General features: G+C 37.3%; 2 protein-coding genes, 1 long non-coding RNA gene and 1 pseudogene across 6 annotated transcripts in view; 1 reads left to right on the top strand and 3 right to left on the bottom strand.

Moving 5' to 3' along the window:
- LOC136282330 (uncharacterized) overlaps nucleotides 1-12,538 on the top strand; it is a 15,368-nt gene extending 2,830 nt beyond the window's left edge. For 2 of the 4 annotated variants that reach the window (XR_010718208.1, XR_010718207.1), the window contains exons 2-7: nucleotides 1,742-1,903; nucleotides 2,376-2,555; nucleotides 3,008-3,201; nucleotides 6,633-6,729; nucleotides 7,072-7,183; nucleotides 9,869-12,538. This is a non-coding gene — a long non-coding RNA (uncharacterized lncRNA). Of the gene's footprint in view, nucleotides 1-1,741; nucleotides 1,904-2,375; nucleotides 2,556-3,007; nucleotides 3,202-6,632; nucleotides 6,730-7,071; nucleotides 7,184-8,138; nucleotides 8,459-9,538; nucleotides 9,695-9,868 lie in introns of those variants that run through there. The other 2 variants (XR_010718210.1, XR_010718209.1) reach the window with 2 other exon arrangements.
- A 4,475-nt stretch (nucleotides 12,539-17,013) lies between these two features.
- LOC136282305 (tetratricopeptide repeat protein 28-like) lies at nucleotides 17,014-30,618 on the bottom strand. Its single transcript, XM_066169784.1, has 5 exons — nucleotides 30,516-30,618; nucleotides 27,441-27,596; nucleotides 27,077-27,154; nucleotides 25,791-25,858; nucleotides 17,014-21,366 (listed from the first exon to the last, which is right to left on the bottom strand). The coding sequence occupies exons 2-5, from the start codon at nucleotides 27,508-27,510 to the stop codon at nucleotides 17,389-17,391; spliced, it is 4,194 nt and encodes a 1,397-aa protein (XP_066025881.1). The 5' UTR covers nucleotides 27,511-27,596; nucleotides 30,516-30,618; the 3' UTR covers nucleotides 17,014-17,388.
- Nucleotides 30,619-32,433: 1,815 nt separating this feature from the next.
- LOC136282559 (tetratricopeptide repeat protein 4-like) lies at nucleotides 32,434-40,249 on the bottom strand. Its single transcript, XM_066170222.1, has 7 exons — nucleotides 40,168-40,249; nucleotides 36,895-37,044; nucleotides 35,240-35,401; nucleotides 34,867-34,944; nucleotides 33,848-33,915; nucleotides 32,796-32,856; nucleotides 32,434-32,453 (listed from the first exon to the last, which is right to left on the bottom strand). Exons 1-7 carry the CDS (start codon nucleotides 40,247-40,249, stop codon nucleotides 32,434-32,436), a joined length of 621 nt encoding a protein of 206 aa, XP_066026319.1.
- Nucleotides 40,250-47,402: 7,153 nt separating this feature from the next.
- On the bottom strand, nucleotides 47,403-66,021 carry LOC136282558 (polycystin family receptor for egg jelly-like; annotated as a pseudogene).
- Between the last annotated feature and the right edge of the window lie 6,068 nt (nucleotides 66,022-72,089).

Genomic DNA, 72,089 nt, shown 5'->3' with positions numbered 1-72,089 from the left:
TTGTGAATTAAGGTAATGAAGCCTTGCTGGAAAACGGGCGCCAATCGGGGTAATCTTTTTGTGGATATAGCGCCATGGTCATTCACAGAGTCCCTTCATAATCTAAAAATAAAATTACCCGCGTTATCTTATCACCTTTTACTATGATTATGAATTTATGCGATGAAGTGCAGCTTTGTAGAACACTGAAGTTTATTTAAAAAAGTTGTCTGTTCGAGTGAAAAAAGGGCTCAAACAACTTGCCATCTTTTAGGAAAAGCAAAGGAACGGTAAATTCATTGGACAAATGTTTTAATTGGAAAAATTTACAAAATGTACGTGAATAGGGCGTTTGTTGTCTTTTGCCCGGCCCGCGAGAAAGGGAAGGTCAGAATCATACGGATCACAGTGGAGATTTTGTCACTACCGGGAAAGATTCATGAAAATGTTGCAACATTTTCATATATGATTTTAAAGTTGGCGTAAGCCCGTTTTTGGAGATTTTTGGAGGAAAAGGGCGGCCTTTTCAGATTTAAGATATCAAAAGAATGCGTCCTTCGGAATACTCCACAGCTTAAAAAATGGTATAAATTTATTGATCTTAAAAATTTTGTGGTTATGTATTTTTTATCAGTTTATTAATTTATTTGGTAGCAGTCCTTTACAACAAAGAATGACCGAGGGAGGTAAATCGGTTAGCCTCATGCTGGCTATAGCTACAACCCTGTTTTGTCAGACTCTCAGATCCCCAACTGAAGGCAATTCAATGTACTTTACAGCTACCCCACATATAGGTGACATGGAACTGCAACAAAACTCCTTCTTCCTCTTAGTCCAAGATCATTAGACTACAATCCCTTTCAGACTCTATTTTATGCTAAACTTCCTCGTACATCTTATTGTGTTCAGGGAAAAACTGTTCGACTAAAATCGTAGCCAAAGGTAATATGTGCGACACAGATAGAGCAAACAAAAGAGAACAATACCAAAAAAACAATATTATTAGAATGGTTTAGACGAAGAGGGTCAGCTTTAGAAAATTGGAACGCTTTGGAAATTACTAATAGACCATGGAAAGGCAATTACATTACTTTTCTTGCGAGCTTAAAAAATAGGCAGTCTAACCTTGCATGAGGCCACTGATATAGTATGACTTTTATAGCATTGAAGAAAACTAGGGGTTGTATCATGATGCTAAAAGGTAGTGTTGCAGAAAATTTCCATTCACATGTAAAACAGTAAACTGCCGTAACCCACGTATCTACGAGTACCCTTTTTGTGGAGAGAAAGATGATTTGCGAATATAGTGATTGACTGACATTCAGGCAATAACTAAATGGTAACAAATAATCATAATAAAGATAATAATAATGGTAAATTTATAGGGGCTAGCTCGAGAACCTAACTCTTCTATCTCTAACCCTTTAACTCCCAGAAGTGATCAACATGAAATTTCTCCCGATAATGTCCTTATATTATCTTGCAAACAGCTAATGAGAATATTCAAACTTATCAGGTAGAAGTTGTTGTCCTGATCTAACACCAAATTCTCACAACTAATTTGTAAGGATATGTGTAGCAGCTAGAAAGGAGAATTACCAATCAGATCTTGGGAGTTAAGGGGTTAAGGCTAAGAGTGATTAACTCATTTACAGCTACTCACTCATTTCGATAATATATGTGGCTTTGCCTCCCACAGGAGGAAGTAGCCACAAAAAGGGAAGCAAAATGATCAACGGATTTGGTATAATTTTGTTTTAAGGGTGAGGTGTGTTCCAACAGAGAAGTTTTCAAAGGGTGATCTCCCTCTTCAATATAAAGGGAAACTTGTCTCAGAGGATGAAGGTTATCAAAGAGAAGATTTGCATGTGGAAGAAGTAAGAAGCTTTCTCTTCTTTTTTAAGGATGGATTCAAGTGTTTACGGTAAGTTATTTTAATTACAATACAGTAAAACATCACTAACCGTAAGCGCCAAGTTAAACAAAAAAGATTTTAAGGTAGTGGGGGAGGCTGTCCTAAGACTACTGTACACAAATCGACCTGAATGAATTCAAAATAGGCTTCATGAGATTGTTAATCACTGATACTGAAATACATACTATTTTGTGTGTAATGTGCTTCATGATTTTTCATCATTTGCATATTACTCCAAGTGAAATAAAATTACCATCAAAATATATGGTACTTTTTTTGCACTTTTTTGGCTTTATCATGAGTTGCATTTAAGTTTCATTGTAAATAAAGTAGTTGTGTAATTTTAGATGGGCTTGGTCTGCGCCACACAACCGAAGGAAGAACTGAAACTAAGTCATCAAACCTTACACTACACTTTTACAAGGAACAAATTGAGATTGCTTTTTTCCAATTATGACTTTGATTTTTGTGGATTTTCTAGCCTTGATGCAACATTCTCTGCTGGACTTGGAAGACTAAAGAACGATAATCCAATAAATAAAGCAAATGAGAAAGATTAAAGGTGAAGACAAAGTGTGCCTTGCCCTTTGTGGACTTCGGAACGGTGAAGGTCTACACTGTGACCATGAAGTTAGAGATCTTCCCAGGCGACAGCTAAAAGGTATTGCAACCTAACCATTAATTACCTGTTTTGGGAGACTTGTTTCATACTTAACAGAACTGCAGCAACTCTTTTCTTTGCTTGTGTTTCAGTGTAATGGACCCCATAAGCTATCAGGGTGTTTGCCCCATCTCTTCTAATGATCATTTTGTTTTTTTTTCTTGTTTTGTTTTGTTTTGTGTTTTTAGGGGAACATTCATAGCCCTTAGGATAAAAAATTATAACATTTAATTCTCCATTCCAGAATTAGATTTACTCTTAATCTCTCTTAACATGAATATTGCAAATACCATACAATCTGTCTAGATATCATGACAACTCATACCGTCCTTGGTCAAAACAATCTAAAAATTATTTTTTTAATAATACTTCAAATGATGGCTCCAATTATTCATTCCTGGTTTCACACAAATTAGCAAAACTCTACACATTTCTTTTTCTTAACCACTTAGGTAACGAGAGCAAGGCAGATGGACTAAAGAATGGGACAGTAAGGTGCAACACAAAAAAGAAGAAAATATGAACAAGGGCAACAGCAGTCCTGACAATGATGAAAGTTTCTACATGGATGTAACAACAAATTCTGAAGAGATTTACTCCCTGAATCAGATCAATAACTGTCTATTTGCAGACTCCTTGGAAACTGGTATGTACATACACACACCCTCTATTATATAAACTGAAGATGTCCCTTACACTCTAAACCAATCAGTTCTTAGGGCCCTTTGGAAAATGAAAGAAATTTTTTGCTGTTACAGAAGTAGTTTTCCAATATTAAATCCCCACTGAGTTTTTTGCAAGTGGCTTTTGCCATTTCAAATGTCTTCATAAATATCATTATACATTCTCTTCCAACGTCAAAGGTAAGTTGCAACCAAACAAAAGCCTTAAAAATCATAAAAACAATGAACTATTACTACCACGGCTAAAAGTAAAACAATGGTGTAAGAAAAGTGCAAGAAAAGGGGAGGAGTAAAAGTGAAAGGTGTAAGACTGCTTTTGTGCATAACCAAACTGCGGAAGCTTATGATTTGCATCTGAAAGAACAGTATCTATAAATGGTGTTTTGGACAGTTTTCGCTCTTCAGACCCTCAAAGTGACTAAAAGAAACGGTTTGAATAGCTTCGAAAGACATTCTCAGACAAAACTCCCCGTAACTAATGCGTCAAAAGATGGTGGTTTTGAAATAGAAGAGTTAAAGTTATTAAATGAAGTTTGGCTCTACTAAGAAATAATGATTATCATATATTCAAACTAAGTATCACAAAACAAGAGAAAGACTGTTACATTCCTTTTTCTTAACCATGTAGTTAATGAAGGTAAGATGCCAGTAAAAGATGGCAAAATTGAGAGTAAGGTGCAACGCAACAAAGAACAAAATATGAACGAGAGCAACAACATGGCTGATGTTGATGAACAATTCCGGATAAATATCAAAACAACTAAGGATGTTTACTCCATGAATCAGAATAACTAAATATCTGCAAACTCCTTGCAGCAATGTCACGAGTGGAAACTTGGGTTGTATGATAAGGAATGCTGGGTAAACGATGAACCGAATTACAAAGCAATCGAATAATTAGAATCTCTGCCTTTCAATTTGGCTTAATTTAAAGGTAGTCACTAAATTTATATTGATAGCCACATATAAAGCAATTACCTGACATATTTTGAAGGAAAAGGAACTTGTTATGCTGAAATAAGCGACCACTTGCCACACGGGGGTATCAGAGAGTAATCATTTTACGAAATGGCATTGTAAGGGAGATACAAACTGGAAAGAAACATCAAACTAGTACAATAACACAATTAGTGATCAATCTTAAACTAATCAGATTTATTTTATTGACTGGTTGGATTGTTTTAATTTGGAGTGATTTTTGTCTGATCATCGGTATGATCATCTCTTAATCTGGCCATTCAGTTCCACAGTAGTTGTCCTTGCTAAACAAACGTTGCCCATTTTGTATAACTGCTTCAGTCAAATTTCCATAGACAGGTCATGTTCTACTCTCACTTACTTACACTTTTGTATACTGAACTGATCATGCTCCCTAATTTCAAAGAATTTCTGTAAGGGGGGGTTTCCAAATCCTTTTTCGGGCTGAGTTCTTCAAACATTCCCTCAAACATTTTTTCGATCAACGCACTGTTAAGGAACTTAGCTCTGAAACACTACTCCGTCTGGCCGAACTAGTACTCACACTCAATTGCTTTTCATTCGGTGGTAACTACTACAAACAAACTAATGGCGTGGCCATGGGTACTAAAATGGGACCCAGCTACGCCAATCTTTTTGTAGGTTTTATCGAACATCAATTTTTTAGCCAATACCACGGCCCAAAACCTCAACTCTACGGCCGCTATATTGACGATTGCATCGGCGCTACCTCCTCTACCAAAGAGGAGCTCACTCAATTTATAACCGCCGTCAATTCCTTTCATCCGGCCCTTAAATATACCTGGGAAATTTCCGACACTTCTTTGGCTTTTCTAGACATCAAAATTTCAATTGAAGGCAACGGCTTATGTACTAGTGTTTACTACAAACCTACAGATTCACATAGTTACTTGTTGTATACATCCTCACATCCATCACACGTCAAGAACTCCATACCTTTTTCACAGTTTCTCAGACTTCGTCGTTTATGTACTGACGACTCTGATTTTTCCGAAAAATCAGAGGCAATGTGCCAGTTTTTCGATAAACGCGGCTATCCTGTTTCTGTCGTTCAAGCGGGCTACCACCGTGCCCAACAAATCGATCGACAGGCAGCACTACAAACGGCCGAGAAGGAGAACACGGACCGCATTCCATTTACTCTTACATTTCACCCTCACAACCACGCAGTTAAATCTATCATTCTTAAAAATTTTAAATTACTCCAAAACGATTCAGAGACTGGCACTATCTTTTCGCAACCCCCACTTATTTCATTCAAACGTGATAAAAACATAGGCAACTTTTTAGTCAGGAGTTCATTTCATACCAATGACCAATCTGGAACTTTTAAATGCGCTCGCTCACGATGCAAAACTTGTCCTTTCATTCATAACGTAGAGAAAATATCGGGACCCAAAAGATCCATTAAGATCATTGATCACTTTACGTGTACCTCCGCCAATGTTATTTACTGCATAACTTGCACTTATTGCAATAAGTTATACATCGGCGAGACAGGAAGACGACTGGGTGACCGATTCCGAGAACACCTTCGCGATGTGGAAAGAAATGACAAGGACGCATCCAAACCCAAACCAGTCGCTAGACACTTTAATCTTCCTTATCATTCTAAACAGCATATGGCAGTTTGCGGCCTTTCCTTACATCTAGGCAGTTCGGAAAGCCGTAAAACACTAGAACAAAAATTTATATTTGAAATCGGCACCCTTAATCCCCACGGAATCAACGAGCGCTTTTCATTCAACTAATTTATTCCTGTTTTCTCGTCACTAATTCCCACCAATGGCGTAGCTCCACTTTCTACATATAAACCACACACAACCCACAATTCCTCTAATCGCTCTGACGAAGGGCTAACGCTCGAAACGTCAGCTTTTTTACCCTTTACGGTGGCTAATTTACGTTTTCAACCCAGTTGTTAACACTAAATTACCTGCTATACTCTCCCACCGACGCAGCACCACAGTTTCTTTAGAAACTTATCCCTGAGTTCTTCAAAGCCAGGTTTAGATAATCCAGGCTAAGTGTGAAATCTGGTTCCAGATCTGAAAGCTTTAAATGAAAATTCAATACAATTCTTTTTGTCTCCAATTTAAAAATTGGATGCTATGAAAAGAAAAGAGAAGGTTATCCAAAAAAGGCTTTTGAAAGAAAGAATAAAGAAGCTTGGATAAAAATTTGACCCTGGGTTAATGCTTATTGGCCTTTGAACAACTGGGCCCAGGAATCTCTCATCAACTTCTTTTTTTCCCACTGGGGCATATATATTTATAATGCTTTCCTAGCTTAGAAGTTTCAAATTATAGTAATTAAGCTTTTTTTTTATTTGTTCCAGTCTCGCCATAAACAAGACTTTCAGCATAACTCACTATTTTTCCTCTTGAATTCAAAGGGGAAAGAAATCTACATCTCCAGTTCCTTCTTCTTACAACGGTGGAATAATGCATCACAGAAAAATGCACCTGAAAAAGTCCTTCATTCTGTGTCAGGTAATAATGATTATTATGATAATAATACTTTTAAACATGCTTATAACATAGCATGCTCGCCCTATCTTAGTCCAAATCTTATTTAAGTCGTATTTTTATCTCTAACTTCAACAAAGTCTCCAGTTATCAAGGAAAATGTCAAGAAAATTCTGGAATTGAGCTTCTTTAAGGCACTCAAACTGACTGACCAAAAACATTGCCTGACAACAACAATGAAACCAGGAAGGGTATATACTTCATATAAGTAAGCCCATTACTTGGTGATAAATTACTACAACAACATTTTCAAATGTTCCTAGAACGTTGTAGTGAAAGGTTTATCAATCCTTCTTGTTTTTGTAGGAAACCCGCAACCTTTCAAAAACCCCCAAAGTGAGCAAGCTTCTTCTTACAGTCGGTCAAGGTGAAAAAAGAAAGTTCACAAGGAAAACACTGGCGGAAAATGACTGAAATGGTGAGTACAAGATTGTAGGTGGTTTCAATTTCATAACTTATTTCTCTTGTTCTTCTGTCTATATTGTTCTTGAGAGCCATAAACTACACATTTTTTTGTTCTTCACAAACACGTTTAAGGTGCTAACTATGTTAAAAAAGAGAGAGGAAAGATCGGTCACTTACCAAGTTGAACTACACTAGGAAGCGATCCTAGACCGTTTCATGCTTAGCTGCCAACTTCGTCCTAGGGTACATCGGTCACTTTTTCAAAATGGCGGCCACGCGTTCGTAGATTCCCGTGCATAAGGGGATATGCATGCTAAAACAATTACTTATGGGGACTACCAGCCATACTTATGGGGACATCCTAAAACAACTAGTTATGGGAATTACTTGCCATTCTTAAAGAGCTTATGACACGAATTTTTTTGCGTAAATATTTAGCTTATCATATGTACAAACCAATTCCGATTGAAGAATAGTCCCAGACTTAAAACTCGGTTTTTCCGGGCCCTAAAGTGCTTTTGTCTTAAAAGTGTCCCGTGGACTGTTAACGAATTAGCGGCTGATGACGTAGAAAACTGTGAAAACTCTCAGTCGACACCAAAATACCTTTCACATCTTGCAATTTTGTATAAGTCAGCGCTGAAATAATTTTGAAATAACGACCGATAGCGATGTCTACCTACCTTAAGTAAGCTCTACCGAGAGTTGTAATACATCGTACTCAAGTTATAAAGAAGAAATGAAAGTTGCGAGTACGGTTCAGCCCTAAGAAGGAGAACCGCGCTGCATCAAACGAAGATTTCTACGAAGACTGATAAAGGCAGTTTCCCGCTTGCGTTGTTTAGGTCAAGATTAGAACAAAAATTCCCGTTACTGAATGTCTAGTTTGCTGCGCTTGTGTTTTGTGGATAGCTCTGTTCGTTTCTGTTGCAATAACATTTTATTCCTTCGCACTACGTGCGACGTAGGTTCCCCTCGGTCAGTGCTCTAGTGTTTCGTTGCTGTAGAGAAATTCCCTTGGTAAACCAAAAGCTAACTTTTGAAGAAAGAATCAGTCGTATCACGAGGCACGATGATTTTCCACCGAGGAGTAATCGGCCAGTTCTACTGCAAGTTGCTCCTTCTCCCATAGATTGCAAAGGCAGAGGCTATGGTCACGGTCGTCGAGCCGGTCAAACCGAAAGGAAAACGAGTAAGTTTATAGTCATCCGATTCAAGTTAATCTCATATAGGCATTTTAATAGAAAAAAACCTTATTTAGTTTTAGTGCAGCATTGCCATATGACCCATTCCGCACAAAGGAAATAACTGACATTATAAATGAATATTTTGTACGCATCGACTTTCATACGGCACTTGAATTCGTTACCATCTAATTCAATAAAATTTGTGTTTCCTTATTTATATCGTTGCGGTGCTGTTATCCCAATGAAATTGCTAATATTGCTACTTTTGGTTTCTTGAGGGTAGGGGGGATTGATAGCTCATGAGATGGATTTTCGGAAACCTAGGTTAGGAGAATACACGGCCCCTTTAAGCTTGTTTTTATGCCAGTATCCGTCAGAGGTTGCGCACTGTTCACGCAACAGGATATCGGTCAGCTCAGGAAAGGGCTTTAACTTCATTACAGTTGATGTAAATCTTTTATCAAAATGCGATGGAAACTACAATTGGTATGATATTCATACGATAAGAAAAGCGCAAACGTAGTCATGTGGAAAGACAAAAATTGTGAGTACATCTCAAGCGCGTGAAATAAACATCAAGAAGGAGCTCACCACTTTTCATTTGCGAAATGTCAGCCGGAAAGAATGTTGAACAATCGTATATAGTGTGGAAACAGGGCCCTTAATCAGCATTCGTTTTAGCTGAATTCATCGGTTATCTTACCCTGATTTGTGGTATGTGTTCGTAACAGGCGTCTTCGAAGCCGGTACGGAGAATAAGGCCGACGACATTAAAGAGTAGAATCTCCTCGATGTCGACGATCGAAAGCGTCCATTTTGGCCATACAGCTACATCATTTAGAAAGTAGTGTATATAAATGCCCGGTTTATGTGTATTATTCTTGTAGCGAACATCATTTGGCGCTCCAGCCTCGCACTATGTTCGTCCTCTCTTTTATATTTCTCCTTTCTCCACCATAATTGCTTACGCGTCTTCACAGTTTTCTACGTCACAGCTAAACATGATCGTTTTGGCCACTCGCTTAATGGCGACACTTTTTGGCCGCCAAATCGTACTTTCAATACAAAAAAGAATTGGTCATGGAGAACTCGCTAAGCGCTATGGTTAATGATCTCCAATTTTAAATACAGCTATCAACCAGAAAATGCAAAATAAAAAATTTCAAAATTTCGTGTCATAGGCACTTTAAAGGGAAAAGCTCTACATAGCTACTAATGGGGACTACTTGCCGTACTTATGGTGACATGCTAACACGCAACTACTTATGGGGACTACTTGCCATTCTTGTGGCGACATGCTAATACACAGTTACTTACGGGGACTACTTGCAAAGAAATCAACCCTCCCCCTCCCCCCCCCCCCCGAAAAACGCAGCAGTCATATGGACATGGAAAATGAGGACCGGGGAATGTCAAAGTCAAAGAGTAAGTAGAGAAAATGTTATAATTATAAGAGGAGTCAGTTTTAGCGTAAAGCTTACTTGTTATGCTCATTTTGATTTTCTTTACAGAGTAAGATGCCTATGTTTTATGTACAGAAGAAGAGAAGGAGGCAGTTTTTAAGCACCCTAGTTCATTTTTTCCCCACCCTTAATGACAACCCTTAATACCTTGCTAAAATTCAACCTCAATGGCTGCAAGGACAACAAAAAACAGTAATTCATGATAATTAAGGAGTTTTTTGCTGTTTCCAAACATCTCCAATATTTTAAAAAAAACTTACCGTCACAGTTTGCGTGGGTACACTGTGATTCAACGACAAATAGAATATGTTAAATTCTACCATAAATTTTTGGATATAGGCCAATTCCAAAATACCCCCCACAGTGTAAGCCACCAATCCTCCATTAAATTGGCTTTGTCAAGTGTAAAATGATATACACTGTAGTATTGACATCAAAACTTTTAAAAGTCTTAGAATCAATATGTTATCCACTTGTAATTCCAACTCAAAATTTTATAATTGGACAAAATTTAAAAATAAGCTTCCTTAAAAATAGGATTTTAGGGTTGTGTCCAGAATTTTTACATTATTTCAACTTTCAGTCATTTATAATTATGGAGGTAGATTTCAGTATTACACAAACTAAGAGTGCTCTATGTAGCTCTTGATTGGAGTATTAAGATATAACCAATTGAAAGGGTTTGGCATCACATATTTAACTTTGTCAAACAATGACGTTATTGAGAAAACTAAACTTTTAGAATTGTATTTTAAAAGCAAATGGTGCATTTAGTGCAACACTTGCTTTTAAAATACAAACAACTTAAGGACCGGCATGCTGTTTAATACTTTGTGAAAAATCAGATTGACAAGAGAAAGCAGGTTCTTGCCCCTAAGTATAGCTAATAGAATCGTTCTGTTTTTGTTATCTCAAAGTATAAGTAATCCTGTGCAAGGTAACCTACTGTTTTGCCAAACTCTTCCAATCTCAGGGCTGTCACAAAGATCTCAAGTTTCTGGGTAACTACAGAAAGAAGGCAGGAAATTAAGCAGCTAGGGATTTCCTTTTTGGTTCTATTTTTATTCTATCCTCTATGAAAGTGGCCAGTGGTCAACTTCATAGTCGCTAAGGAAACTCCCTGGTCCCCTGCCCTTGATGACTACCCTGTTACCTTGCTAAAATTTCACCCCAAGAGCTGCAAGGACAACAAAATACAACTGAGATTATTAGTATATTCGTTATGATGTTGGACATAATTGCTAATATTATGATAGTTAAGGGGTGTTTTGCTTTGCATTTCCCAATATTTAAAAAAATTACTAATAGTCAAAGTTTGTGTGGGTCTCCTGATTCAAAGGCAAATAGTTTGTTCCAGTTGCCTCAATTTTCTTCAAAAGTAATAGAGCTCCCCTTTATTTTATCAATCATTTTAAAGTTTCTATAGATTCTCATCACGTAATCACTGTTACCGATGGTGAGCCCTACCAAGACTTCTTATAAATACTCCTGCACTTACATTTTTTAGTGAATTGTATAATCCGCCAGAATCTAAGGCTCCTGCAAATGTTTGGGTTATACTGTTATAAAAAATACACCCTGAACATTTGGATATAAGCCTATATTAAAGTACCCAACCTCGATATAAGCTACCAAATTCTCAAATTTATACATCCTGATAGTAAGCTCTGTAGACCTTACATACCCGCCAATATTCTTAATATGACTAAACAGAATTTTTTTTTTATCCATATCATTACTGTTTGGTTAAAGGGTGTAGTTTCAGCCAGTATTGCATTATAGGTTGTAACCACTGATCCGGCCTTGTTAAGTTATAAATATATACAATGCAGTATTGTTATATGTATTTTGCAAAATATTAGAGGCAATTTGCCATCCATTTGTAGGCCTAACTAGATTTTAATTGGTCAATATCTTCTTTCCAACAGAAAGGTCCTATGAAATTATGAGCTAAGGGTTATATCCAGAATTTTTACGGTTTTTAAGTCTCTTACACTTGATCATCGATAATTCCAGAGGTGGATTTTAGTATACACTAACTAAGAGTGCTTCATTTCTGGAGTATAAGCAAATACAATGAGAGAGTTTTGCATAATGATTTTAACAAAAAAAACTTATAACTAAAGTGGTTAAATTGAACTGTTATTGAGCAAGCATTGTGAAACCAACATCAGAGGGTTGCGCAAACAAACTACGTCTCAAGTTAAATTTTAGTATCTCATTAGCATACAATTTTATTGCCAATCTCACTAAAAAGATGCCTGCAACATGAGATGCAGAATATCTGCTCTACTCACTGGTGAGTGGCTTTGGTTGATAACTCTCCTGTGACAGTTAAATAGACATCGCTGCTTTAAATTATATTAAAGTGTTACAGTTACATTAACTTCAAACTTCTCTTGCCTTCTTTTTTTGTGAAAAACCACCTGAAGTTCCAAGATTATGAGGAGGGCTTAGCAGTCTGGCCTATATATATGCTACGTGTAGGATGGAAGCCAATATTAATTAAGTTTCAAGTACTAGATCCTTTTTTTTCTTTTATAAGAACCTTTTTTAATAGGAACGTTTAGGCTGAGATTAGCCCAAATTTTTAAAACATTCTTAGAACATACCCAGGCTGAGAGTCAGTTGAGAACTTTTTCATTTTGCTCATCTTTTTTATCTTTTTTTTATGAGAAGAATAAATAAAGGCAAAAGAAATGTTAAACTGTGGTCAAACAGGACAATAAACTCAAATACTTAAGAATGCGGTTTTCATTGATGTACGATAAACTGAAGAACAACTCAGATTGTGGTCGAATTTAGTCCGTAATAATAAAAGTTTCAGAACATCTTAAGAAAGTTTTCAGACTCAAATTACATAAAAAAGAACGTTCAACCTCAGCCCCCAAATTAGACGTTAAAAAAAAGGGTGTGTTACCAAAATGGAACCCATTGTAGTGCTCAACTTGTATTTGTCAAGTATTGCCTTTCCTCCAGTTGGCCACTATCATGGGTTTTTCATACACCAAACTGAAAAGCCATCTCTTAATCAAAGAAGCCGAATTCAGAAAGCTTTTACAATAAATATTTTTGTGCCCTTTTCCTAAAATTATTACTGTCGAGTTGGTGTTATTTAAAGCGTGACCGTTGGACTTTTGTTGTAAACATTACAGGATTCGAGTTATATCAACTGTCTCTTGCCTTCTTCACAGAAAGATACCCGCAGGTTTGAGTTTCGAATTTGAAAGATAAAGATTAGGTCTTTCTTGCAAAGAGTATTTTATCCCAAATTGAAGGGTCACCTTTGAGATTTTTTCAGTTGGGCTTCCTTAAGTCGCAGTCATCCTTCATTGTAGGCATGCTATGCGTGCAAAAGTTATTTCTTTGGATGGATAAGTTCAGGTGGGACACTAAGTGACTGACGTTTTCATTTTTGTAAAAAGAGAAAAAGTATTAACTTCAAAAGATTCCGACAAAAATTTCTTTCAATGGAGAGCAAAAAAGACCCATCCAATTTATCTGAAATGAATTTAGACACAGGTGTTTTTCTGGTCTATTGTCACTGGTGTCTGAATAGTTTTAAGCAACACTAAACTGCATTGGTGTCACACTTGCGGTAGTCTCCGTCGCAGCCGTTGTTTAGTCTCGCCACGCAGTGCAATCTCTCTCCCATTGCAAGACCAAACAACGACTGCAAAGGCGATTACGCTAACAGGCCTTCATTATTAGTATTTAATCACGAGGGTTTTCTTCGGCTGTAGGAAAGTACCAGGCCTTCAGCAAAACTTCTTCGCCTTCTCCAGCAAAAGGAGAGGTGGTCCTCATAAGAGGGGTGTGGAAACAGAGACCCCACAAGTTAGGTAAGTATGTCCTCACAAGTCTTATATTAAAAGTAGTACCCACAAGTAGGCAAAGTTGAGTAATGGACAGGTCCCCATAAGGAAGTCCCCACAAGAAAAATTGAAATTTCTTCAATTCTAATCAAGTGTATAAAGAGTAAGGCAAACAAGCTATCAAACATCGTAGTTTTTGCTTTGATACTGCCAGCAGAAGGGGGGGTCCCCGCAAGCGCTGTGTGTAAACACAGTCCTCACAAGTTGCCAAAGGTGCGTATGTGTGTGTGTGTGTGTGTGTGCGTGTCTTGTTGTGAGTATTGCTCAGTCTCTTGATTTCTTTGTGTAACTGGCAAGATGGGAGTTGATTACGTAAATTGAAAGCTCACGTTTCGAGCGTTGGCACTCTGCGATCGCTCTGACGAAGGGCTAACGCTCTTTATTACCCCCTTTAGTCATTCAATTCAGTAAGCTATTCGTAAACATTTTCCAAGTACGTTGCAAAATATTTGAAGGATAAAAAACACAATAGCCTCTATTTTGCGCAAAAATATGTACGGATATTTGTTCTTGGACATTGTCTGTCCCTCGAAGGTCTCAGTTTTTGCATCTCAGAACAGGCAATGTCCGCGAACAGATTTATAGTGCTAGTCAGGGGTATAATGTTGTACTGTGCTGTATAATGATAAAAGTTGCAGTAGAGGGATGTCTAGTGTTAATGAAGGGAGGGGGGAGAGGGGAGAGGGGCATATAGGCGTGTGTATTCGAGGAATTTATTTTACGATGTTGGGAGACATGGAGTCGAATGATCGACGGAACGTGCTTGCTCATAATGAATCTTTAAAGTTGTTATCGACTATCTCTCTAAGCACTATTAATAGTAACTTATCTTTTCTAAATTATTGTTTTGTCAAAACTCTTTTCCAGGATCTCCTCTGAGCCTAAATCCGAGATGGCGGCTAGCGACTCTGTGGAGTCTTTGGATTGGCCTGCCGCCCTCTTGAATTCGCAATGTAGGTGAACCGTGGGCGAGAGTTTGACCCATTCCCAATCAGATGATAGAAGAAGCCTTAATTTGGACATTGAAGGACTCGTTTCCAACAAAATGCACTGATTATGTCGCCGAAACTTAGAGGGAGCTCTTCCGCTTTATAACTGCTACTATGATGAGAGGACTGAGGAGAGCAAGCACTGGCACGTGAGAGTTAAAAGTGAGAGACCCTGTGGACTGGGAATCAGTCGAAAGGAAAACTGAGATTTTTACTAGGGATGACATTAAGAGGACACCATCCTAAAGTGGATAAAATAAACATGATAAAAACTACTGTGGGGGAGTAAGGAGGTATATGAGTTGTAAGAAGCATGACGTTGCACGAGGATTCAGACGAATGAAAACTAAAACAGACAAGGAGATAGTCGCGTCTAATGAAGCCCGCAGAAGAATAAAGTTGAGGGCGATGAGAGAAGTGCGCGTAAAGATGGGAATAAAGAAAAATTACGATGAAAAAAAGGGAAGGAACAAAAGGAAGCAGTAAAAAGGGACGCGCAAATGTGAAAAGATGTAAAAATTTGTGTAAAGAAAAAGGTAAAGAAGGCGCAAAAGTATGAACACGTCCGTCGGCGTTCAAAACCGTGTGACAATATGGAGAACAACAGACAGTGGAAGAGATACAATCAAAGAGACGACGCACAATTGTTGAGTGGGTGGGGGCTTGAAACGTGAAATGTTAGTCACTGTCAGCTGCACACATTATCAACTTGGTGCGCGCGGGTGAAAACAAGCATTGAAGTCCCCAAAGGATCTGTTCTCTCTGCATCTCACGTGAATCCTTAGAATATGGAGACAGACAATGAATATTAACGCGGTTTTTGTATTTTATACACTGTATATTTCTTTTACTCAAAGAAGTAAATAAAAAGGTACAATAGAAACTGCATTAAATTGTCAAAGGCATTAAGTAAAATACGCGCTAAACGGAGACACTAAAATGAACCCGTTTACTCCCAAGACTGATTATAATTTAAATTCTCCTCACAGTATTTAATACACCGAAAAATATGGTGTCAGTAAGAATTAGAGAAAATCTAAGCTGGAGGATAATTTTTTGATATAAACGTGATGTAACATTAAATCCTCGGAGTGAAGGAACAAAGAAACATTCTTATCTCTTGGGAGAATTTTTCCTCAGAACTTGGGAGTTGATGAGTTAATTAAACTAAGGTAAATGAGCAATTATTTTCAACTGTAAATAAAAATAGCATCAAAACACTTCACACGAAATACACTGACATTGTATAAAGCATGCTAAGTTAAAACTGTCCCAGCTTGTTTTTAAAATCCTACGTTACATTATATTCAACCATGTGCGAGGTTAACTTTACATTTTATACCAGCATATACCAATGGTAGTTAAGAAAATCTGCAAAATTAAGATTGATTTTACAAAACTCTCTTCTAAAACAGCTGTGATACAGTCTCTTAAACTTTTGACCACAAAACAGGTCCTAATTACAAAGCGTACTCTGATTACCTATTAAGTATAAATTCTTAAATCTAAGAAAGATATTATCGGGAATCTTCAAATTCTACTTAGGTAAATTTAGAGAAATAAAAAAATTTGAACAGCGTATTTTCAAAAATTGAAAATTCTACCCTGAAGCCCTGAACCTTTTCAAATATATTATTCATGAACCTTTTCCCCAAAATAGATCCCATCGAGAACTACATGGCTTATTTGAACTCCTTCTCGAATTCATTGGCCTAAACATTTTCCTACTAGAAACAACAAATTCTGCGTCACATACATTATAAGTCATAGCTACAGAAACTTTAGTTACAGTAAACTCTGGACAAATTTTAACCTCTCAGTCGTGGTTCTTTGAAACGAACGTAACCAGCTTTTTGACTTGCTGAAATAATTGACATTTCAATTATAGTTTCAATATTTGCAAGAGTCATAATATAGAAGCCAAGCGGGCGGAAAACAATTGAAGGCCGGGCCTACGGGACTAAAGGCTGGCTACACCCATAAAAGTAGGTCTTATATCTCTAACATATGGTCAGTAAATTCAATAACATCATCTCTGATGATTAATTCTTTAAATTAAGCTTGGAGTGGCAATCTTGGCTCTGATAGAATTACATTGCATTAAAATGAATTGAAAAAAATAATCAATTTTTCTTGTGAAGATAATCGCAAGTTGTAACAAAGTAATTCATAACGTAGAAAAATCAACTAAGTTTAATGAATATATTACTGCAAATTTTGCAATTCAAAGTTCTATAAATTAAAATTTCGCCAGCTTTGGCAAATGACGAACTGTTTCTTTGCTAATCAAAATCTTAGAGTAAAACGGTAATTAGGACCCGGTGGACAAGCTCCTGGTTATGTACAAGAGAAAAACCTTTAAATCGTTTTCCATACAACTGATTGTGATACATGAATAGAGCTGAGTGTCATTTTGGGGAAAACCGAAAACCTCGTAATCGCCTTCAACTACTGTAGGCATTCCTCACAGAAGCCTTACTCATTTTGTTCTCTTCGCAAAGATTTAAATTTAAAAAGGTAACACAAAAAGACAATTCCACTGATCAAACTACCATTAAATACTCTGTTTTTATTTCTTCGCCAAAGTAACGTTACACATCACAGGTTCCATTTAACAAAAAGTAAAATTGCCAAATTAGATAAACGTTTAAATCTTCCAAGTTCCTGTCTCATTCTTTTTGAGATGAAAACAAAAAACAATTTTTCATTTGTGTGATTTTATATTCAAATTTTCTCTTTCCTTTGCCATGAAGTCAAGAGTGACGTCATCTCCAATCAGCAAAAAGGGCGCCCAGTATTTAATGTCGCAGAACGTTTCTGATTCTCTGAGGCTTTTCATTGCCAGGTTCAGGGACTCGCTTGCAGGTTTACCTTCTGCAAGGTGTTGATAAAAGCATTTCATGAACTCGAGAGTAGCCACGTCATCAATCGCCCACAGAGACACCACAACAGACCGAGCACCAGAACCCATAAAAGCGCGCGCAATACCAACCACACCTTCAGCCTTGATCTCGCCCCAACCGCTGTGGCAGCAACTAAGCACTACAAGTTTGGCGCGAAGTTGAGCATTCAACACATCTCCAATTGTTAAAATGTAATCCTCCTCCGTTGGCACAGCAGATATTCGGTCTGGATCAGGTGTAAGAGCAATTTCGCCAGTTTCCATACATCCGTGTGCCGCAAAGTGAACTAGGGAAACGGAACTGAGTCTTTTCAACACCTCACGTTTTGTGGCCTGTCTGCCAGTGATTGGCGTGATATTCAGAATTTTTCCGATCATTTCTACTTCTTCTTTAGCACACGAAAGCTGCTCGAGGGGTTTCTCTCCTTTGCTGTTAGTAACCTCGGCTACCCACGGATCTCCTACAAGTAACGCACCACTGCTTTTGTGATAATCATCTGGGCAATCGGCAATGACTCTAAGACTTGTCAACGATGGAGCAAGTCGGATTCTGAACGATTCACACATGTATCTATAATTACCATCCTTCAATGCAGCGTAAGGAACGAGCCACAGGGGTCCATCGGGAATAACGAGTAGCTCATCCCCTTGAACCAGGTCAGCCACCGGCTTCATTACGGTATCATACAAAGTGCTCAAACATTCGTTTTGTTGGATGGGAGGTTGAGGGTTGTCTCCTTTAGTTTTCTCATCCACTTTTGAACGGCCCTCCCTCAAAGCATCCAAAGATCGATTCTCGCATCTCACATTAGAACGAACACCAAGTTGTGTATAGAAACCGAGCATGAACGACTCAAAAGAATGGCTGGCTCCACTATTCTCTGAAACAGAACTTTTGAGTTTATTTTTTCTTAACTGAACTTGTTTTCCTTTGGACACAACCCAAAGATTGACATCAGCTTTGTTTATTGCCTGAAAGACGGTGTTTGATGGAACGTAACTTAAAACTGCTAAATCTTCATCGCCTGTCTTGTACCGACTTGTTTCATCACAAAAACTGGATTCCATGAGGTCGGTCAGAGCTTGAGCTCGTCCTTTCTCAGCAGCAAATAAGGCGTCATCTATCTTACCTTGTTCTACAAGAGTTCTCCACAAACCAGTATATGCCACTTGATACTGATTTCGAAAATTTACTTTCCACTCATCTTTCGATTTCAGAAGTACTCTTAAGGAATTGTATAAGTTTATGCTAGCTTGGTAATATTCAACGGCTTTTGGCAGTCTACCCAGCGACTCAGAAACGCATCCTAATAAATAGCTGGCCACTGCCTCCATGGATTTGTCTTCGACCTCTTTGGAAATTTTGAGCATTACGTTATATGACGTGTTGGCCTTTACCAAATCTCCCTGAGTTAGATACACACTGCCAAGATTGCCGTAAGCCTTACCCTCCCCATGCTTGTCTCCTACTTCTTTAGCTATATTAAGATGTCGAATATAGTACTCTATGGCTTTTCTTAAATCACCAAGACTGTGATAAGCAATGCCAAGATCGCCATAAGCAACACCCTCCCCATGCTTGTCACCGACTTCTTTAGCTATTTTAAGATGTAGGTTGTGGTACTCTATGGCTATTCTGAAATCCCAAAGTTTTCGGTACACATTGCCAAGGTTACCATACGCATCACCCTCCCCATGTTTGTCTCCTACTTCTTTGACTATTTTAAGATGTAGGTTGTGGTACTCCATGGCTTTTTTGAAATCACCCAGACTAAAATAATCATTGCCAAGATTGCCATACGCGCTACCCTCCCCATGCTTGTCTCCTACTTCTTTAGCTATTTTAAGATGTAGATTGTGGTACTCTATGCCTTTTTTGAAATCACTCAGACTGTTATGGGCATTGCCAAGATTGCCATAAGCGTTACCCTCCTGGTGCCTGTCTCCTACTTCTTGAGCTATTTTAAGATATAGGTTGTAGTACTCTAAGGCTTTTTTAAAATCACCCAGACTGAAATAAGCATTGCCAAGAGAGCCATAAACGTTACCCTTCCCATGCTTGTCTCCTACTTCTTTAGCTATTTTAAGATTTAGATTGTGGTACTCTAAGGCTTTTTCGAAATCACCCAAATTCTGATGAGCATTGCCAAGGCTACCATAAGCTTTACCCTCCCCAACCTTGTCTCCTACTTCTTGAGCTATTTTAAGAAGTAGGTTGTGGTACTCTATGGCTTTTTTGAAATCACCCAGACTTAAATAAGCATTGCCAAGGTTGCCATAAGCGTAACCCTCCCCACGCTTGTCTCCTACTTCTTGAGCTATTTTAAGATGTAGGTTGTGGTACTCAATGGCTTTTATGACGTAACCCAGTCTGAAGTAAGCGTTGCCAAGACCGCCATAAGCAACAACCTCCCCACGCTTGTCTCCTACTTCTTGAGCTATTTTAAGATGTAGGTTGTGGTACTCAACGGCTTTTTTGAAATAACCCAGACTGTAATGAACAATGCCAAGGTGACCATAAGCACTACCCTCCCCATGCTTATCTCCTACTTCTTTAGCTATTTTAAGATGTAGGTTGTTATACTCAATGGCTTTTATGAAATCACCCAGACTGAAGTAAGCGTTGCCAAGGCCGCCATAAGCATGTCCCTCACCATGCTTGTCTCCTACTTCTTGAGCTATTTTAAGATGTAGGTTGTGGTACTCTAAGGCTTTTTTAAAATCACCCAGACTTAAATAAGCAGCGCCCAGACTGCAATAAGCAGTACCCTCCCCATGCTTGTCTCCAACTTCTTTAGCTATTCTAAGATGTAAGTTGTGGTACTCTAGGGCTTTTTTGAAATCACCCAGACTTAAATAAGCATTGCCAAGATTACAATAAGCGTTACCCTCCCCATGCTTATCTCCTACTTCTTTAGCTATTCTAAGATGTAGGTTGTAGTACTCAATGGCTTTTATGACGTAACCCAGTCTGAAGTAAGCGTTGCCAAGGCCGCCATAAGCAACACCCTCACCATGCTTATCTCCTACTTCTTTAGCTATTTTAAGATATAAGTTGTGGTACTCGATGGCTTTTATGAAATCACCCAGACTGAGGTAAGCGTTGCCAAGGCCGCCATAAGCACTACCCTCACCATGCTTGTTTCCTACTTCTTTAGCTATGTTAAGATTTAGGTTGTGGTACTCTAGGGCTTTTTTCAAATTACCCAGACGAAAATAAGCATTGCCCAGATTGCCATAAGCAACACCCTCCCCATGCTTGTTTCCTACTTCTTTAGCTATTCTAAGATGTAAGTTGTGGTACTCTCTGGCTTTTTTGAAATCGCCCAGACTTAAATAAGCATTGCCAAGATTACTATAAGCTTTACCCTCTCCAGCCATGTCTCCTACTTCTTTAGCTATTTTAAGATGTAGGTCGTGGTACTCTATGGCTTTTATGAAATCATTCAGACAGTAGTAGGCACTGCCAAGGTTGTCATAAGCATCACCCTCACCATGCTTGTCTCCTATTTCTTTAGCTTTTCTAAGTTGTAGGTTGTGGTACTCTATGGCTTTTTTGAAATCATTCAGACTGTAATGAGCATTGCCAAGATTGTCATAAGTGTTACCCTCCCCATGCTTGTCTCCCCGATTACAGAAGTCTAAGACTTTCGTGTCATCACCTGAACTTGCACCACCATGGTCATAGCTAATATGATCTTTTTCCTCTATGGACTTGTCACCCTCTTCACTGACAGACTGAAGTCTTAATGACAAGAAGATCCTATCATTTTTGTCAATCTTTTTTTTATGTCAAGGTTAAAAAATGTGGGAAAAACAAAAAAGATTATTTTTCCGATCATATGATATTGATATATAATAGTCCATTTTTACAGTTTTGTGTTTCGTTGCCAAGCCTTTGAACAGGAGTGTGGCTAAGGGTGACCTTGTTATCGTAGAAACATTGCTACCTTTCAAATGCAAATTACTTTACTATGCTCACTGGATACTGGTTTCCATCACAACAAGGTCACCTTCAGCCTCACTCCAAATCAAAGGCTTGGCAGCTAAGTACACAACTATAAAATGGCCTATTGGAAGGGCCTGCATGAAAGGTAGATGTTTCATCAACATGACACTCAGTCTTAAAGTAGGTTATTACATATCACGAAAAGTTTCTTCTGTGCGCAACGTCAAATTTTAACGCAAAATATCTAGATATAATCCCTTGTTTCCAAAAACTGGGAAGCCGCACTTGCTCGATTTTTAAATTAATATAGCTTTAACATTAGATAAATGTTTTACAGCACTGGAAGAAATGAGTCTAGATCACAAATTTATGCCTTTCAAAGGTGTATTTGTCCATAAGAAAATGCGATGAGTATAGAGGAAAAAATTTAAAGGGAAGAAAATAAGCATAATATATAAGTAAACATTACCAAACTATTTTTTTGTGACTCGTTTTAGAGGGATCATCTACCCATGTACCGTGCATAAACTGGGTGAATATTGGTCTTTTAACTAAACTAATGTCATGGCATGGATAGTATGACTAAGTCCAATTGGCTGAAAGGAGTAATATCACTAGTAAGTAATGAGGTAATCAGTAATTGAGGTGACAAGTTCCCATTGTAATTAAGTGCCGCTCTCGCCAGGAGCGATCCTCGTTTTTGCCCATGAAAAGTGTTGAGGACATACGTTTTAAAAATAGTTTAGTTGTTCAGTTATTCTCCAATTCTCTTTTTTTGCGTCGCAAAAGCCAAAAATGATTTTTGGCCAAACCACCCCGGGGACAGCGATCGAAAGTGTTTTGAAAGTGATTTTGTCCAGCGCGCAGCGACTGCAACAATGCAGCTCCCGGAGTTCTATCTTGCTACATGTTACAGGATGTAGTCAGTTAGTTCACAGACGAAATATGGAAACTTAAGCTGAAATATTTTTCATATCAGCGTGATCAGAGGAGACCCTTCTGTTCGACCTTAATTTGCATATCAAAAATTCACTACTTTGTACGAAAGAATTCTCAAAATGCAGGCGTTAATCGGGCTGAAAAAGCATATCAGTGCACAGTTTATACATCAATGTGGTCACAGTTTGAAACAAACCCGCGGGTATATCTCGAGCTTCCATCTACCAACATCTCTTAAAAACAACGCAAATCCATGTGATTGCTCAATTGCGCTCGTGTCAAAGATCATTCGCATGATTCTGAAAATTGACCAAGATCTCCTTTTGACCGTTCAAACTTCGTTCGTTTATCTTCTACGTTGAGGATTTTAGGTTTTAATAACAACTGAATGGAGAATAGATGTCGAGTTGTCCTAAAATGTTGCGTAAACGTGATCGGTCGTAACGCTTGCGCGCTTGCGGGACTTACAAAGAAAGCAAAGGTGATCGGAAGGCGCCTTCTCGATAATTTACGTTGAAATATCAGGTCATGAACTACGCACAGTGTGGAGAAGATCACCCTGTCTCATAACAGACATATTACGTTGCTTAAAAGGGCACAAAAACAAGTTAAATACGTTACATTGTTTATATTTATAAAACAACACGCACACAATCTAAAAAAATTCTTGCAGTTTCTGCCGAGATTTAGTACACGGAACCCGATGAACTAACCCTCCTTTCCGCAAATTTGTTTCCATCATTAATGATGTTGGCTGTTTTTCTTTACCTTTATTAAGGAATGTTGTGTTGTGATGGAAAAGAACATCGGCAAAAAGCTTGCAAATAGAATTAGTTACCAAATATGATACAAACGATGCTTAAAAGGAAAGTTTGGTAGGGGAGGGGGGGTCCAAATCTGCAAAGGGGGGTCCATACCGCCAGCGGATTTAGACCGGGGGTGTTCAAATCCACTGTTACCGGGACGACGTATCGAGTCATTTAAAGTACTATCAGCTATCCAGCGAAATCCTCGAGTACAAGTTAATTTTGTTTCGTTCCGGTCATTTTGACCACGATATGGAAAAAATATAACAGTTATTGGTATATTCTAAACATCCGAACACTTTAGGAAACATTGGAAATGCGGTGAAAGTACTTGAAAGAAAGTCAGACTGACTAGAGATGTTTTCGAAGTTTTCGAAATTAAAGTTGTGGTCCGATCATATGGGTAATGTATTTGCAATTTCTCGAGAGTGAAGGCTATTATTTAACTAAAAATTGATTCGTAAGTGCCTATCTGGGATATCTGCACTAGCAGACAAAACCAGAATTCTCTTGATAAAATAAAAGGACAAATTGTGTCATGACGAATTTTTGTCTCGATTTTTGCATCCGCTTAAAATTTAAAAACTGTCAAATTCCGTCAGCGCTTGATCTGCTCATGAGACCAGCTGGCATAGTTTGCCAATGGACTCAAACTCCAGTTTCCAGGATTCATCGTACGTTGTTTCAAAGTTTTAAAATTCACGAATTTCGCGACAAAAGAAAGTTGATGCCTTCCAGGTAAATTTTAGCGAGTTTAATAACAAGCTGTTGGCACTGAGCTTTTTACGACAAATGGCGTTGAAAACTCAGTCTCCTTTCACTGCCTCACATTCTTCTTTTTGCTCTGGATACTAAAAAATACTCTTATTAACTACACTTCCAGTGTCTTCTCAGGTGTTCTTATGTTTAGAACATACCAATAACTGTTTTATTTTTTCCAAATCAGTGCTGAAATACCCAAAGCCACTCCAATCTCTGCTTTCCATGAATCAAGTAAGCATTTAAAGATAAAATTCTCATTAAAATGTAAAATTCTTCAGTCCATTTTAATAACTTTCGATTCTAATTAGTTACACTAGCTAATTTTGGTTTCAATTTGTAGAACCCGCGAAACAGGTCATATGACAAAGCGAAAAGTTTGCACAATCACGTGACGCAATACATCAAGCCGGGTTTGTCTAATTGATTTTGATGGTCGCAGGGAAATGTCGAGTTTGTCGCTCAAAACAGTTGTGGTTCATAAGAGCGTAACATCATTAATGATGGAAACAAATTTGCAGAAAGGAGAGCTACTTCATCGGGTTCCGTGTACTAAATCTCGGGAGAAACTGCAAGAATTTTTTTAGATTGTGTGCGTGTTGTTTTATAAATATAAACAATGTAACGTATTTAACTTGTTTTTGTGCCCTTTTAAGCAACGTAACGTAACGTGTTTCAGAGTGTATGCGTTTTGTTTTGTAAATATAAACATTGTAACGTATTTCAACTTGTTTTTGTGCCCTTTTAAGCTACGCGATATGTCTGTTATGACCAGAGTGCCAAATTTTATTCTATAATTTTGATTTTCTCCACACTGTGCGTAGTTCATGACCTGATATTTCAACGTAAATTATCGAGAAGGCGTCTTCCGATCACCTTTGCTTACTTTGTAGTTACGCAAGCGCGCAAGCGTTACGACCGATCACGTTTACGCAACATTTTAGGACAACTCGACATCTATTCTCCATTCAGTTGTTATTAAAACCTAAAATCCTCAACGTAGAAGATAAACGAACGGAGTTTGAACGGTCAAAAGGAGATCTTGGTCAATTTTCAGAATCATGCAAATGATCTTTGACACGAGCGCAATTGAGCAATCACATGGATTTGCGTTGTTTTTAAGATGTTAGTAGATGGAAGCTCGAGATATACCCGCGGGTTTGTTTCGATCCGTGACCTCATTGGTGTATAAACTATGCACTGATATGCTTTTTCAGCCCGATTAACGCCTGCATTTTGAGAATTCTTTCGTACAAAGTAGTGAATTTTTGATATGCAACCTAAGGTCGAACAGAAGGGTCTCCTCTGATCACGCTGGTATGAAAAATATTTCAGCTGAAGTTTCCATATTTTGTCTGTGAACTGACTGACTACATCTTGTAACTTGTAACAAGATAGAACTCCGGGAGCTGCATTGTTGCAGTCGCTGCGCGCTGGACAAAATCTTTGAAATTTACATTTTCGATCGCTGTCCACAGGGGTGGTCTGGCCAAAAATCATTTTTGGCTTGTGGCGATGCAAAAGAAGAGAATTGGAGAACAGCTAAACTATTTTTGAAACATATGTCCTAAACACTTTTCATGGGCAAAAAATAAAAGAAAACTTTTTTTCCGACGGAGAGTCGAGAGGACCTCTCTTAGCGAGAGCGACACTTAAAAACCCTTTGTATTTTCCCACTAAAAATGTCAAATTATGAAATATTTTTATTATACCCATGATTAAAAATTAAAAATTCCTTTAACTAAGGATACAGCTAATCCCTTATCACACCAAGTGATTGCTTCTTCAAATCTCTTCAGTTCAACACAAGCAATGGCTCCTGTAAGCAACAACACAAATAAGCATATCATTACTGGCTAAGAATATATGAAAGTTATATATTTGAACTGCAGATAAGACTTGAATGAAAGTGATCCTCGCAGTAATGCACACTACTTGAGCAGTAGTGAAAATAAGGCCTGAAAAAAACATTCAGGCCTATACGTATCCCGTACAGGCCTGAATGTTTTTTTCAGGCCTTATTTTCACTACTGCTCAAGTAGTGTGCATTACTGCGAGGATCACTTTCATTCATATATCATTACTGTAGCTCAATTCCAAGAAAAGAACTGGAAACCATTGAAAGCTAAATCATTACAGACCACAGGAAAAAAAATACATAAAAACTAAAAGAAAAAGAATAAACAGGCCCTATTAGGTTTCAGTCAGATTAGCTATGGATAATTGAAACTTCTAAGAACATCCAAATTGGGACTGACAATTCCCACAAAATCAATAAGAGATATAGATAGAATATAGGACATGCAATGCGAAAACGGAAACATAGAACTCATTTTTTTATTTTTATAATGGTACGTTTTTTATTTAACCTTTTTAGAACTAGGTTAAATTTAAATTTCAATCAAAGTACAAATTAAAACATTTTATTTGACACTTAAATTGTAGTTTCCCTTTGGTTTTAGTTACCATATTGGATTTACTCAATCAGTTGATAATTGCTTGCTAGGAAGTGACTCAAACTATAGGTTTAAAGTTCGCAAAGAAAAAAATTTACCCATGATCATATCATATCTTTAGCTAAATTATTATTACAAGTATTATGGCACTTGAAGTTGAACTATACTTGACGAATGAGGAAATTTTCCTTACAGTTTGAGTTAAGTCCTTACTTCTTTTCAAAACAGCTAGATAGTGACTAAAAATATCTGACACCACTAACTCACAAATCTAGCAAAAGGGAAACTAAGATACTCATGCTGATACTCTTTGCATTATGCATTGAGTTCTTCATCCAACTCAAAATAATATTCTTATCATAATGGAAAGTCATGGACAGCAGTCAAGAGCTGGATTCAAATGTACATCAGGGTGGTCTCGACCTCTTAATTAAAGTCAATTGAGTCAAGTTTCAACTTCATTTAACCTTAGAGTGTTGAGTTCTTTATTATTATTATTAATTATTATTATTATTATTAATTATTATTATTATTATTATTATTATTATTATTATTATTATTGCACAGCTAACATATCTAACCTCTCACAATTGCCTTGAGGAAAGTTGGATTTAACTCAATGGCTGCTTCTGCATCCCTTAGTGAATCCTGGTGATTTCCTTTTTTGTAAAAATAAATATCTCTAACTAGCTGTACATATAGCAAACACACCACCTTTACATTAATTCTAGGAAAAAACTTGTGATGCTCTTTGATATATGGGGTAAGAGGTTACTTCTTTGTATGTTTGAGAGGCCAATGTAAGGCACAGAGATATTTTCTGATGAATTTCCTTTTGCACATAATATTGCATTCCAAATTATCACCTTTTTCGGAAAACTACTACTGACAGCCCTTAGCTTCAAAAGAGTAAAAAAATGCATATTAAAGCTCTCATCATCTTACCAAGTTTAGAATGTGCAATAGCCCTGTTGTTGTACAGTTTGGCCCTCAGTTCTTTCTCATTGCAGTTCATTTTAATTCCTTCAGTGTAAAAATGAATAGCATTGATGAAATCTCCTTTCTTGAAGGCCTCATTACCCTGATACCTATAAACATCAGCTGTGACCGCAAAGAAAAAATAAAAATTAATTTGTGTGAAAGTCTGTGGTTGTAGTTAATTAATAAGAGTATAAACAGACTCGTCAAGATTTGGAGATTTAAAATCTGCAGATTTTTCCTTTTGTGCCAGCTGCAACTTTTGCACCTGCCTGACTTGACCCATCCCTTGGAAACCTTTAATGACTTCTGCAAACCCTCCCTCCCCCCTACCCGGAACAATTACCCCACTCAGTTAATTTATAGGAGACTTTTTCAATGAAAGCTTAACCAATCAGACCCAGTTACTGTTGTGGTTGTAAGTTAAGGAGAAAGTGTACCAGTAATCCCTAAAATGACTTCTGCACACACCCCCCCCCCCTTCCCCCTCACAGGACAAACCCCACTCAGTTAATTTATGGGAGACTTTTTTTGGTTGAAAGCTCAACCAATTAGACTCAGTTGCTTTTGTGGTTGTTTTTTAGAAGAAAGTGTAATTCCTACTTTGAAACAATCAAAGTGCAATCAAGAAAATTAACATTGATGATGAACCCTAAGATAACCATATTAACATTGGATGTGGGAAATCTGGAGTTCAAATGTTATGTTTCTGTGAGGAAGTGACCCACATCCTCCTTCCTTTTGAAGGTTTAATGACCCATATGGGAGACCTAGAGTCTCATTCTGTGTCTGTGAGACTCCCTGATAATCAGAGAGAGTCGGCATAATTATAAGCGTAAAAGAATCTACTGCTTTAATTACATCTACTGCAAATAGTTAATGAGTCAATAAGATCCAAATGGTGCAATCATAAAAACCAGAAGCAATATTTTACTTATAGACAAAATTAATAGACGATTAGAATTATTATAAAGAATATGAGATTAGTAGTTATGATGATCATGCTAATAATGTGGGTGACAACACACAGTGGTAATAATAGTTAATGAAGAGAATTATACATCACTTAATTTGAAGCAAATCCCTGGGCATTTAAACTTTTGGAGATTGGTTTCCCAAAATTCCTATCAGCCTCCTGCCAAATATATGTTCAAATGTTCCACCCAATTTTTATGTACCAAAAAAAAATTCCCAGTTTTCTGGGAATTCCTAGGAATTCTAAAAAATTCTCAATTATGCAAATTACCCTTGCAAACTGAATTTCCAGTTTTCTGGGAATTCCTAGGAATTCCTAGGAATTCTCAAAAATTCCCAACTATGCAAATTTACCCTGATTTAAAAAGCTTGGAATTACTGGGGATTTCTGGGAAAGGAAGACTCCAGTTTTGTGAGGACATGGAATCCCTTGGAATTCCTAGGAATTCTCAGCTTTACAAACTACCTATGATTCAAGAAGTGTGGAACTCATGGGAATTTCTGGTAATTGAATTTGAGGCAATTTTAATACCCTGAGGTCCACATAAATTCTAAGAAATTCTCAATACCTTGAATGTGAAGGTTTTAAGAAAAGGACTAATTTCAGAGGCTTAAAACTTTGGCTCAATAAAAGGTATGCTATACAAAACTTACCAAGAGATAAACATACATGTAGATGTTTATAACTTAAAGATCATAAAATTTATTATTCAAACTAAGTTTTAGTAAATCTTTACATTAATATGGATTTTCTCATGAACCAGCTGTCAGTTATGTTAAATGGAAATTGCTAATTAATCCAATGTGCTCATATCACAGATTTGCTTTCTAACCTCAAAGGACTTTTGGATTCCATGATCAAAAAATATTTTTATTGTGATGAAAATTAATGTCTCATGTTCACTGATGTGCCAAAATCATCAAACATTCATTAGCTGTTCCTTGGTACACAACTTCTACAATAATTAACAATAATTACATTGTTATCTATACTTAAAGAACTTTGTTAGTTATGAACATAAGTTACTTCCCTAACCTATATTACTGGTTGCCTTTGTTAAATAACCTTGGAACAGTCAAGCTCAATTCCCTCAAACACTGTCAGAGACTTTTTTTTGACAATATTTTTAGTAGAAATTTCATGCATTAGACAAACAAATTCAACACCTAATTAACCTTTCTTTTTTCATGATTGTTGTTGCTGTTTTTTTATCAGTTTTTTGCTCTGTTTTCGTGACTAATTGCTGTAATTTGTTTTGCTGTTTTTATTCTTACAAAACATTTTTGTAAGAGTTCCAATACTTGTGGATCATCCACACACTTTGCAAACATTTGGCATGCAGAAAAGACAGAGGTAGTCAATGTTCCCTTTGAGAAAAAACGCCTTTTAAATGACGTCTTCAATTTACTTTATTTGAAACTCTTATCTGAAAATATTTGTCAACAAGACTTGTTAGTAGTGAGAAGTACCAACCAAGTTTCCTTTCATAACTTAATTTCTTAAATGTCCCAATCACTGGATCTCCCGAAAAATATTACATCTTTTTGTTTTTGGTGAAAAGTGCAAGTCACACTTCAATAATAACAGCTCTAAAGTTTACTTGTTGTTCTTCTCTGTCTGTCAGCTATCAACAAAATTGTTTTACACTTCGACAGTGCATAACTATTTGTGGACCAGAGTTCCAACGCACCTCTGTAATCGCATATAGTTACTTCTGTCTCTTGTACAAATGTTTCTCCTTTGTAAGACGTACTCTACTCTGTTGTCACTACTGCTTTAAGTTCAGTGGAAACGACTGACTGAGGAATCAAGATGGCGGTGTTGGAACGTGTTGCTGAACGCTTGCTACGGTCAAGCTTTGTAGATTTAGGTACTGGTACACTGGGATCATCTATGTGTCTCTTATACTTCCTAATGTGGTATCCTTCTTTTATAAATATGAGGGTAAAAGGCGATTTGTAGTCGCATTCAAAACTGTGATTGGCTTGTGTTATTTTATAAATATGAGGGTAAAAGGCGATTTGTAGTCGCATTCAAAACTGTGATTGGCTTGTGTTATTTCTCACCTTTGCCATGAACACAACTCAAGTGAGTTTCGAGTCTTTGTTTCTTCGACAACTTTCGGCCACAAATCGTGCATTTCTAATACGATCGATTCTTGTCGATTATTTCCACATAGAGTGAGCTCACATCATTATTTATATCACCAAGGTATCCATCGTCTAGAAGCAGAGAACCGGTCAGAGAAGTCAAAATAAAGTTTTGCGCTTCTCTTAACACTGCAATCGGCAAGCCAGCTGATTCACTTTGCTAGCCAATGACAAGTCCTAAAAGACCCACGTGATCATGCCCGTGATCGGAAACAAAGAAGACTCCATTTGGCGCTCATCTTTGAATGTACTTTTCATCGGTTGATCGCTTTTATCAACTATTTTGCTTAATATAACATTTCTAAAGATAGCTTTTATTGTGGTTTAATGGGAAAACGAGAACAGCGTGAGTGTTGTAAAAGAAAAGAAAGTCGTTGGCGCCGTGGAGTTAAAAGAAGGGACAACAGTTGACATACTGACTGGTACAAACAAGGGTCGAGTGGCCATCTGTAAAGCTACGATTTTGAAAGTTTGTGGTGAGTAAAAATTGCGATATTCGTTACGTGATCAAAATCTTATGAAAGAATAGATGTAGCGGGTTGAATTAAGCTTACATAACGCTCGGCGCAACTGAAACTAGAATAATTCTGAGAATCGAATCGGTTACTTGCATGCCGCAGTTTCTTAAGCTTATGCTTTACAATGAAATAAACCTATCAGTAAGGTTTCAAGATTTTTCTAGTCACGTTTGGGAACATTCAAGAATCATAATAAGAACTGTTATTAAACAAACCTTATTGCATAAAGAAGCCCTCCTTAGTAAAAACAAAATAATGTATTCAGCCCTTTTTTAGTAAAATCTATGCGAGAGATGTACTAACTCCAATATAAAAGTCACTCAATATAACAGAGATTTCTCAATTTGAGAATCCAATGAATGCCCTTTTCCTCATAGCCATCTTAAAGGCCTGGTCTGAGCTTTAAATATATATATATATATATATATATATATATATATATATATATATATAGATATATATATACATTTAAATTTTTTTTTCAAATTCAGATGTCATGGAATCCAGATACAAAATGGTCAAGGTTCTTGTAGACAACCTCATTCAAGGCAAACTCATTGTGAGCCCAGGAAAAAAAAATACAAACAGCAGCTAAGTTTGCAGTTTAGGATAACTTCATTCTAATTTATTGTTACAGTTACAACAAGATCTTAATCAAAAAATCAATTTTATTTGTCTGTAATTAACCCCTTCACTCCCAAGAGTGCTTGGTTTTCAAATATAATTTAAGATATTGTATTTTATGGAAAAGAATCTACAGATTTTATTCACAATTTGTGTCTAACCAAATTTAATAATTGATTAGGACTATTTTATATGAATAGCTGTAATTGAGGATTAATCTGTATGAAGTTTTCAAGAAAAGAAAAATAAATCAAATTCCATCCTAATATTACCACACATTGATGTTAATAATTAATCAAAAATATTTTACATGTAAGCCTTAATTAAGCTTCTAAATAAATTTCATTGAATACTTGAATTTTAGCTGGGTTTTTTTAATTTAAAGTATTTATTTTATATCATTTGCCTCTAATTTTTGCTTAAAATTCCCAGTAATTCTTAAACATTCCAAAATATTCCCAAAAATTCCCAGAAATTCCCAGGAATTTTTTAGATTTACAGCTTTTCAGGGAAAGTCATTGGTTCTCTGAGTTGTAATTCCTAGGAATTCCTAGGAATTCCAAGTCCTGTTGGCATAAACTTGGAATTTCTAGGAATTTCCAGGAATTCCCAGTCCGAATTTACCGTGAAAATTCACACCTTTATTCCTAGGAGTTCCAAAAGCCATTTCGCAAGGGTGGCTTGGATGATGATCAATTATGCCTGTAGGTTGCTTGAGAAGAATGGAGGGCATGTTGAAACTATTAAATTGATTGTTGCATTAAAATGGGAAGATGATGATCATAATCATGATGTTACCTCATAATGATGCAAAGTTACAAAATAGTTATTATGATGATCAAGTAGAGTCTTTATATATTATAATTATATACTCTATGACTTTTTTAAAATCATGTACCCACACTATCATTATAAAGCATTGCCAAGATTGCCATAAGTGGTTTAAACCCTCCCATCTCCCCAATTACAGAGGACTATGACTTTCTTGACCTCAATTGAACTTGCACTACCATGGTCATAACTAATATGATGATTTTTCCCTCCATGAACTTACCTCCCACTTCTTTGACAGACTGAAGTCTTAATGACAACAAGTTCCTATCATTTCTGTCGATCTTTTTTATGTTAAGGTTTAAAAATGTGGAAAAGCATAAAAGATTATTTTTCTGATCACTGCATTGGTATTTAATAGTCCATTTTTGCCGTTGTGTGGTTGGTTGCCAAGCCTTTAAATAGGAGTGTGACTAAGAGTGAGCTTATGATACAAATATTGCTGCTTTATAAATGCAATTTCCTTGGATATGCTCACCAGATACTGTTCTCTAACACACCAAGGTCACCCTCAGCCTCACTCCAAATCAAAAGGTTTGACAACTAAGCACACAACTATAAATTATGGCCTTTTAGGAGGACTTGCGTGAAGGGTACATGTTTAATCAAAATTCAGTCTTAAAGTCAGTTATGAAGTAAATCTACAAATTACAAAAAGTTTCCTTCTATGTGCAACCTCAAATTTTAATGTGAAATATCTAGATATAATCCCTTGTTTCCCAAAAACTGAGGAGCACTTGCTTGATTTTTAAATCAATATAGCTTTAAAATCAGATGAATGTTTTACAGCAGTGGAAGATATGAGTCTTCAAAACAAAAATGTGCCTTTTAAAGTTGTATTTGTCCGTAGGAAAATGTGACAAAACTTTCACATTGGCTGAGTAGTGGAAAAAATTTAAAGCAATGAAAACTGCTTAATATATACAAGCATCACCAAGCTTCTCTTTCTGACTCGTTTCAGAGAGACCATCTACCCATGCACACACTATGTTTAAACTGGGTGAACATTAGTCTTTTAACTTAACTAATGTCAGTATCAGTTGTAGCATGGATAGTATGATTAAGTCATGGCTAAAAGGAGTATATCACTATTTATTTAAGTCATGAGGTATTAACTTTTCTGATGTTTTTTAATCACCCACACTTAAAGTATGAGCTGGCAAGTTCCCATGTCATAATTAATACCCGTCTTTGTATTTTCACCCTAAAACACCAAATTATCGAATATTTCCATAATAACCACAGCTAAATGTTAAAGATTCCCTCAAAGGATACAGCTAATCCCTTATCACACCAAGTGATTGCCTCTTCAAATCTCTTCAGTTCAACACAGGCAGTGGCTCCTGTAAGCAACAACACAAAGAAGCATATTATCACTGTAGTTCAATTCCAAGAAAAGAACCTGAAACCTGATTGAAAGCTAAATCATCTCAGCTGTCCAGGAAAAACAAAACAAAAAACTTAAAGGAAAAGAATAAACAGGCCCTGTTAGGTTTCAGTTAGATTAACTTTTGATAATTGAAACTTCTAAGAATATTTGAATTGGGCACTGACAATTCCCACAAACTCACTATGAGATATAGATAGAATATAAAACATGCAATGCAAAAACGGAAAAATAAAACCCATCTTTTTAAATTATTATAATGGTGCATTTTTTTGCTAACTTGTTTAGAACTAGGTTAAATTTCAACTTCAATCAAAATATATAGACAAAGCAAAAACTTATGTTTGATATTAGTACTTAAGTTTCTCCTTACATGTAGTTTCAGTTAACATTTGACATACTTAATCAGTTGATAATTGATTCCTAGGAAGTGACTCAAACGAAGGTTTGACTGAAGTTCAACAAGAATAATATTTACTCATACTGTTTCTAGTTACATTTATCATATTACATGTACTATAGCACTTGAAGTTGAGTTAGACTAAACGAATGAGGAAAGGTTCCTTACAGTTTTAAGTTAAGTCCTTAACTACTTCTTTTCAAAACAGCTAGACAGTGACTAAACATATCTGACACCACAACCTCACTTGTTGAGGAAAAGGAAACAAAAATATTCATGCTGAAATTTTGCTTGCTTTCAGCATTGAGTTCTTCATACATCTCAAAATAATATCCCATCATAATAAAAAGTTATGGACAGTAGTCAAGAGCTTTATTAAAATGTACATCAAGGTGGTCTCTACATCTTAATCAGAGTAATTGAGACAAGATTTAACTTCAGCTATCCTAATTGGAATGAGCTTTTTGTTTTTCATTATTATTATAGCACAGCTAACATATTGCTAACCTCTCAGAATTGCCTTGAGGAAAGTTGGATTTAACTCAATGGCTGCTTCTGCATCCCTTAGTGAATCCTGGTGATTTCCTTTTTTGTAAAAATAAATACCTCTAATTAGCTGTACATATAACAAACCTACCACGGTCCCCTTTACATTAATTCTAGGAAAAAACTTGTGATGCTCTTTGATATTTGGGGTAAGAGGTTACTTTTTTGTATGTCAAATGAGAGGCCAATATAAGGCACTGAAATATTTTCTGATGAATTTCCTTTTGCGCATAATATTGCATTCCAAATTATCACCTTTTTCGGAAAACTACTACTGACAGCCCTTAGCTTCAAAAGAGCAAAAAAATGCATATTAAAGCTCTCATCATCTTACCTAGTTTAAAATGTGCAGTAGCCCTGTTGTTGTACAGTTTGGCCTTCAGTTCTTTCTCATTGCAGTTCATTTTAATTCCTTCCGTGTAAAAATGAATAGCATTGGTGAAATCTCCTTTCTTGAAGGCCTCATTACCCTGATTCCTATAACCATTAGCTGTGGCTGCAAAGAAAAAAAATAAAGATTAATTTGTGTGAAAGTCTGTGGTTGTAGTTAATTAGTGTATAAGCAGACTTGCCAAGATCTGGAGATTTAAAATCTGCAGATTTTTCCTCTTTTGCCACCTGCCACTTTTGCGCTTGCCTGACTTGACCCATCCCTTGGAAACCTTTAATGCTGTAAACCCCCCCTCACAGGACAAACCCCAGTCAGTTAATTTATTGGAGACTTTTTTTAATGAATGCTCAACCAATCAGACCCAGTTACTGTTGCAGTTGTAAGTTAAGAAGAAAGTGTATCAGTAATCCCTACAATGACCTACAATGACTAATGCACACCCCCCCCCCCCTTTACAGGACAAACCCTACTCAGTTAATTTTTGGGAGACTTTTTTTGGTTGAAAGCTCAACCAATTAGACTCAGTTGCTGTTGTGGTTGTTGTTTAGAAGAAAGTGTTATTCCTACTTTGAATCAATCAAAGTTAATCCTCTTCAAGTTTGGATGACCCATGTGGGAGACCCAGAGTGTGGTTCTGTGTCTGTGAGACTCTCTGATAATCAAAGGGAGTCAGCATAATTGTAAGTGTAAAAGAGTCTACTACTTTGATTACATCTATAGATAGTTAACGAGTCCATAACATCCAAATGTTGCAATCATAAAAACCAGAAGCAATATTACTTACAGGCGAACAGCTATTATATAATAGATAAGAATGATGATAAAGATGGGATTAATAGTTATGATGATGTTAATAATGTGGGTGACAACAGTGGTAATAATGAGAATTAGGCATCACTCAACTTGAAGCAAGCCCCTGGGCATTTAGACTTTTGGAGAAAGGTTTCCTAAAATTCCTATCCCCCAGGAAAAATTTGTGTTCAAATGCCCACACAATTTTTAAGGAAAAAAAACAAAATAATTAGCAGCCTGACTTTCAACTAACTGACAAAGCTTTAAAATCTAGACCTTGAAGACTTCTTTCTTCTGAGCAATTTGATAGTGAAAGTGTACAATCTACCTTAAACACCTCCATATTCAATGATATAATACCTATATTCTACTTGAAATTAGCAGGGTTTAACCCCCCCCTCCCCTCCCGGCTTGAATGAAGATCCTGTGGGTTGCTCAAGGAGAAGGAGGGAGAGGATGTTGAAGCTTCCAAAGTGATTGTTGCATCATAATGAAAAGATGATGGATGATGATGATACGTATTATGCAAACTTACACAATGGATGTTATATGATGATCAAATAACCCCTTTACTTATTATAACTTTGTGTACTTGCTTTGAAATGTCAGAAAAAAAAATAACAAAGGTTTCTGCTTCAGAGATCCTCTCAATGAACAGCGTTTAGTTATCATAGAAAAGAGAGTCATGACTGGCCAAATATCCTTTAAAGTGCCCATACAGAGTATATATCCAGTTCTCCACATTTGCTTGCATTGGCAATAAATTGTTCTAACAATAACTGAAGCCGAAGTTAAACCAAGCTAACCTCGTAAAGTGTCCTCGTCAGAATCTGGTGCATTTTCTTTGTCAGGTAAGTCTTCATTTTCACATGGACCTTTAATTGGACTTCTTCTTGTAGCCATAGCAACTGTAAGAAGATGCTTCTTACAAAGTTGTTGTTTTAAGTCATCCTGGCCTGAAAAAAGTTGATTGTAAATGATAATAAACATCAACTCAACATATTACCCAGTTGCAAAATAAATATTTTTTCCCATCTGAGAATGGGAGGGATACATAGACACAAAATCACAAGCAAATTAATATTAATGGAATACTTAAGCAGCAAAAGAACAAAAGATGCATATACTGAAGAAAACAAGCGTTGATATTCAAATGAACAGCAATTCACTTCTCATAACAATAAATTTCAAGATTTACAAAAGACAGTCCTAATTGACTGAGATAAATTGGGCAAAAATCATCATCTGTGTGTTGCAAGTTCATATAATTTGTAACAGCAGCAAATGGAATTATTTAAGCCAGAGGCTGTAGGTAGTTAGGTAAAGTCTGTATTTTAGTAGTGGCCCATCCAGGCCCTGAACTTATAATCCTGGATTGCTCACATGAAGCAACTAGATATTACTACTCCTCCCTGGACATGATGGCAGTCCACCCCATGGTTACCCCCCCCCCCCTTCCCTCCTACCATTTCATCAGGTTCCCCTGATTAGTTTCTGGTTCCCATTTATACTCCTGGGTGGAGAGGCGTACCGTGAGAGCAAATTATTTTGCACAAAAACAAAACACATGACCTGGCCAGGTTACAAATGCAGATCTCTCGACCCTGACTCCACCTCACTAATCATAAGGCCACCATGTCTCCACAAGAGGAGATAGTTTATGCTGAATCCTTTCTCATAAGAAACAACTTTTACAAAACCAAAGTAAAATTCTCTTATTTGATTTTTAGATGGGGATTACTGATCAAAACAAACAAAATATGTAAGTTTCTTATTCAATTTCCTCCAGTTGAACCGACATCCATATTTGTGCAGCTGGCTGTTAGTTGAACTGGACACTTATGACAGGAAAAACAATGAAATATATACACCAATGCTTGCTGATGTATGTTGATATGGATTTCAATTTGGTACAGGTGCTGATGTTTGTGGTTTACCAGTATATGTATATAAAACTTATTGTTTTTGCAATTATTTCATGTTTACATTGTTTTGTGCACAGAATTGATTTGTCTTTGATGCTAACTTTAATTATCCTGATAATCTAGACTGGTTGTTTTTCAAATATCATAAAATCTTTGCTGGCTGTCTTCACGTACAAAAAATTTCAAGAAATGTAGAGTAACAAGGATATCAATTGTTCTGGAATTCAAAATAGCCTGAGATGCATGTACAGTGTAGATCATTTTTTTGAAAGCCAGTACGAACTTCTTACCAACCATTCGAGCACGAGTCTTTACTAGAGAATATTGGCCCAAGGTTACGGCAGTATAGAAATGTCATTAAGTGCCAATATTTCCCAGTACAGCTTAAGAAAGCAAGGTTATGGTCATGCACTAATGTCACTCACACTACTCTAGTGTATTGTGAATTTTCTGGCTTCCAAGTAAAAATATAGGCATGCGTAGCATGCAAGAGTTATTTTTTTTTGACCGGGTGGGATGAGATGGGACACTGTGTACGTAATGTTTTCATTTTTGTAACAGAAAAAGAGCATAACTTTATAAAAGATCGAAAATATTGCATTACTTCACCTTAAGAGAGAGAGAGGAAAAAGGTAATTTAGCTGAACTCACACAGGTATCTTGTGGTCTATTTTCTCTACTGTCTAAATACTTCTAAGCAAAAATAAAATGGATTGGTGCCACGCTTACTGTTTTCTCCTTCACAGTAGTTGTTTGGTCTTGTCACACAACGCCATCTATTCCCCGACGAAGAGAGAGCGCGTAGCGTGATGAGACCAAACAATAGTTGCGAAAGAGACCACGCTTACTGCCGTTCCTCTACCAGAGAGAAAATCAAAATTATTCGTCTACAGTTAGATGCCTGAAAAATATAATTCCAGGTACTTCTACTACGAAATTCAAACTGAAACTCTGTTGTATCTCCAATAGACTCTAACCAAAGATATACTGCGATCTCGACCAATGAAGATACATTTTACAAGAGAAAAGGATAATATTTGAGAGAGGGCTCCTCGATTGGTTGTTGCCTATCTGGCCTTTGCCCACTGTGTGAAATACTTTATAAAATGCAGGTTGTTTACAAGGAATAAACACGCGATTGGATTAAGTCCAAGGTAGTTAGAATCCGAGTTTATTCATAGAAAAAGTTAGAGCGCGGCAGAATTGCGTTAAAAGTTCACTATCAGTAGCAATTAGTGTGAATTTTTTCCAGTGGGGTTGGATATTGCGGTTAGAACACGTGATGAAATGCAGGTTGTTTACAAGGAAATGACACGTGATGGAGCGAAGTCTAATTTGGCAAAATGGAATTTAATTGGAGAAATAAAATTTGTAATCAGTAGACAAGGTCAGGGAAGCAAAAGAAAAAGAAATGTACATATCCCAAAAATCTGCACACCTCCTCCCCTACTGCCTCCTTCTTCCAGCTTTTCTGATGGTAATTTCGTTTCTAAGTATTAATTCACTCTATCTGAGACAACAAGGCAGTTTTCCATTCCCAGAAATCCGAGATATCGATCATACTTGAACTCTCCAGGCCTTACCCAAGAAACAATAATAAAGAAATGTGGGGGATAAAAAATAAATGTTCAAAGTCTTCAAGGATCTTTCATTTTCTTGCCAAGATCTTCAGGGGTCTTTTATTTTCTTTCCAAGATCTTTAATTTTCTTGCCAAGATCTTTACGGATCTTCAAAATTTTCCTGCCAAGATCCTGAACGATCTTGGCAGGAAAGTAAAAGATCCTTGAAGATCTTGGCAAGAAAATGAGAGATCTTCAAAGATCTTAACAAGAATTTGGAAGATCCTCAAAGAATTTTCAAAGATCTTTAAAGGATCTTTAAAGCTTTTGTCAAGATCTTTGGAGATCCGAACAAGATCTTCAAGTGTACACGTAAATACGCTAGTCATAAAATCAGCAGTCCATTATTGCAACTCTGCACAATTATCATGACAATATGCGAAACTTTGTTCGACGATTTCCGCTTTCTGACAAGTCTTTCCACTTGATAAAATTTTAACCCGTGTTTATATTTCCTTTTGCCTCTAGAAGCAACAATAATCTACACGATCTTTACTTCTTACCGATCGCGCCATGTTGTTTTTGCAACCACACCTTCGGGCATGCTCCGTAGAACTTTGAGTACACCACAGTCAGGAGGTATGGCACTAACAAAATGACTCGGATTAATTGTCATGTTTTCTTTCTTTCATATTGGACTATTTCCTTCTGTCCTTTCCAACTAAACTAATAGATAAATATTCGCCACCCAGAATGTCTTCACTGAAAATCACGAGCGGGTAGCACGTGGTGCACTCATGATTTTATTTGGAACAAACAAATGCAATTAAGCAATCTCATTTCAAATTTTCGTTAAATTTCTGACTCGAGTCATGACGAACAAGAACGAGGAGCATGTGGTTCACTCGTTAATTTATGTAGGACAAAAAAAAGAGCAAAGAAGACGATCATTTATTCCAAAATTTATGTGCGAGCTGGATTTCAGCTTATTTTCATTTTCTACAGGTGTGCTGATAAATATTCAGTTACGCTGTGTTCTTAATTAAACCTCTATTTTTTCAAAAGAAGTCAAATGATGTGTTAAAGAATTCGTATTTTGATTTCCAGCCCTAGATTTTTCTCTGACTGAAAATACCTGCCAAGCAAGGAGTGCTTTACATCTTCCCCTCGAAACATGTGTTTGTCACAACTGCTTCCTCTTTCAATTTCTATAATGCGAACAGGATGTAACACGTAGACGATAGTTTATAATCAAAATAAAAAGGAAAAAGGCTTCAGATTGTCTCGTAACACTCAGTTTTCTAGGTTCTAACTAAATGTTCTTGTAAAAAAATGGAGTAAGCAGGGACACAGCACTTTAGATCGATAACATTCTCATAACTTCCTCTTGTTTGCGATCATATGGTCTAGTGTGTTGTTGCCGGCTCACTTTGCTGAAAGACCTATATGAAACCAAGACCCCACGCCTCATACCAGATTGTCTATATTTTTCAAAGTAAAAACTTTTCTTTGTTAATACAAACTGGCAATGTTACTGATGGAACACTGCGAGTGGATGAGACAAACCAATTGGTTTAATTAATTATTTCAGAGCTTACCTTAAAACGACGTTTCGTCAACGACGGAGCGTTGAATTCGTCCTCAAGAACCTGTTAAATTTGTAAAATTTTGCAAGACCGAAGATATTTTGATGAGTTCTTCAGAAGAGACTTATAACACGAACGGTGTCGAGAGGGTACTCTTTTCCTAGTGGTCTCACGACGTAGGAGTATTTGATTTTATTCCTCTGAAATTTAGCTCGCGATAACTTAGAAGCAACGCTTTGAGCTGGGGATGGCGAACGTTAAAAATTTCTCGCTGCCACCAAAGATGTTCACTCGACCACGACAGGATGCAAATGACTCACTTTTTGTTTCACGACCATAATGATGTTTTAACCATTGCGTGACATTCTCTGGAAAACCAAAAGTTAATGACACATTGTGAACTTTCCCGAGGAAATGAGTCATAAATAATGAATAATATGGGCGCGCGTAGATGCGAATTTGGTTGATGGAATACAATTCAAGCACGTAAAAAATTGCCTAATGCTCATGTAGTACAATGATTGGGTATGTTCTAATGGACTTTGGACGTTGTTTTTATGGTACCGAAGGAACGTGAGCTGTTAGGCGTGTTCGTTGTGCGTAAAGGAGGCGTAAAAACACGTTTGACTTAAAAATAATACAAAAAATGAAATGCGAACCTTTCATGTCCCGATAAATCTCGACCTTAATCAACGAGGCTCTCGCAAAGGCCACAAACCACCACACTTATCAAACTAGACCCTGTGAGCAGGGTAACTGGGATACCTGGATGGTACTGGATGCTTGGAATCAAGTGTAGTGATACTACGGGTGTCGGACTAGTATACTGAAATAGTGAGCTCAAGTCTGGCCAAGGGCATACAACTATTTCAAAACATAGGCGTGCTATGCATGCAAGAGTTATTTTTTGTAGGGTGGGTGGATTACTTGAAACATTGTAAGTGGTCTACATTCTTACAAAAGGAAAGAAGAGTATTAACGTGGAAAAGAGCGAAAATGTCGAATTACCTCACACACAGGTATTTTGTGGTAGATTATGTGTGTTGTGCGATTTAAATGTAACCAAAAATAAACTGTATTGGTGCCACGGTTACCTGTTAGTACAAAATGCCTTCAATATAGTCTTCTCACTTTGCGCGTGAGTTGGTTGGTTTGATGTCTGTACAGATTTTACCAACGTAATAAAGGTAGATGACGTGTACAACGGATACACAGGGTACAAGAATATTTTTATTGATTTTACGAGAAAAATGTTCATATTTCGAAATATTTATCGTTGTAAATCGGCCATATTTCGTTCCCTATACTACTCCTTATAACTGTTCAAATTTTCAACCGTTCCTCTCGTAACTTAACACCGAGTCACACAACACGTGACGCGTTCATGAATTAATCGTTGGCTTTTTCTTGAATTTTTTCTTTTTTTTTTCCCGGCCTGTGACAAGACAATAGACCTTTTTACAGTTCCCGGCGCCATATTGGATTAGTAACCGCCCACACACGATAACGAGGCTGGGGTTGACCCGGCGGTTCTTTCAAACAGCTGATCTGCTGACATTTCACGATCTAATGCACTTTTCAATGCAATTTCTCCCTTCAAAATAGTTCTTTAACACAACAATATGAAAATTTCGTCATAAGATGACATCCTGAAACTCGAAGCAAAAGATCTCAGGGAGATTTTAAAATATAATTTAAAATCGATGGGCTGAATTAGAGCCGACTTAGTGTTGAAAGTTTATGCTTTGCTGATGTGACTCGTCCTTCCATGGAGTAGCGGAGAAAACCGAGAACTTCTTACAGATGTCCGGGACCTAGAACAAAACCAGAGCGACTTCAGATACGAAGTAACTATGGTAAGAATTTCAGCCCTTGAATGGGCGAGCAATTACCGTAATTTACCTGAGATGAATTTCAGTCAGCTTTACGATTACCCCGTTGTTTCACTCGAGAACTCGCCACATCGTGTTTAGAGGAACGCATTACAGGAAGTACCACAGAAGCTGTTCAATGTGGCTTAGAAAGCGGGCAAAGGCTGCAGCCCTCTAGGTAGAGGAGATTTGTTATTGCTCCTATTGTTGATGTGGTACTTGTTGTTGTACCATATTCTTCAGTTAAAGTTGTTCCCATTTTGTTCACCAAGGTGTCTTTTAGTTTGCCATTTGTACATTTTATCTTATGGGAAACTATACAATAGAGCCTGTATAACCACTTGATTATAACCCTTGTTTCTATCAACCCATGAGGAAAACTGTAACTAACAGATGTCATAATATTTTCATACCCATCTGGCCTAGGACAACTTATGCTCGTGATACATTGAAAACTATTTCAGTTCATGACTCATGGTAATTTATTAGGTGGCAAGACACCATTGAAAGAATCAGACCAAAATATTAGACAATTTAAAAACTCACAGACGTGACTGATTCATGTAACTTCTCCAAACACTATCCAGCAAACAGATAATGTTAATACTGAAACTTATCAGGCAAAAGTTATCTTGATCTTACATCAGATTCTCATAACTTATTTACAAGTAAATATGTAGCAACTAGAAGGGCGAATTGACAATCAGATCTTGGGTATTTAAGGGTTAAAGGAAGAGAACAGAAATGCTTCCTCTCAGCTACTGATCTCAACAATGCTAGTCCTTTACATACATTTAAGTTTCTGTCAGTTATAAACATTCAGTGAATTGATATTCCCACTCATAGCACTCAGAGGCCTTCTGACACAAAGGTTTGCTATACTAGTTCTTCTATACTAGTTCTTACTGTATTGTGTTAACCAAAGTTATGATATAATTTTGAGATGTAAGAAGATACCTAAAAGATTGAGAAATATATCCAAATCAAGATATTTATTTTATCCTGTTATAGTTACCATCAGATTTTTTTGAAAGAGAATCTTTCAGACCATCGAAATGTATGAGGAATTATTTTTTGTGAGACTTCTGTCAAACTTTTGATTATGAGGACAATTTTGTGAATAATAAAATTTAGTGTCATAGTTCATCTTTGTGTCGAGAACTCTTTTAGTTGGTGAAACTCACTTTTTCTTTTTTTCAATTTGAAGTATCAAATTGATTGATACATAAAGCACACAAAATATTTTTTGAGAGTTCCATGTGGCATCCATAGCGGATCACTATGCTATCATAAAAACCAAAAACAAAAACTATTGAAAACTGCTTTGTCACAATTGCTACCAAATTTGAGTCAGTTTTCTGGGTTTGCCATAATAAGTGAAAACTCTGAAGATAGAGTGTCTTGGTTATTTCATTAAAAGCAATTACTTTCCAAGAGTTTCTCTGCTAGGAGTGTTTTAGGCAAGCCATGTAGTAAACAGGTGAGCAGCACTGAACTTCTTTACTTGCGGCCGGAATTAAAAAAAACTCTACTGAACTTAAAACAATTCAGGAAACTACTAGAAAATTTGTACTAATTTTGCAACAATAGTTACCCTCATCCATAATTCACAGAGAATACGATAAGTATAGAACGATAACTACTTAGCAAAAATACATGCCTCCGTGCATAAACTTGAAGAAGTGAAAGCTCGTAGGCAAACCATTGGGGCCATAAAATGTATTTGAACAACCAAAAGCGGCACACTGCTTTCCTTTCTTTTTGGGAGAAAAATTAGCTTTATCGAGATTTCGGCTAGGACCATCCATTTTCCTTAAAAATCGAACAATTTTACCAATGCAATCACCAAAAGCGCTCACAGAGATTTAACGCGAGTCAACCCCAGCCTCGTTCTCACGTGTGGGCGGTTGCATTTCCAATATGGCGCTGGGAACTGTAAAAAGATCTATCGCGTAAAAAATACTTAACATAACAACATTATACACAAAAAACACAGGATTTTCGATCATGTATTTATTAAAAAAGAATATCCATACAACTACAATGAAAACAAACATAAGATTCACGTTTCTGATCGTGAAATTAATACCATTCGCACTGTTATCGTAGCTACGTTCCCTAGCATCAAGTGAATCCAACATGGCGTCTTTCTTCACAAGCAGTTTGCATCCATTAGAGTTTCGTTCTCCAGTCTCACGGTAGTAGTGTTGTTCAATAGATTGCATAGAGTATATGCAGTTTGGTTTCAGATTTCAGATTTTGATCTTTACAACAAGTGTACGTTTTTCAACGAAGACATTGGCATACAAGGCTTACAAGGCTTACAAGGCATACAACGCATTCAGGGCTTTCATGGCTTTCAAGCGTTCGCGACTCAATCCGTTCCAAAATTACCACTCAATAACATCTTTTAGTGTGGATTGGCCGCGAACAATACGACTTGTGTATGCGTCTGTAAGTATTCTGAGCTTTTGCGCCATAATGCTCCAGGTGATCGTAATCCAAACACGTTGAAATACAAAAAGGGTGACAAAAGAGTTTTACAAGCAAAAATCTCGTGGTTCGTCATGTGACCCGGCCCTGTCCGTGTATGACAACGTCAATCATCATCAAGATAACACGCGTGATCAGCATGTGAACACCTCATTGGATCACAGTTAGTTGTCATGGTATTGAGGGCCCAATGACCACTGGGTACTATTGCGCAATTTTTTTCATTTTGTGGCGGAGGAAAAAAAAAAAGACAAAAAAAAAGGCATTTTATGACTGGTCTACCACAGGTATCCCAGTAATGAGCCCAGGATTTCTGGTTAATGTCATTCTTTGTGTACAGCCCCCTGATCCATGACATCATTTATAAGAACATAGGTATGCGTAGCATGGCCGGGTTGAGATGGGACACTTTGTGTACATAATGTTTTCATTTTTGTAACAGAAAGAGAGCATAACTTTCTGATGGACGAAACTATCGCGTTACCTCACCTTGAGAGAAAGAAAAAAACTTAATTTATTTGAACACACACCACAGGCAGCCCAAGCTCCAGCTGCGAGATGATCATCTTGCGAAATAAGATTCATGGTGATTTTTTCGGATTTTCGTTATCTGGCGGTGGCATACCAGAGTATTTTTATGAGTTGTGTCGTACTTTGACTTTCCCCACAGGCTCGTCAAATTCAAACAAGGAGTGAAAGTACCAGATAATACTACACACCAATGAATAGTTTATTGGGTTATTTATGATCCAACTACTTTTTTCTCCGCCAAGTCTTTCTGCTCATTTCTCATAAGGCGGGAAAAGCAAAGTGGATAGAGAAGCGCAGCGTGTTGTCCAATCAACACCTTAATTTTAGGTGTTGATTGGACTCAGAGGCCCTGCCAAGGGATCTTATTATGATTAATATTATTTAAGGGCCCCTCCAGGGATTTTTGTTGCTAATTTGCCCTATCAGGCTCCAAAGGCCTTGTTTTGGGTTTTTGGTACGGTTTACCGTTGTGGGTCTACCCTTTTCTAATGCTTGCCGCATTGCCTCTTCAGTTGCGCTATTCGTTTTGTTTTTTGTCATCTTATTATTAACAACACTTTCTGCTCATTCACGTGATTTTGTATCGTATTGATTAGTTATCACCTGTAATTACGTAATCATTAGCACTTCGATCTTACTTAGAGCTCTTTTTTATTCAAAAGTTGCAAATAACTGAAGAAGGTCTCTGACCGAAACGTTTTTTATAAATATTTTCTTTTTTTACGTCAGAAGTTGTCCACCCTCGCATTTTTCTGAACTCTCTACGTATATATATATATATATATATATATATATATATATATATGAAGAGTAATTTTGACTTACTTATATAAAGTAGAAGCACTCCAATAAATATATATTTGAAGTAAAATTCATGCATATTTCTCTCCCGAAATTTGTAGTATTTGTGAGCAAGGTTTTGGAAATCAGTGGTCAATTAAGGTATAAAATGGCCTTGAGCGGTCTCCCCGTCATTCTCCACCGTGACCGTTTAATGCATAAAGAAAAAATTTCATGGAATATGGACCTGCTTTACTCAGTTTCAGATTTCCAGTACCTTAGCTAGAAAAATCATGTGAGCATTGGATAAGTACCGTTGCGATTGTGAGCCGTATAAGCCGGAGCTGTATGAGAACCAAAAGCATGTTATTATGAAGGAATCAAAAACCGAAAAAAAAAAAAACTCGAACGTGTTCTAGGTTCCTGTTGTGGAGGTGATCGTGCTTGTCCACTAACAAAATTATGTCACTACTTCACACTTAAAGAACGGAAGCTATCAAGAATCGAGATCTGAAAAAGCTGGTTCCTGCTAAAGTCGGCTCAAAATGAAGGTAAACGTAAATTAATACTAATGAGAATCAATCAATGAGACGAGGAGATAATTAAACTCTTCGTCCTCCTCTAGTTCATCACCATCGATGTTCTCTGTGTGTCTCATGACTGCGCTTATTCTTTCATCTAATTTTCCCAACCGTTCCTCCGTACAATTAAGGAGACTTTGAGAGTTTAAACAGAACGGTTCTGCGTCGGAACGACACATGTTGACAAAAGTTGTTTCGTCACAAAATAATCTAAATTCTGGTCCCCTTTTTCCTTCTTGGAATAAGTTCATGAAACGTTCCCCAATGAAGTGCGCCATTTCAAGCTCTTCTGAACTTTCTTCTGCGTTATCTTTGGCGTCAGTATAGGATTCGTTCAGGATAGATACCAACATATTCATAAGAATTATCGTCATCATTAACATGAACAAAAGAACAAAAGTTGGACCGATAAAAGGTTTATCTTTTCGAAGATCAGCAATTGGGACTGCCTTTCCTAACAGAAATTCAAATTGCGAAATGGCAGCATGCAGATAACTAGAGTAATGATAAACTACTCCTCCAAAAAGCTGCATTCCTGATATAACAAACGCGTTAAAAACTACGGCAAAGAAAACCAAATATGACAGTTGGTAGCCTACAGATTGTCGGAAGGACGAGAACAAGTATATGACATAAGGGTTAAAACGAATAAGATTTAAAAGCTTCACTGTAACCATAAAAATCGCGAGAGCAATAGAGGCATTTTCCCAGTTAGCCCAACTTAAAGCAGAATGAAAATGAATTATTTCGAAAGGATTTTTTTTAATTGCATTGATGCTGTTTAAGATTTTCTTGGATCTGATCATGTAGCACGCCACGGACATTGTAGAGGAGATGATCGTCAAGAAATCAACCATATTCCAGACAGACTTAAAAAATCCCAACCGTTGTCTGTAAAGGTGAAACAACATCATGATGAGGTAGAATAGCACCATTGCCAAGAATAAAAACTGACAGATGAGATAGAACATGAGACCCCCCGACTCCGTGCTGTACAACTCGAGAGTGTCCACCTTCATAACTGTGTAGGCTGCACCAGCCGCAATCATTTCGTAAATAAACGCTGCAATGCTAATTAAATTCGTATTAAAATTGAACGCTGCAAACTCCACAATTACTGAACGAGTATTTCGATCAAGCCATCCATGGCCGATGGTTTCATCTAAATCGCCACGTGCTGTTTGCTCATCATATCCCAAGACAGCTACGTAGCCACCTCCTCCGTAAGTGTTGTACACGGCTTTTACAGGATCAGTGTCCAGCGTTTCAGCTGTCTGGTAACGCCAGGGTTTTGGACAAATTCGAATTGCCTTTGGCCATGATATATTAAAGGGAAGTGGCCGCCAGCCTGGAAGACTCAACTCTGTTGTTTCCTCTATCTCTGGAGAATAGTCGTAGTAGCAGTCTGGTATAGTTGCAGGAAGTGACTTACAACGACCTTCAGAATACAAAAAATAGGAGTCATAGAAGTATGAAACGAATCGGGAAAAAGTTAATTATGTAAAAATAGTTTTGCAATTTATTCAAATATAATTATAATTAAACGCACTTTTATGAATTCTTAGCTGTCGCATCCAAGGTATACCAATCGATATGGACATCTTATTAGCGATGTAAACATCATTTGGCTCTTCGAGGCCATTATACCAGTCTTGGTTGTATACGTTTGGTAGAAACTGCTTTGCCAGCCATCTCGACAGTCTCTGGGAATCATTCACCTTAACACGGAACACAAAAAGAAGTTCACATAACTGGACTGAGGAACTAAATATTTACTTGTATTATAGGTGAAGTTAAATGAAAGGGATTGATATGTTATTCAGAAACTTAACATAACCAAGCTTCCACACTGCATTTAATATTGCCGCCTTTACTTATGTTAGCCTATGACGAGGCCTCTTCTAATCCAAGAAAGAATGAAAAGGATAAGAACTGAAAAAAACGGAACTAACATGAGCATTAGCAGGCTCCATTAGCCTTGTCTGATCAGTTCTCTCAAGTACCCGTCCCAAACATCGTTATTTCTATCATTATTACTACCTCAAATATCGATATCATCATCATTAGCGCCACTATCACCATCATAGCTGTATCGTTATTATCACTATCACTGTGATCGTTAATTTCATCGATTTTCAATTTTAAAAGATATAAAAAAGTGGTTCACACCAGATCAAAGCTTGCGAAAGTATTTTTCATCTCTGTTGTCATCAAGAAACGATTCTCATTCTTGTTGCCATAGGAAACTACTGACAGCAGAAACACAAATAACAAATGGAGGACAAATTTCCCTCGCCGTACTTGCTAACCGAGCCTCTTTTCTGCTTTGTATGCGCATTTTCTCCATGAGGCTCTGTTTAAAGCGTTCTTTAGGATTGTCACTCAAAATATCCACATCATCGTTTTGGAGTTCACCCTCTTTAACAAGTCCCTCTTCCACATCATCCTGTTTGTTTCTAGTCATAAGAAAGGAAACTAAAATAACTGCTAACATGACCTTTGCTGGCTACATGACAAAAACGTCTTGTCCATTGGAAATAAGAATGGAGGCCAGCCACTGCTCAGCGACTTCCTCACCCCACATTAAACTGTAAAATAACGTAAATGTTGCTGCTGTCATAGTGGTGAAAAAGCAGAGAAACCAAGCAATGTATACACAGAAATATGGCAGCATACAGCCTTGACCATTTACTTCATCGACGAGTTGTTGTGCTTGAAAGGAATCTTTATATTTGTCTTCTTTCTTCTCCTTTGTTCTACTAGACTTAAACAGAAACACAATCAGAACGTTTACAGGTGCAACTATTATAGCACTCTGTACTCCAACGACTATTTGTCTCCAGGAAAACTTGAAAGGTCCAATTTGTATTGCTCCTGCTGACTCCCCGCCGATATTATAAAACATGGCATTGGCTATCATTGCACTGAAGAGAATTGAAAGACAACACGACGCTCTTTGCACGCGCGTGAATGTACTACTGCACGCTTTACTGAAGACTGACATCCACAAATGGCTGTCAGCTATCTTTCTCCCAAAGCGCGATCTTACCTCCGCCGAAAAGGATGTAGCTGCTTTACTTTTTACACTAATTTCTATTTGCCCATCGTCTTTTTCGAGTGCGAGCCATCTATTTATGGGGAACACCCAGCGTTCTTCTGTTTGTCTGTCTCTGATTACCACTGTTTCTACAAACCAAGATGGACTTTCTCCTGAATTATCGTGCTCCAAAGTTATTTCGTTTAGATTTCCTAATGACTCATTTGTAACCAGAACAAAACCATTTATACTTCCTCGACTGAAAACTTCCTGTAAATCACCATATTTTTGAAGAGTGATGAGATCATGTTCATTGTTGTCTCCTTTTATGCTCATCAGTACGTTTGCCGTTGTAGCTGAGTCTTTCCAAACGCCAGTGCTGATAACCATGTCGTAGTAGTACGTTCCTTCTTCAGCAAGATTTATCTGTGGCGTTGGGAAAATCTGCGAAAACAGGTAATTACAACATAGCTTACCTTGTTAATCCGGTGGTGGTCCCATACAAATAGTTACATCATTAAGCTGATAGTGGGAGATAGAACTTTGTATTATTTTCCCCACCCAAACTATTGAAATGTCCAGCGAAAACACCTGCATAAAAGACAGTTTATTTTCAATTCATATCGCTTGACAGAATCTTCAATATCTTTGGATGTGAGGACAATAAAGAGATAAGTGTTAAGAAAAAGCTGCACCTTGGTATACAGCGTAATAAGAAAAGAAAAGAAAGGAAGAAAGAACGCGAGACTACTGATTTTTTCCAGTCATATTTCTCATCGTAAGCACTTAACTGTATTACTACTGCGGGATTATTTGTACGTAAATATTACATGCAATACTTAAATGCATACCTTGCTTTTATCTCTTTTGTCAGCCCTTCTTGCAAATATAAGAGCTACAAAGTAAATAAGGAACGCACATGCAATTTTCACGAGCACTGAAATGTTGCCCGACTCGCTAAGTCGAGCAAACTCCGTGAAAACTTTGTCGAAGTCAATGGGATTGGGAGCTTGAATGAAGTTTCCGCCGAAAGACGTCAGATGGTTGCAGAGACATTTGAGATACGTGGTGTTAGAGCCCAGGTCGACCTGCCAATGAAATATAAGAAATAGCTGCCATCAGAACATGTTTATAGATTTCATACCGATATTTAACTCGCTTTGTAGGGTAATGTGGTCGGTTCTCTCTTTTCTAAGTCATTCTTTGAAATCATAATTGGATTCATACTTACTTTGCAACCATCGGATGTCCATTTTTCCTCCTCTTCAGACCAATACAAACAACTTGACTGGGTTATGGTCAACGTATAGTTGACATCAGTTTGTGGGTTATACTGAGGTACAATCGTCTGAAGGATCCCTTTCGGAGGTGGATCTTTGACGCCAACGCATGATCGTCTCTGGCGACCATGCCCGAAGCATGACCGTCTCTCTCTGGAATTTTTGCTTGCATTTTTCGATTCTTCCAATAATAAACCTATGTAAATGTAGTTTGGTTCAGTAGGAAGTACGGTAATTATTCTCTCTTCTGGAATACACAAAGTTTCTTTGGCCTCGCTCTTTATAACATTTCCGCACTTTGACGTGAGCTTTAGCGTAAAGTTGAAGTCAGAGTCCTCCGTGGTAGGTCTTGACCCAAATTTCACAAACATCTTAACTAATGTCTCCTCTTTTGCCACACCCAGCCTGATGGAAACAGGTACATCTGCCAGGTCTGCGTAATACCTCCTCACAGTCAATTTGTTTGGCTTTAGAAAATAATGCTCTGATCCGTTGCTAGTATTTGAAGGAGGGATGGAAATAGGTATAGCTATTTCAATGTAATTATCGAGGTTTGAAACATTCAGTCTTGTTGCATTTTCCGTTTGAAGCTCGAGGCTAATGACACTGGACTGGACTTTCTTGCTGCTATTGTCCCAGGAGAACGGATTAAAGTCAGCACTTTTCATCTGCAAAAATACGGAGGTTATCCTCTTTCAACTAAAAGGCGTAATTTACTAACGAGACTATTCGCTCTGACGGAGGGCTGACCCTCGAAAAATCAGCTTTAGAAACTCTCCGAGGTTACCATTTCAGTTGATTAAATCACTATTTTCACACTCTAAGAATCAATATCCTGCTGATTTGAGGCAAAAATATTAAACGAAATTTATCAAAAGAGAAACTTAACCTGCTTCGATATATCTATCACGTATTATTTGACAATGTAGTGTATTTGGGAAACATTTTGGAGTTTAGGTGCATGACGTTTTCACAATTCTGCAGTAGATAATGTGTAAGCTATTCATTGTAACTGAGAAACACCAAATAGTGTTACAAGACACTTACTGATCAAAGCTATTGGATCAAATACAATTTCTGAGCAATGAGTGGCGTATGGAGAGTAATTTTAAACAAAAGGTTCAAGCTTTTGATGCAACGCTAAAAGCGTTGACGGACATTTTCAAATGACATCCAATTTGGAAATGCGAGGTTTCTTGTTTATCTACACTCTAAAACTCCTTACCTTTGCATTAATGTTTCCATCAACCATATTCCCAAGGTTTCCTGGAAGCTAAAATTTTGTTGGTCCGTCTTCCATGTTAAGACCCTTTATACCGTCAGCAGATACCTTCTTAATGGTCGATGTCAAGCCAGGCGTTTTCAAGACAAGATTTTCAGAGGGAACAAGACAGGTGAAAAATGTATTATTCATAGCGTCCAATTTTTCAGCAGCTTTTTTCACATTCTCCTGTAGTAAAAAAAAAAATCTACTGAAATTTTCCACTAAATGTGATGTCTGAGGAATGAGCTAAGCCTTGACTAAGCCTTTGCAAGTGTTATTGTTTAATACTGTCTATCGTAATAGCGGAGCTCGCAGTGCGCGCAGCGTAGCCTTATAATTATAGGAAATAGTAGGATTAGTAACCCATCAAGCCGAAAAATTTGGACATATGACGACCGAACGACCGACTGAACAATTCGCTACTTTTCATGAAGAACGGCATTGTGGGCATTATCTTATCCATTACGTAATGGAAGAGTGAAGGAGAAGGTAATGCGGAGGCGCAATTGTGTGAGTAACTTGGATACCCCATTAGCGTGCGCCAGGAGACGCCGTCAAAGGACAATAAAGTAAGCATAGTCGAACGCTAAACTTTATTGCAGCGTACCGCACAACTAGGAATAAAACGGAAGCCTCACGTAGGTAATATATGTAAGCCGCGTAAGAAAATAATTTGTAACCCACGTTCTGAGCAGGAATTCAAACTAGTGAGGTTGTAGTTTAACAGTAATTCTCAGTATTCTGCAATTTATGATCAACTCTCAAAGCAACAATACCGGCGGCGCGAAGATGTGTGTTTTACCCTAAGACCGAAGTAATGGCCTCTCCTAAAATTAAAGTAAAATGAGATTGACTCAGCGATGTTCATCTTTAAATTGATTATAGCACGGTCATTTGAGTTTGTCAATTTGTCATGTGAGAACCCGTCAAAAATCTGAGAATTAAATTACTGATCGCAAGTGTGTGGTGCAAAACATCTTACGGATAAAATTGTATTAGCCCTACTGCGGGAGGAGTGAATTTCATTTTTTGGTCATGGCACTTTTCAGCGCCATGTTTTCATGTTTTCTATTCGATTCGTTCGAGCTTCAGGAAATGACTTGTCTCACAAAACATGGAGTCACTTCCTATTCGTTCAACAACCCTATTTTTGCAGGGATGCACAGGGTTTGAAGATTGTGATGTATCTTTTAGCTTTTCAACTTTCAGCTTTGTATTAACCGTAATTGTTTACCGTATCAATTTCTCTGCACCCAAAAGTTGAAGCAGGTGAGTCAATAACCTGACTTCCTTTGTTTGGAATTGTGTTAAACTAGCTGTGAAAATTTCTTGAATCTGTCGTCGTATGAATGTTTGACTCAATTCCACCAAAACTGAATAAAAAGAAACTTAAAATTTATTTGTTCTCCTTTCGAGGTGTGCATCAAAATCATGTAGTCATTGCAGGCTTAAACTACAGGTTTGTAGTAAATCTGCATGCGCGTGTGTTTTCAAAATTAAAACCAGGATTACCAATATGTCAAATGACTCTACTACGTGCAATACAAATACAGGCAGGAGTTAAAAAAGTTTATTTGGCTTTTTCATTAGTACACATTTCCTTTTCTGAGAATCTTATTTATCCGGCCTGTGCCGAATTCTGATTTTTCAACCAAATTTTATATTCTTCTGAATATTCTTAGATCTTCTAGTATCAGTTAATATTCATGCATTAAAATAATTACCTGAATTCTTGCAGATGTATCGCACATCAATTTTCCTCTGATCCTACTAACAATTTATTGTGTGTTAGGTTTGAAATTGGCTATAAAAGTATAGTCAAATTAAAGTTTTATGCACAGCCTATACATCAGTTATTTAATAAAACATTGTATCCTTAAAACTAGTTTATCAGAATAAGAATAAGTTACTAGGCACAAGTTTGGTTTTTCACGATGATAGTTTCCAGGTTTGAAAAAAAAACAGCCTATAAAAATCCTCAATTCCTTTGTCCTGATAGCCCAACCTCATCAAAACATTTGCAACAGGAGCGATTAGCAAGTTAATGATACAGATAAGAAAGCCTATTCCCACGCACACCCTGCCCAATCCAAATAACTTATTACGGATTGACATTTCAAACATGGTCTGAGATGTAAAACCATGTATTACCGTATTTATTCGCCTATAAGCCGAGCGATTTTCCCAACAAATTAAACTGAGAACAGGTAAATTCTCGCCAAGGTAGGGGGTTCGGCTTATAGCCGAGTATTTTCGCCAAAAAAATTTACGGGTGCTTAACAAGATTCGAAATTTGACAACATGAAAAACTGGCCAATCAGAAGCGGTCATTCCCACGGTTTGTGTAAACATTGCAACACGATCTGACAGATATCAGCTGATCGAAGCTTTTCATTGTTTTAAAGAAACGAAAGAGTTACCTTGACTCCTCTGCTCTGAAAACCAGTCCAGTAGTGTTTGATCCAATTCAGGATACTTTGGCGAAAAGCAGCCCATCGTCTTTCGCTTTGCTGACATTTTAAGCTCACCATTAAACAGGTTCGCTTGATCTTTTCGCCAGCGACGCACCATCGATTCACTGATTCCGTAATCTCTAGCGATCTAGAATGATCTATGTTTATTCATAACCTACTTTTTGGTTGCATGTTTCCCGAGAGGGAACTCCTTTTGTTTTCGGTTTATGTTAATTCATCTCAGTTAACGACACGCGTGGAGTAATTTGCAATTATTAGGTCTCGGCTTATAGCCGAATGTTTTGTGTTTATTTTTTCTTTCAATGCAACAGCTGCTGACATGAAAAAGTTTAGGGTCTAGGCTTATAGGCGAATAAATACGGTATCTCAAATTTTTTGCATGTCTTTATTGTTGAATCCTAAGCCTCTCTTTGTCATCAAGTTTTAATTATGATATTTTTTGTTCTAGCTTGTCTTCCTTTAATTCAAACCATCGCAACGCGAGAAACATGTTAGATAAATCATATCAAACTCATGGGGTACAAATAGTCTTAACATGAATGTAGTGACCACGCCCACTTCAACACCCCACTCAAATCGAATGTAATTTTCGAACGTTTTACCATCGTGCGGATTCTCTACGGAAAAAGCACTCAATTTACCTCTGAAATATTAAACTATAATATTGTGGCTTTCTATTTCGCTAATTTTCTAACTTGAAGGTAAAGTTTTTCCCTCGTCATTTTTACCTTTTCTCCGAGCGGTTGCGTGAAATTAACAAGGCGTTTTTGATCAAAACACGACCGAGCGAAGGGTCTCGGGCGATATCTCTTTTACGCAGGCGCAAATTAAAAATGTACTGCCAGAATCAAAAAGAGGAACAAATTTCCTTTGTTTTGATATGTAAAGTGTCGAACAAAAAGCAGATTTACCCTCGTCAAATGGCGTTTCAAAACAGCTGTATCTTCCTCCTTTTGATCTTTTCCTGTTTTGTTAGCGTGAAAGCAGTAGGAGAGGGATCGGGAAATTCAGAAAGCGCTTCGGGAGTTAATCTGCCTTCGTTTGCTTACAAGATAAACAAGTAAGATTTGTGAAGTTCGTTGAAGTATGAAGTCTAAATAAACGCTTTTTTTTAAGCTTGTTTGCTGGATTTTTCGTAAACTTCCTTGATTAATTTTTCGTTTCAGCTTACTAATCTATACTATTTCAAAGCAATTAAAGACGAAGACGGAGAACCAAAAGTCGGTCCTTTCAACAATCGTAAACAAAGTGTTTGAACAGTCAGGTATACGAGGTGTAATAATCAATAGCCGCATATCAGAAGTCTTCAGAAAGAGAAAAGGTAAAAAAAATGACAGGTTCAAACACAAGTGGAAAATGATTTTTGTTTTTAATTTTCTAAGCTTATCAGAGGAGGTTGGAATGTTAGGGAAAAACGCTGGGGAAAGCAGTCATACCTGGCGACTGAAAGAGAAGATATAAGAGAAGCCCATACGGTTCTGGCGTATTGTTTCTCTGACTCACCGTTCTCACGTATATACTCTTCAGTCGATCGGTGATGTCGATTTCTCGTCTTAGCGCGAAGTGGTTTACCGTCGTATCTTTCAATTTTGGCTCATTTTCCCAAACCGAAACTAAGCGTCACGCTCAATATAATTTCGACTGATGCTTGCGTCATACACGTCATCTGAAGTAGAAAACACTCCCTTCGACATCAGGAAGAACAACGAAGGTCGTTAGCTGCTTGAAAATACCGCTGAGCAGCATGCATGTGTTGATCACTTTGCAAGTTGTGAGAACATCTTTCCCATCCCCCCCCCCCCCCCCGGACTGGTCCCTAAATCCCCTTGAAGAAACTCTTCTACAGCCTATGCTGAAGAGTTTTATTACAGTTTTTATGGTAACGAAGGGATGGAAAATAAATTAACAAGAGCTCCCCTTTTAGGCTTGGCTAAATCTATATCTTATTTTTAGGGGTCACATATTTTTGTTTGGATCACACAATTTCATCTTCACACAAACACTCTCATCCTCCTGCAAATAATTGTAGAAGTTAAGTTTGGCTTGTACAGGGTGGCATAATACAACTCACTCTCGTTTACTTAATTTCGTGAATTTACTTTTGTCATACCTTCTCAGATTCAGTGCTCTTCCTTGAATCGACTTTGAATTGACTTTAGTAGTTCTGTTGTGGCATCCGTCAGTTTCATAGTTTCATTCTTAAGAAAGGCATTTGATTGCGATCATAACAATATTCATGTGTTTTCTGATACGTCGCAGTTTATGTGTAAAAGAGGAAAAGTGAAGATTCTTACCGCAGAATTACCGCAGTCATTACAAGATGAGGCTTCTTGGTTACCACCTGCTAGTTTTACTACACTCATTACCGGCTTTATGGAAGTGAACTTCTCCACCAACGTACTTGAAATCTACGCCGGAAAATTAAGTATCTAAAGTTTTGAGGAGTTAAAAACGCTTACAAGGGATAACTAAATTTTGAAATTGATACTTCAGATTAATATCAACTATACAACAGCTAATTTGTATATAAGTGTATGAGATGCTTACTTGTGGATGACATTAAAAAAAACAAGCAGATTATCGGGAAAAAAAGCATAGAAACAAACAAATACACAGCTCTCCACAGCTAATTTGAAAAAAATATTACACACGGTAAGTAGACCCACTAGTGTTTTGGTATCTTGGCCTAGCGTTTGCCCACAATTTGTTTCCTCGTTAGCTGATTGGAGGACAGTAATAGCAAGTTGGGAGGCTTGACTAATTTCACCCTTCTTCAGAAACTTATCCAAGTCGCTGTCATCCCCAATGACAAACCCTTTCAACTTGCTAGAAACTTCTTCTATCTGTGAACGGCAAGGATCGAGTTGGGTCGATGGCACCACCTTTTGGAAAACAGGACAAGTGTAGAAGGCTTTAATACATGGGGGAATAGAGTTTTCTTTTTACAAAAATATCTTGCGCCTTTCGACTGGTTCAGCAATCTCAGCTTGCTGAGATTCACCTATACTTAAAACGAATTGTGGTCACTAAAGTCACTAAATCAACAAAACTACTTTTTTTATTGTTTTGCGTTGATTCGTCTTTTCCTTCTTCCACCCTTTTTATCCGCCTACGTCTGTGCTTTTCCCAGTACTCGTGGTTCATCAACTTTATTGTACCTGTACCTATTGTACATTTGACGGTCCTTTCAGAGAAACCCTCTTCTGAGGCGTACAGTTTTATTATTATCTTTACAGAGAGCTTCTTTACAACAGCCACACCAACAGCATTCTTACTGATAACGTTGATGGACAGCTGATAATCGTTTTCCGGTGATCCAGAGGGTAAGACTGTTGAAACAGATTTTGCAGAGGTGCCATAGGATATTGGCTCGTCTCCGACGCGAAATTCGTAAGATAGGGGTTTATTTTTATCTTTCCATTCAAAGCATTCAAATGAAAATTTTGTTTCCAAAGAGAAACCTACAACGGCTGATGGCACGCAATAGCCACTGTGGGGCTGTCCAGCTGTCTCAAACTCCAGCACTGCAAATCCTGCTGTCCCACCGGGGGGTATTACAGTCAGGTTCAGGGCGTATTTCGAGCTTGACTGCAAGGATTTCTTTTTGATAATCATGTTGGTTGCATTTATTGCAGTTGATGTCATATTGGGTAAGATAGCTATGCGCCCCAGTTGTTTTGAATCATCATTCAACCTCATTAATTGCCATATATACTCAGAACCAATACAGGGAGAATTGAGACACTCTGATGTCACTCGAAACTTGTTCGAAGCAGACACTACTTTACCACAGTCTACGAAACACCTGCATGAAAATAGGAGAATTAAAGTAGATTGATTGTTATAATTCATTTTGCATCGATCTGAGGAGAAAACAATAGTAGCAACAACAATGATCTACAAAAGAGGTCAATTTCCTGACACACTTAACATTGCTTAAGGCCAAGTCAACATAGGCCTCAGCTTTGCGTGTGATTGGTTGAAGGTAGAACAAAGCCACTGTAATCAGCAATTTGTAATGTACTCTTAAGGGTTTAACAAAACGGAACGACTGTGTATAGAAGACGACTGAAAGAGAGGAAGAATAGAATAAAACATTTTAAAATACCTTAAGCTAACTTGAGGTATCTCACCAGCTGCTATCTCAAAAATAATTTCGGCGAAATGACTTCGATCATCTCTGGACACTGTTAGTCTGAGAACGTATGGGTGTCTTATTTTAAGCCCACGAGGGTTAATTTCTATGGATGTTAGAGTTACGTCTCCCTTAAAGAACCAAAGCAGTTATTGCTGACGGAAGTATTATCTCCAAGACGATAACAGGACCAGGTTAATTTCAGCCCGCTAGAGTTTCCAGGACCAACATCTCCATCATAGCTAAGGGATCCATCCACTGTAACAGCGTCTCTAGAACCCCAAAGAACGCTACTTCCTCCATCGATTATGGCTCGCAAAGGAGCTGCAATAACTTTGATAAAGCCGTAATCAAAAGCCTTGAGAGTTTCTGAGGATGCTGGATCACCGACTCTAATAGACACAGTAAATGTTACTAGATAGTTTCCAGAAGGTACGGATCGCCTATTTATGTTCCACTGTGCAGTTCCTTGACTAACTAAAGTTCCCACTGGTGATTCAGAAGCTGCCAGCTCCTGTTCACTGATTAAACGCCATTCCATGACACTTTCCAACACAGGTTTATCTGGAAGATCTTCGATGATTGCCTGATGGATACTTTTTTCAGACCGCTTGACAGTCGTTGCCAAATATTTGTCCTTGGATATATCCCTAATCGTTACTGGGAAATCTCCTGTTGATCGAGATGCAATGAACTGGTTAAACGCATTTTTATGAGTCAATCACACTAAAGCGAGATAACCTGTATGCCTCGAAGGTTTTTTCTTTTCATAGGCGTTTGTAGGGGGTTACTATCGGTTCTAGTTTATGATGGTCAAACGAAGAATTATCTCACTTACCTAAGGGCTCACAAGAAATACCGTCTCCTCGGTAATCAGTCCTACACTCGCAGGTGAATGATCCATTATTATTGTAACAGTGAGCTACACCATGGCAGTTGTGCGTTGCTGTGGTACACTCATCAATGTCTGTGGGATTGTATTTTTTTAGTTCAAAGTTCTAAATCGTGACCACATACCATACAGTATCATGGGTAAGGTTAATGGTTGTCCTGGAAAACTCAAGGGGTGGTAAAAACCTCCTTGGAAATCATGCCGATGTAAACGGTAAAAAAAAATTTTATTTTTCCTGTTTGTATTTTTGTGCTCTTCATTTTTTGTTTGTTTGTTTATTTTTTTCTTTTATACGGCTGGCTATCCTGCTTTTTTTGGTGATTATTTAGTAATTATGGGCATGAACTGCATCGACAAAGCCACAAAGACTTTCAATGTCGAGACATCTCGATCAAAAATATTAAGGAACACTGTATATGGTTGCATGGTTGTAAATTAAGTATTTATAATGACTATCATACCAATACATGTCACGCCATCTCCTGAATATCCTTCAAAACAGGTGCAGTTGAACCTGCCATAAGTGTTTCTTTTATACGGCTGGCTATCCTGCTTTTTTTGGTGATCATTTAGTAATTGTGGGCATTAACTGTATCGGCAAAGCCACAAAGACTTTCAATGTCGAGACATCTCGATCAAAAATATTAAGGAACACTGTGTATGGTTGCATGGTTGTAGATTAAGTATTTATAACAACTATCATACCAATACATGTAACACCATCTCCTGAATATCCTTCAAAACAGGTGCAGTTGAACCTGCCATAAGTGTTGGAACAATCTGCTTTGGCATGACAGTTATGCGAGGCATCTGTGCATTCATCAACATCTGCCGCCAGGGAAACGTAATCAGTTCGTGTACACAAACTATAACATCTTGAGAACTGTAACTTTTTGCGTGGAAATGGAAAAAAAATCACATTTTCAGAGACTTTTTGAGCTCTGGGATGAACATAGGCTGCCAAAATATTTAAACGAAGTTATCTATTGAACTTTTTTTCCCTTTTTTAGTCGACAAAGATAAACAAGCGCCCAATAGCAGGAGGGAGGACAGAGGGTATGAATGTTTTACCTGTGCATAGACGTCCATCTCCTGTGAAGCCTTGTTTGCAACTACAAGTAAATTCACCCTCTGTGTTTTCACAATCGGCATCTTGGTGACAGTCATGGGCTCCATCAGTGCATTCATCGATATCTAAAAGAATGATAACAAGCTAAGGGTGGCGTAGATTGATATCGCTAATACCTCACTCTTATCAATATCTGTTCAATAGAATGATGATTTCTTGACTGAAAAGTTTACAGCTCAAGTTACTAACTCTACATTAAAAGCAATCTAGCGCTACAATTGAGGAATTGTAGCGGAGTTCTGCCATAAGTGGGACTTTCAAGTTCCTTCCGTTCGTTTTAGGTGAACATTGTTAATAATTTTCGAACAATCACTCCGTATTCTGTATGAGACAAGTTGATTTTTACCTTTGGTCATACCACTTACCTTTGAAAGATAACTCCACAACAGAGGCCGATTATGTATAATCAATTTTTTCCTCTTGTCATTGTTCTCCTAGTCTCCCCCTTCCCACCTCCCCCCCCCCCCCCCTCTTTTTTTAGCATCTTGAGAAGTTTATTTAGTCAGCTTAGCATACAGAAATCCTTGGGTTTCTCGAAATAATGTTGCGGCTGTAACACCAGTAGTTCCCACCACCTCTTTCAAGCTTTTCATTTTTACCTATTGTTGTTTTTCTTGTCCAAATATGGTATGTTGTGAAACTTGCATATAAGGAGACCTCATTACCATTTTAAGCGTGACGCTTCAGGGAACCTGGAGAGATGTAAGTCAAAATGTCAAAACTAACTTACCGCTACAAGATACACCGTTGCCAGTAAAAACCAACTTTACAAGAGCATGTAAAGGCTCCAGGAATATTGGTACATGTGGCTTGTGAGTGACAATTATGGCTTCCTGTGGTACATTCATCGTTATCTAATGACAAGGAAAAGACAACAAACCAATAAACAATTTGTCCTTTCTAAGACAAGGACAAAGCGGATGGTTAAAAGAACTAATGAGGAAATTATGTCAATTCCTAACCGTGGGAATTCCATGAAATTATCTTTTTAACTTATTTAATCGGAAGATGGGAAAAATCGCGATATAATCGATATCGGACAAAACCTTATTCTGGGCAGAAATCAATCGTAAAGGCCATCCCCTTTAGTCCTTTAGCGTCATTAACGACCAATGGCTTTCCTTCCAAAGTATTTCAACTTTCTCGTTTCATTAGGATTCACTTAAAATCTAAAATGTGAAGCTTTACTCAAATTTGCACTAAGTACGAAAACAAAAAACAAACTATCAAATGGGAGGGAAAAATACTATTTTTCGATTTTTTTCTAAGCGATGAAGCTCTAAACCAAACTTCCTAGAGGGAAGTGACTACCATCAATCAATTTTATAGCCCACATACCTCGACAAGGAGTGCCTGAATAACCAGATGGACAGATACATGCAGTTGAGCCAGGATTGGTAGAACATGCATCGTTCTCATCTGTTGAAGACGAAATCATTCTAACAAAGAAATTACTTAATGGCTTTATGCCCAACTAATCATGAGTAAACCAAATACTAAAGCGCCCACGTGTACCCACAAGCATCATAAGTGCTTCAATTTTCATACTAAATCAGCACTGATAAAGGTACTTTTGAATCTTACCAAAACATGGTATGTCCACAGTTTCGTTAGATATTGATAGAATTACCTAAATATTATAGGAAAAATTCCATAAAACAGCTTGGGACGCCATGATTGTTTTGCACTTTTATTTGCCTGGGTGTTCTTTATTCGTCAACTTGCTTAAGAACAATTAAAACCGCATAAAGAGAAACACTATTTTTAAAAAGAAAGACCAAACCATATCACTGGAACTTAGAGCCGCCCGTATCTCTACTGTATATGTAACCTTTTCAACTTGATTTTGTTTTACTTCCCAATTTTACAATTAATGTAAGAAATTTGGATCAAAGCAGTATTACCAGACATCTATTCTGCCCGGAAATGTGGACATTCAAGCCTATTTTTGCAATAAATGGTACAACGTGTAATATCTGACCATTTTTCTTTCTCGAGCTGTCCTTTACATTCCCCTACACCCCCCTTACCCCACCCCCACGCGTTCCAAAGTGTATGAACACCAATAAAAACGGGGTGGCGGAGAGAATACCAGTTTACCCCGTAGGCAACCTCCAGCCATGAGAAAACAGTATCCAGTTAAAGATTTAGTACTCTATCTGATACACTCGAGCTTTCCATAGATAATGTACCGATTGAAAAAGTTTCCTCTGTGAATTCCCTTGGAATATATATCGGTGAAAATTAAGCGTGGTATTCCTACGTTGATAAACTGTGTAAAATGACCATAAAGCCATAGAGCGAATCCACTCGACTTAATGTAAACAACTCACTAGTTTAGTCTCACTTTGATTACTGCGGCCTAATCTGGGTAATTGTGGCAAAAAATTATCTAACAAGCCACAAAAACTACAAAAACTGTGCTGTGCGTGTAATAACTTCATCAAACTATGACGTATATGCCGATTTCTTGTTTCACAAACTCAGTTGGAAAGACTTGAAATCTCAACCTTAAATTCAGAAAGCCTTGATGGTTTTCAAGTCTTTTTAAGGTCTGGTTCCCGAATATCTCACGTCTAAATTTATAAAGTGAAATGAATCAGACAATCCTCTGAAGGACTTGGTAAACAAACTTGTTTGCCTCTTTCCAAGAACTAACTACATGAAAATAGCTTTATTTATAGCGGCGCAATCCTTTGGAATCGCTTAGGGCCTGTAACATAAGAGAGTCTGGTTCATAGAACAAATTTAAACACCTTCTCAATCATAATTATTAAACACGGCATCCCTGGAAATCAAGATTTTAAATGGCACATTGTTATAAGTTAAAACAATGTTAGGATTAGGATTTTTAGGTTCTTAGGATATTAGTCATTGAATTGGAATTTTTTTTACCTGGTGGTTTTTTTTACCGTGTTCAAATAATCATTAAATAAATTAATTAAAATAAAAATAAATAAATCTGCACACAAAAAAAAATGCTATATGCAATACAGCTAAAACAAATTATGTTTTTGATGTGACACTTACCATTAACACCACAATACCGTTGGAAACATGTGGTGGTTGATTTCAGTTTGTAAACGTAGAGTCCACTACAGTTACGTATATCCGTCCCAGGGTAAGACAAGAACTGACAACTTGACTTGTGATGCATATATACTGTTCTCGTGACCTTCTGGTAAGCTATAGTGGGGTGATCGCCGCCACCTATCCAGCCGACCATGCGGCTGTTGCAACTTTGTCTTGGAATACAATGAGTAGCCATCATTTTTCCAGCAGGACCCTGGAAGCGGTACCAGCCGCCACTGGTAAGGTTCTTATCGCATGAAAGAGGATGTCCAGTACTGCTCCAATATCTGCCCGGCTCATTTAAAACATTGTACGATTTGCATTCACCTGGGACAGCACCACTTCCTGAGAGAAAGTAATAGAAAATGACGCAGCACGCAGCACGACAAACTCCTGAGGGACAGCATCACAACCACCTACGAGAAAGCTAGCACCGACGCCGCCAACATCATCGACTCACAAGCAAAATCTATCGCCCAAGAGCTCAACATCGACAACCGCACAGAACAAATCGCAAAACAACAAGCTTTTATTACCCTAAAAGACCATAAAGACAACTTCGCCAACCACCCTACATGCCGCCTCATAAATCCCGTAAAAAGCGAACTCGGAAAAGTCGGTAAACTAATTCTCGACAACATCAACTCGAAAATCAAAAAAGTGACAAGGCTCAACCAGTGGAAAAACACATCAGATGTAATTAATTGGTTAACCAACACACCCGACATGCAAAAACATTCGTTCGCCTCGTTTGACATCGACAGTTTTTACCCATCCATCACAGAATCTGTTCTCTCTAAAGCAATTTCATTAGCCAAGAATCACACCACAATCAGCGACAAAGAAATCGACATAATTATGCACTGCCGGAAATCACTTTTATTTGACAACGAGACTGCCTGGACCAAGAAAAACCACAGCAGCATGTTCGACGTAACTATGGGCAGTTTCGACGGAGCGGAAGTTTGTGAGCTTATCGGACTTTTCCTCCTGAACAACCTTATAGCGAGAAATACGGCAAAAACAACGCAGGACTCTACAGAGACGACGGGCTGGTACTTCTAAGAAACGCAAGCGGACCACAATCAGAATGGACTAGAAAGGACATCACACGAGAATTTAAGAAACAAGGACTGAACATTTCTATAACCACAAACCAAAAAATCTGCAACTATCTCGACGTCACCCTAAACCTTACGGACGAACCCACTACCTATACAGAAAGCCCAACAACGAAACTCTCTACATCGACACCAATTCCAACCATCCGCCAACAGTAATAAAACACCTACCAGCAGCCATCGGCCGAAGAATCTCCGACATTTCCTCAAGCAAAGAACTCTTTAATAAAGCCAAACCACGCTACGAATGTGCACTTAAACAAAGTGGACACGACGAAGAATTAATCTACACTGAACGCAAGAAACCTGTAACTCGCACCGTACAGAACAGCCGCAACAACACGCAAAGAAACATAATTTGGTTTAAACCACCCTACAGCATGAACGTACAAACAAACATCGGCAGAGAGTTTCTGAACGACTTGAATTGAATTTAAAATTCCGTCTGATGAACGCTTAGGCGCGAAACTCAGAGTCACAGAGAATCGATGCGTCCTCTTTAATTCTTTAACTTGTGTATACTTAGCTCTGCTACCACAGCATTGAGCATTTTATGCCAAGGTAGACTCTACCCCCACATTTATTTATTTATATATATATTTATATATATACATAAATATATATATAAATATACATATATATATATATATATATATATATATATATATACTGAATTTAATATAAGTTTCAACATTAATAACAAAAAACATGGGAGAAAAAAGGAGGAATATGTTTCATGAAAGCATAAACAAACCTGCGTTATTTAGGGCTGCATTCATGACCAATGTCATTAATCTGAAGGAAATGAAAAGAGCCACTTCCTAAAAATGAAACACCGAAGGTCATTATGGTTATCTATCTGACGCACAACTTGATCGGACGAGTCGCTGGATATGAAATCAAAGTTTATCTAGTTGACTTTAAAAATTCCAATGAAAGCTTATTTAATATTTTTTCTTCATTTAATCCGGCGAAACGTAAAATCACGCACTTTGAAAACAGAAAACTCACGTTCGCTCCATAAAGAAATGTTAAAGTTTCCATGCTCGCTTGATTTTGGAAGTCTTAGGTACAATTTCATCTGTCTATCACCAACTGAAGAGCAATGATTCTGCCTGACAATTTCTACAACGAAGCTTCTTCCAAATGGTAAGGAAAATGATAAATTTTTAACCAGCGCTTTTGAGAAAAGCAGTGCAAGTATTTTCTAGATCACCTCCTGAATGAAATGTTTTAAAATCATCAGTTAAATAAAGTAGGAAACAATACATTGGTATGGTTACAGCGTGTAGGGGGCATCAACAAAATAAGATTCATTGATTTAAACACGGTTGGTTGCCTTTCATCTTTTAATTAACAGCGACACAAACTCCCTGGGCAGTTATAAAAGGATGGTAAGATACCACATGTTTATTTTTATTATATTAAGACCCCTTCCGTTTACGTTATCACACAAGGACTTTGATTTGTAATAATTAACTTAACGATGAGCTGACTGAAAACCTGTGAAGATATTCATTTAAAGGGAAAATACGGTCCACAAAAAGCTCAACTAAATCATAAGTTCCTAAAATACATTGTACTAATTGGCCACTCATTTGAGCTTAAAATATGTTTGTTGCGATTAATCCCGTTCCCTAGAGTGACAGTTATTTCATTAAAGAGGACGGCAGTGCCCAAGACGGATTCATTTCACATTGCTGACTGAATAGAATGAATTATTAGTACAGTTTCAGGAACCCAGCTTCGGTGTATTATCGAGCTCGAGTCATTTGGACTTAAGAACAGCCCTGGTTGCCAACAAGTAAGAAATGATAGATCATCCTTCGTATGCGTAAACTCTGATCGACAAAATTCATTAGAAACTCTTACTTTCCATAATTAATTAATTAATGCAGACAGAATGCAGGAGTTGTTACGAATTGAATTTTGTTTGTTTCTAGCTTTAAGCTTTAAGTTGCAAGTGGTGTTGTATTCTTTCGCGCTTAGAATGAGCCTCATCGGAAGACTTTCCATTATAAACTGTTTTAAGTGTTGTGACTTGTGTGAAGCAGAGCTTCGTTATTTACGACGCGCGCCAAAGAGTCTCCTCTGTCAACCGATGTTTACCTTAGAATTTACCGCTCTAAAAATCAACCTAAAATCGTACTTTCAATTTCTTTTGAAAGCATCAGTACTGGGTATTTACGCCAAGTAGCTAGTTGGAAGACATAAGTTATTGTTGTATAATTTTTATTGTGTCCACTCGTATATAGGAGCCTGCTTAGCGAAGAATAATTTGTGTTTGCATGTTGCAACCGCGTTTGCCCGGTAATTTGCCGGCTATGTGTTCTATGGCGATTGGTTTTTTTCTCGTTAGAGTTTGCGATCGGTGAGATAAAGATAGTTTATTTAGTGGACGTAGTACAGATTTGGGAAAGACAAGATATGTCTATCCAATGCTTGGGAAAAGCGTACCAGGTTAAAAATCGGCTTTGATCATAGGGGGCGACTTAGAGTTTACCACACATGGTCTATCACCATTTGAGCTTCAATTTATTCACTTCCAATAAGAAATACATATACATATTTTTTAATTAAAGGAATAGATAAGATTAAATTTTATTGAATATAAAAAAAGCTAACATAGCTTTCAGTTTGAAGCAAAGGTCAACAAGGACAACCTGAAGTCTTTGTTTTGGTAGTTGTTTTGGTTTTCAGGAGTTGGCAAGCCACCCTCGCGCATTATTTTTGTTAGCCATATTTTCTTTAACATTTCACTTTCCGGTAGCTTGTGGAAGCTTACGCCTTTATCTGTGTTATTTAAATAATTATTTTGAGATTCAAGCATCATGACAGTTCACCGTAGTTCAACTATTCAAAATTATTGTCACAAAGGTTAAAGAGGTCAACAATGACAAGGCGTCGAACAAAGTTGGACTATTGCTACGTCATAGCTGACGTCGTGTCCAATCTGACGTGCTTCTAGCCGCAAAAAATGTAATAATGGCAACTTCAAAGCGTTCTTGTCGCAATGACAAGGCAAACTATACAAAACGGCGGTTATTTTCGAACTCCTAATTCCTTCAACATTTCAAATGGAAGACTGTTGAACTATTAGATACAGATAGCCTAGCTCTGTTTCAGAAAAATAGATGTCCAAAACAGTTACCTAGTCTAAAACGGGCGTGAGTATATCTACAGTCCCTCTGTAAATTCATTCCTTCACCGTGAGGATTATAAGGTAGAAAAGATCATCTATTCACAAGAGGAAAAATAAAATTAATTTTAATTCAACTAGACCAAGTTTTGCCGCCCTAATCTGCAGGTGTTGCAAAATAAGGCGGCAAAACTTGTTCTAGATAAACCATTGTACTCTTCTGCAACCGATGCTCTCAATCAGCTCGGCTGGCTAAATTTAAAACAACGCAGGCACTTCCACCGCTGCTTGTATGTTTATAAATGCGTGAATGGAACTACATCTTACAAATTGGAATTATCTAGAAACAGCGATGTACATAGATACAACACTCGTTGCAAAGATCATCTTAGACTTCCATCAGTTAAACGGAACTGAGGTAAACAAAGAACCTGTTATCATGCCTTTAAAGACTCGAATGCCTTGGACAGTGACTTGAAGAACTCTGGCACTATATGTCAGTTTAGGAAAAAAATTTTTAAATCTTTTAATCTATAGCTTAGTTTTGTACTTTTTTAATATCTGCAATTTTTATATACTTTTAACAATTTAATGTAATTTTGGATTAGGACCTCTCTGTAGATCACGTATGGGTGAGAGAGCTTCCTGTTTAAATATCATTATATATAGTTAAGATGAGGTGATCTCTGCATAATGCATCTTTTTTTGAGACATTATTACATCTGTTCTCTCTTTTAATTATCATCACTATTAAGATAGAACAGAGTTTGTTGCCCTAATGATCATTGGAAAAACTACCCAAAATGGAATCAGTTAATTTCTATTGAAATACTCCAATTGTATAGTTCTGTTTCCTCTGGTTGAACTGGTGAATGAATCCTTGATAGAAATACAACATTGCAGACTCCAATCTGTGGAATGGTTATTCAACTCCTTTGAAAACTGGTATTCATGGTAGCCCTTCTTGTCTAAAGCCTCGTGATACTCTACATATGAAAGTTGTGGAGGGTTATAGATCGGGAAATGGCGGAAAAATCCACGGTGGAAGTTCACTCTCCTTCTGATAAATGTCTAGCAAAATGCTAATAGTGCAGCTTCTAACATATTACAAAGGTTGTAAACATCTCTTCCCATTTGCCTCCGTAGCTTTTGTTTGGTCTCTTTTTATTATTTTCCCCTTCTCCAAAATTGAACTATCTAATCCTTTGGCTCCTGAAAAACTTCTCTAACCATTCTTCTTCTTACCGAAATCCTTTATCCTATCGTTTCATTGAGTCCGTGCTCTTTACAAAGGTGCTTCATGAAACATTACACACCCTGAACCTATGCCACCATGAAAAAAATATCATCATTTCCCGCTCCCTTTCCCGTGCTCCTTCTCTTGTTCTCCTCCTTCTGTGCCTTTTTTCTGACACCTTTTATCAATATGCCTTTATGAAAGAACATTGAAAACATGGCAGAGAAAAAGTTAGCTGGTACAAGGATCACGTCGACAGGGCTCAAATTAAATGTTAATATTCAAACATTTGACAGATTATTAGATAAATTAACTTCCAATGCCTTCAATTTTAGTTTTCTTTTAGGGGTGCAAATTAGTCAAGGTAAAACTTTTTGTTTTCCTTTCCGTAAGGTAATCTGGATCATGTAGTACAGTGTGCCCAATGAATGCACCTGTTTACTCACTAAACGATCTTCAGAGTGAAATAAACCAACAGGCAAGACCTCATCCTACCTGAACAAATAATGTGTTTGAGGTTTTAGCATATGGGAAATACCAATTATAAAACTAATCCTAACCATTACAATTTCCTCAAATGGTGCTTTAGCTGCTTTATTGTTCGCTAATCATTCTGTACAATTGTAATCGGGCAATGTAATCGGACTGTTGGCTGTAATCGGACACCTGTGATCGGATAGTTGAAACAGCCAATCACGCTAAGTCTTCTCAGCTAAATCTACTAATCACAGAATTGAACTCAATAACCATTGCAGCAAATACTTGTTCTAAAAAAAAAGGGGGATTTTTAACTTTAAACATGAACTCTACTGGAGATGTTTGGCCTAAATATATTGTTTTTTTTTTCTAAAATTGTAACGGTTATAATTAATTATGATAATTCGTGTCGTCCGATTCTATCTGAAATCATGCTCGAACTCATCAGTTCAATTCTACTCATAAGATCGATCAATTCTATCTGTAATCACATTTGAACTCATAGCTCGATTTAATTAATCACTCATGATGATCAGTTAATAATCAGACCGATTTCGACTCCACTCGATCCTATTACCATTGTAAACTATTTATAAAGCGGAATATATAAGACTAATACAATCTACGATAAAACACTTACGCAGTGTCTCTAATTAAGTTACCTAATTTACAATACTACCGATCACTACGTAATATTTAGTTACCATATTACTGATGACGTAACATTAATTGAAAGTAAATGATCATCTTAAAATCATTTAAATCATCGGACTTAATGATACATAAGTTATTATATGTCTAACTATGTACTTAGAGAAAAAAAAATAAAGGACAACATCGGCCGATGAAACAAAAAATTTTCTGCGTATCTCGCGTGATATATAGATTGGAAACATCTCGAGAGAGCACTCTCAACCACCTCCTTACTCACCGATGGTACCAACTTATTGAGAGGAAGGCGCTAATTTCTTAACTTGCCCCTCTGCAATAAGCTTTTAACATTTAAGTCTTAAATTACTTGATATGATAACATTTATGCCACGAAGCAAAAAAAAAGAGAGGAAAAAAAGGAAAGAAAGAAAAGTACTTCGTTATAATCTAAAGTCAAAGGCAAACCAGAAAAACAAAGCAAATCAAATGAAAAAACGTTTAGGGTCTAAATTTCCTGCTTCACCTCCAATTCTGGCTGATTAGTCTTATAATCTCCTTTGCGGTCAACATTACGAGTTGTCGTAGAATGTGTTAGGTGGTCGTGGTCCAGGGCGATAGTCGATTTTAGGCTTAATGAGGGCAAAACCTTTTTCTGATAATTAATTCTACAAATAAATGGGCAAGTCTACCATCAGAAGCATGTATTTCCCTTCATCTCTTGCCTAATTCAGCTATTTTTTCATTACTATTTCGACTGAATCGACTC

The sequence above is a fragment of the Pocillopora verrucosa genome, chromosome 7 (genome assembly GCF_036669915.1).
Source record: "Pocillopora verrucosa isolate sample1 chromosome 7, ASM3666991v2, whole genome shotgun sequence".
Classification (NCBI taxonomy): Eukaryota; Metazoa; Cnidaria; class Anthozoa; order Scleractinia; family Pocilloporidae; genus Pocillopora; species Pocillopora verrucosa.
Note: the sequence above shows the minus strand (reverse complement) of the source record. Positions and strands in the feature narration are given on the sequence as shown.

Coding starts and splice junctions, on each gene's coding strand:
- LOC136282305 (XM_066169784.1), bottom strand. CDS start 27,510: ATGAACTGCAATGAGAAAGAACTGAGGGCCAAACTGTACAACAACAGG. Junction 25,859..27,076: donor CCTCAAGGCAATTGTGAGAG/GTTAGATATGTT, acceptor TGTTGCTTACAG/GAGCCATTGCTTGTGTTGAA. Junction 21,367..25,790: donor GGTGTGATAAGGGATTAGCT/GTATCCTTAGTT, acceptor CATAAAAAAAAG/ATTGACAAAAATGATAGGAT.
- LOC136282559 (XM_066170222.1), bottom strand. CDS start 40,249: ATGACAATTAATCCGAGTCATTTTGTTAGTGCCATACCTCCTGACTGT. Junction 35,402..36,894: donor TGACGAGGACACTTTACGAG/GTTAGCTTGGTT, acceptor TTTTCTTTGCAG/CCACAGCTAATGGTTATAGG. Junction 33,916..34,866: donor CCTCAAGGCAATTCTGAGAG/GTTAGCAATATG, acceptor TGTTGCTTACAG/GAGCCACTGCCTGTGTTGAA.